At 41.5% G+C, this 71,939-nt stretch overlaps 2 protein-coding genes across 3 annotated transcripts; one reads left to right on the forward strand and one right to left on the reverse strand.

Moving 5' to 3' along the window:
• The first annotated feature begins 862 nt into the window (after positions 1-862).
• Positions 863-10,747, forward strand: LOC124097720 (uncharacterized). The gene is made up of 5 exons (XM_058581966.1): positions 863-1,147; positions 1,239-1,378; positions 1,943-2,072; positions 8,084-8,247; positions 10,376-10,747. The coding sequence occupies exons 1-5, from the start codon at positions 863-865 to the stop codon at positions 10,485-10,487; spliced, it is 831 nt and encodes a 276-aa protein (XP_058437949.1). The 3' UTR covers positions 10,488-10,747.
• Positions 10,748-14,794: 4,047 nt separating this feature from the next.
• On the reverse strand, positions 14,795-36,589 carry Cd34 (CD34 molecule). 2 transcript variants are annotated; one of them, XM_046452288.2, is made up of 8 exons: positions 36,196-36,589; positions 26,768-26,953; positions 25,925-26,172; positions 24,490-24,570; positions 16,619-16,769; positions 16,349-16,401; positions 15,864-16,028; positions 14,795-15,170 (listed from the first exon to the last, which is right to left on the reverse strand). In XM_046452288.2, the coding sequence occupies exons 1-8, from the start codon at positions 36,272-36,274 to the stop codon at positions 14,985-14,987; spliced, it is 1,149 nt and encodes a 382-aa protein (XP_046308244.1). In that variant the 5' UTR covers positions 36,275-36,589; the 3' UTR covers positions 14,795-14,984. The 2 variants fall into 2 exon arrangements, with proteins under 2 accessions (XP_046308244.1, XP_046308245.1); XM_046452289.2 differs by lacking the exon at positions 14,795-15,170 and adding an exon at positions 15,177-15,326.
• Positions 36,590-71,939: the final 35,350 nt, after the last annotated feature.

Here is a 71,939-nt window from a genome sequence, read left to right on the forward strand (position 1 = left end):
CCAGGATTGGCTGGGCCAGCCGTCCCTCGGCTCTGTCATTTGCTGTTTCTCTAAAAAACAAAACAAACCGAAAGGGAAAGGGAAAAACAAATTAAAGCACATTTGGCAAAGGCTAAATCCCAAATTTTGATATAGGGCTGCAAACAAAGCTGGAAGGAGGGGGATACTAAAGAAATTGCCCTTTTTTTCTGCAGCCCCCACCTCCCACCTTCCACCATATCCTGGCAACCTACCACCTATGAAGTAAACCTGGGGAACTGTCCTCAGTCCCCGACCCCCGGCAGCCCCTGTCTAGGTCGCTGCCTCAGTTGCCTGCGCTTCTTCCAAGGCTGGTATTCCCCCTCCCCCTCTGCAGTGAGCTCAGAGTCCGCGGCTCCCTCCGGGACTTGCACGCGGGGCCAGGCGGCGGCCTGGGGCAGTTCAGGGCAGTTTGGGGCCAGATCTTCATCAAACTCCTCCATCATCACCACCACACCCACTTTATTAACATGGGGTGGGGTGGGGGGGAGGTAAGGGGGGGGTGGAACTGAACAGAGACAGAGCCCAGTGGCATCTCCTCCGGTGGCACCTGCCCTCTCCCAAACTATGCCTCTGGCCTTCCCGCCGCCTCCGCCACACGCACCTCCGAGCCCCCTGAAGAAGGGGGAAAAAGAAACACGTATTAATATCACGAGCCCTGGCGCACCATCCCTCGCCCCCTCAACCACCTGTCTCTGCGCTCTCCCTCCCCCACAGCCTTCCTCAACTCCGGGCGCCCCCTCTGCAGCAAAGGGGCACCACGCCCACTGCGGAGCCCAGGAACCCAAGGTGGGAGGGGGCTGGGGCTCACGTGCGGGCCGGGGGCTGCTCACCCACCGCCCAGATGGCCCTGACCCCAGAGTGCGGGGGCCCGCCCGGGCTGCTCCAGGCCGCGATCCACTCCCACACCCTGGAGAGGGGAGCTGCGCTGGGAGACCGAGCTGCAGCGGGGGTGGGGCACGGGCGGGCCCCTGGGCATCGCTTCCTGGGAGCCCACCGTGTCCCAGGACGCTCCGGGACCGCGCTGCAGGCCCGGCCCGCGCTGCCCACTCCCACCCGGCCAAAGCCCGGCTCTTACCTCTGGGGCCGCCACCCTCCCGAGGCACTGCGCAACACCGCTCGCTGCCCGGCAAGCTAACCGCGGCGCGCGGGAGATGCGCAGCAGCTGCGGACGCCGGAGCGGCGGCACCCGCCGCCGCTTCCCGGGCGTGTGAGCTCAGCCCGCCCGCGCGGCCGCGCTTCCCACGCCCGGCGTCCTTCGTGGCGCCACCCAGCGGCCGCGTCCAGCACCGCACGCTCGAGTCCGGGAAAATTCTGCCGCAGCCTCGCCGAAGGATTTGGAAATTCCCAGAATTTGCCAGTAGGTTTGCAGCGGGGCGGGGGTGGGGGATGGGGGGGTGGAGGGGCTTGGGACAGGACGACTCCCACTCACTCTATCCCTGAGTCTTTGCATATCATACTGGTTCCCCCATTGCTCTGACATTTCGTCCTCAAAATACTCTCCCAGTGACCCCTCTTTTAAAATGGGGGTAAAATGACGAGAGCTGGTATTGTAGGTCCTCCGTAAGCCTGCATAGAGATCATAGAGATGAGATCAGAGGTGTGCACTGGGTCATTTGCAGAGCTTATTTAAAAAACAACACAGATGCACCAGCCTACCTGTAAATTCTAATTCAGGAGATTTTAGAGGACTGATTTTCAATCTTTTCTTGGATCTAGACCCTTTTGAGAATAGAAGAGCTGTGAATCCTCTGTTCTTTTGTATTCACATGCATAGGAAACACAATTTTGCATAGAATTTCAGGGAATTCTGAAACTTCTCAAAGCTCTATGACCCCCAGGTTAAAAATTTCCTCTCTGCAGGTATCCACAGATAAGAGACCTAGCTATTGATTCTCTGAATCTGCTTCCACCTTTCCTCCAGCTGTTTCCTCCTCCTGAAATATCTCCAGCAGACCCCAAGCCCACATTTCTGCCTGAAGAAATTCCACTTGTGCTTTCAGGCCAGTACAAAAGCCTCTTCGAGTGCCATCTGTGACCTCTGTTTTCTGGGAGTAAGTATGTTCTTTATGTCTTTTGTCTCTAGTAGATATACATGCACCTGTGGTTATCTGTGTGGTTAGTTGTAAACTCTTTTAAGGTCAATTTCCTCCTCTGCAACAAAGGTATCTTAAATGGTTTGCCCTTGACAAACTGTTCATAAATAATTAAAGAGAAATTGGGTTGAGGGGAACAGGAGGCCCAGGGAGAGGAATGCTTTTGTTTCAGGGGAACCTGTGCCCCTCCTCCTCCCCTGATGGATGCTCCACCAATAACCAACATGTAACTACTTCACTTACATCTCCGTGTCTGAAAAACAGAATTCTCAAATTGGCAAGGTCTTTTTATTTATTCCTTCTCCTCTGGGCAAGGCCACAATTTAGGGTTTCCTGGATGAAGGTGGGATACAAGTTCATGAGAATGCATCTGCCAAATAGCAGCTATTCTGCCGCTAGTATCCATTACTCCAAATAAGGGGTATCAAAACCCACTTGCCATGCCAGAAGTACAGTGGCACATGACAGAAGCAACCAGGATGTCATCCTTGATTGTCCCATCTTACTTCCCTCCCTCCTTGCACATACTAAATTTCAAAGATTGCCCACCTCTGAATTCTCAGCGCACTATCATTTCTCACCTGGATTTCGGCATTTGTCTCCATCCTACCTAGCCTGCCTGCCTCCAGTCTCAACATGCTCAGAGCCAGTCTCCACATCTGCTATGGACTGAATATTTTTGTGCCCTTAAAATGCATATTTGTGTCAGGCATAATGTCACATGCCTATAATCTCATCAGCTCAGGAGGCTGAGGCAGGAAGATCATAAGTTCAAAGCCAACCTCAGTGACTCAGCAAGTCTTTCAGCAACTTAGTGAGACCCAGTCTCAAAATTTTTAAATAAAATAAAATGTGTCTCAGTGGTTGAGCACCCCTGGGTTCAAACCCCAGTACTAAAAAAAAAATTTTTTTAAAAAGCATACTTGTAATCCTAAACCCAAAGTGAGGGTATTAGAAGGTGAGGTAATTAGGTCATGAAGGCAGAGCCCCCAGGAATGGGATTAGAGCCCTTGTAGAAGAGACACAAGCACTTGCTCTCTCTCTTTCTCTCTGCCTTCTGCCTTGTGAGGAAACAAGAAGACAGTTGGCCATTTACACACCAGGAGCAGACCCTCTCCAGAAACAAACCTGCCAGTCCCTCCATCTTGAATTCCCCAGCATCCAGAACTGTGAGAAGTATGTGTCTGTCGTTTAAGTCACCTAAGCAGCTCAGGAGGCTGAAACAGGAGGACCCCAAGATCAAAGCCAGCCTCAGCAATTTAGCAAGACCCTAAGCAACTTAATGAGACCCCATCTCAAAAGGGAAAATAAAAAGGGCTGGGGATAAGGCTCAGTGGTTAAGCACCTCTGGGTTCAATCCCCAGTAACAAATAATAATAACATTAGCCACATCTAAAATGATGTCTGCTTTCCCTGGCACCATAATACTTCTGCAATAGTGTCTTCAATGCTTAGTATCATACCTGGTGTCAGGTGGGAACACACAAATTTTTATTAAATTAATGAAAACTTTGAACATGATACACATTCCAGATAAAAGACTCTGGAGCAATACAGTGGTGTTGCAAGATGCGGTGGGACCAGGTCTACTGCTTTTTAAGAATAGCATCACTCACTTTTAACAAATGAATTTCCATCTTTCTGAGTCTTCCATTTCCTTAACTAAAAAATGGGGATAATAGTACTCAGGGTTGCTTTGAAGCTGGCTGAAGAGATACGTTGCAGTACTTTGCAACTTTAATGTCCTCCATATCTATATGTTAGTCAGTATTGTTGTATTACTTCACTTGATCCTCACGGTAACATTTTGAATAGGCAGCTGACATTTCCCATTTTGCTTATGAGGAAACTAAAGGTGGACAGTAGAAGGCAATTTGCCTAAGGTCATCTAGATAGTTACCAAGAACGGAAGAGGCTTGACACTGGGTTCCAGCATAGGCTCTCTCCACCACATCACCCTTTCTCTTCCCTCCCATCCTTAAAATAGGAAGCAGTGTTGGGACACATATATGTCAACATCCTGAGGATCATGTGCTCAAAAATGTCACTGCTCAGCCTTCTTCTAAAGAGTTTTTCAGTGTGTGAGGTGGGTTGGTGGTGGAAACAGGATAGAAAGGAATGGGCTAGGAAGAATGACCTTGGAGATGACTCTCTACTCCCCACTTCTGCCCCTAATCACACCCTAGTGGGGTGAGCTCAGTCGACAGCCCCTCTGTACCATGTAATTGGACTTCTGCAGGCTCCAAGGTTCCCAGAAGCTGGATATCTGTTTCCTCCCCATGTCCAATTCTGTCCATCAGCAAATATCTACTGAGTTCATATTAAGTGCTCTGTCAGCACCTGCAGAAGTGTGGCCAAATCAACCACCTGGGCCTTGATGTGCCCATTCTGCAAAATGGGGTTAATAGCCTATCATGTGTCTGTTGTGAGACTTGAAAAGGATGACTGATGGCTGTTGGCAGGTTGTTGCTAGTGGAGAAGCCTACTGCAACACCCAGGCCCGATGGCTGCTGTATTTCAAGCCATGGGAACGGGTTATTTGGTGACCAGGTGGTGTCAAAGAGGAGAAGAGGAGCTGGGGAAGTAAAGAAAACAGAATGAAGGCTGAAGTGCTTGCTCCCAGGAATGTGGAGACAGCTTTGGAGGTCAGAGGTCGTTGGAACTGTTCAAGAATGACTTTTGACTTTCTGGGCCCATGTCGAGCCAAGGTAATGAGAGGTTTTCCTGAGATCTTGGTGAACAGGGGGCGTGGACCACAGAGAGCCAAAAACATGACTGTGGGGGCTTAGTTGAAGCCCCTTTTCAGAAGCTCCAGAAATAACTCAAGGGCATCCTGAAAATGTCAGTGATATCATCAGACGAGGCATTTTTACAAATGTGAAGAACGGAAGTGGTGCCCGACACATAGTAGGAGCTTGATGTGTGTGTTCCCTAGGATGTACACATCCGGGCATCAGGTGTTGAGTCTCTTTGCTGCTGGATCTTCCCATAGTGCTGCCTTTGCGTGTTTGTTTCTCAATCTGTCCAGAGCCCCAGGGGACACCCGGTGGAACTGCCCTTCACAAGATCCCCGTGTGTGTGTGTGTGTGTGTGTGTGTGTGTGTGTTTATGGTGACTTTTCTCTTTAAAGATTAAATCGTTTTCCCCCTTTCTGTTCAACAAAGACAACAGCCCTTTGGTTTTTGATAAATGTTCCTTTTCTACTAACAGGTGGATTCGCCCCGGGCACTAAGAGCTGTGCTTTTAAACACACACACAAGCCCAGCTGTTTGAATCTGCTGCTTCAGGTCTGTCTTATTTCCCTTATCTCCTGCCCTGGGGGCTGGGTTTTCTCTGCCTTGGCAGGCTGATAACATGTGGAAGGGAGAGAACCATTCTAATTAATAGACTAATTAGTGATACAAGCCTTTAATAGCTGATTATAGGAAAGTCATTCCCCATCCCCCAAGTGATTGATTTATTTATTGCCGTTGTGCTGCATTATGGTAAAATAGTCAGCTTCTAATTATCTATTGACTGCTCCAGTCAGACCTTTCCCTTCACTTCCTCCTCGTCCTGCCCCTTGCTAATAGTGGGCACAGGCAGAACGGGAGAATTCAAAGGAGCCAGTGAGCAACGGTGGACAGATGTGTTAGGATCTATCAAACACCTATCCTGACAGCTCAGAAGTGAAAAGGGAATGGGAGGTGGGGAAAAGAAGAAAATCCTACCCACCCTTCTAGAATTACTCCCCCATGGTTCCTGCCCCTCTGTATGCCACAACTCACAGGCATTATCAATGGCATTAAAAAAAAAAAAAAAACAGCCTAGTGTGGGACTTAAAAGCCTGCCCTCAAATCCAGCTGCACAGGTTCAAAACTCATCTGTCTTACTGACTTGTGATCTGGGGCAAGTCTTTTCAAACTCACTGTGCTTTAGTTTTCTCATTTGTCAGGTGGAAATATAATTGTTCCTCCCCAGGATTGTGGTGAGGATAAACCATTTGGGGCACTTAGCACAGGACTCAGCACGTACTAAGCCCTCAGTAACATCAGCTATGCTAATTACTGCTGCCTGAAATTATTACACATACCTGTTACATATAAGGAATGTGATAAATGTTTGTGGAATATATGAGTGACTAGTTCATAATTCTCAAGTAGATTGTAAGCCCTTGAAGTTCAAAAAGGTGGAGAAAAGAGAAATTGAACAATAAATCATCATAATAAAAGCTACCTTTAGTTAAGTGCTTATCATGAGCTAGCCTCTGAACTAATTGCTCTATATACATTCTCTCGTTTAATCCTTATGGAAACTGATTTTTTTATCATCCTTCTTAAATCACAGTTGTTATTATTGTTTTTTTTAATAGCCTTAGCTCTCATACACAATGTTGTGGGAACTCTATGTCCTCCCAAGATTCCAAGGACTCCCGGGGAATGAATTGGCAGTTTCATGATCATTTTTCCTTATGGATTCCTGCTCCGGCTGCATGCAAGCTTTTTTACCTTCCTCCTGACAGTGCTGTCCCCTCATCCCCTCACTTTCACAAATGGCAGGCTAAGCCCTTCTTTTCTTCTTTCCCTAAAGGCTCCTTGGGACACAGGGCCATTTTACCTAGAAGACTTATTGAAAGGTGGGGCCATCACAGGATAGCAGACGGCACAGGAAATCACTAATGTGCTCAGCACCCTCCTTCTGGACTGTTCTACTCTGAGCCCTTCCTGCAACCACATTTCCCTTTCCCTAAGAATCTTCTCCCGGTCTTTGTCTCCGCTGAAAACCTCATATTTGTTACTTTGTTATGCAAAGAAATTTCGCTTTTTTGAATAAACGCTTCCATTCAAGGATATTCTCAATCTCGGGTCAGAGAAGGAACCAAGAGAATAGAAGCTCAGTAACTTTTTAAAACTAAAAATGTTTAACAAGAAGTATTTTCCTTGACCAATAAGCAAAGCACCATCTGTGATGAATCCTGCCCCACCCTAGAATGAAGACATATGGCAGTTGTTTTTTTCATAACAACATTTGTTTTACTTCCTGTTATACTTGTAGAAATGGTATGACGTATTTATTATAATACCCATTTTTTTTTCCAGCGGAGGAAACTGAGGATGAAAAAACTTTTTTTTTTTTTAAGTTACTTGCTCTAAGTTCCACAGCTAATGTCAGAGTTGAATTCCAAATGCAGACCTGATTCCAAAGCCAGAGAGATTGACCACGACACCATGTGGCCATTTAATGCAGCTCAAGCGGATCTTGAAGTGGTTCCATTCACAGGTGATTCTTACTCAGGAAATCTTTCTGTTGGGGGAGGTCTTGCAGGTCAGAGGAAGGTGAATTGATTGATTGAAGGCCAAAGACATTAAAACCAAGTAAGAGCTAGGAATAACTACCTATGTATAGCTTCACATCTGAGACCCAAGGGGAGTTGTCGCTATTAATCACTGCTGAATGATTGCTCTGATTGCTTCATTTGTTGGTGCTGCAGTTGCTGAATTTTACTGCGCTGTATTTGACCTTGGGGAGGGGTTCACTTTGGGGGAAGATAAGTAGAGTGGAGGAGGACAGAAACCAGATTATAGTAGACTGAAGAGCAAGTAATAACCAAAGTTATAATTTTCCCATTATCACACTTTATTATGGGGAGAAACCCTTCCAATAAGTATCATGATTTCTATTTTAGGGATGAGAAAGCCCAAGTCACTTTACTTATGTGTGGCAAAAATCCCTCTGATCTCTCCACCAGTGACATATTAAGGAATGTTTTCCAACTCTTTCTGGGAAGAGTTCTCATAAATTCTGTTTCTGCAACTTTAATCCATTTCCAGTGATGTTCTTGCCTCCCTTACAACCTTGGTTCCCCAACCAGCTTCCCAGCTGGGATACATTTTCATCTGGGTCTGCCTGACCCACCATTCCTGCCTCAGGTAAGTCTTGCACAAGAGAACTATGAATCCAAGCTAGCCATTCTTTCATTCATTCCACAGCTAGTTATTGAGCTCTCTGTGAGAGCCTCTGCTACCTGGCCAACCCTTTTAGATATCCTGAGCAACCAGCTTGAAGTGGAGGTTTTAAAGATGCAGCCAACACTCCAAAGCAAGAGAAAGCTTGTCTTATCTTCCCAAAGAGAGAGCCTCTGCTCCATTGCCAGGTAGGAAACCATAAAACACTCTTGGCTGCTATTCCCCCTCTCTGTTATGTCGAAACAGTGACTACTAGATCTCTTAAGGTTTGTTTTTTTTTTTTTTTTTTTAATTTCCCTCCATCTTCTTTCTTTGAAAATTTTCAAACCTACAGAAATGTTGCAAGAGGAAACAATGAGTCCCCCATTTACTGGATCATTTTCTCCTAGATCTAAAATTGCTAATATTTTACATCATATTTGCTTTCTTGGCCCTCCCCATCTCTCTTTATATACATATGTATTTTTTTTCATGATAATACTAAAATGCAATTTGCCTTTCCACTCTCATTCTCTCACAGGTATGTCACATGTGTATGTGGATATATAGGCTTCTATGTGGTATGCTGGACCATGGGAAACTAAGTACAGACATTATAAAATTTCATTCCTAAAGATTTTTGCACACAAAACTAAAATAAGGCCATTCTCCCATATAGCCATAAAAACCATTATTATGCCTAAGAACCAAATCCAGTTGACTGTATCATCAAGACATCTCCCATCCAGCCACTTTTCTTCAGCCACATGTTGTACTTAACTTCCAGAGTATAGTCGTCTCTTTGCTGGGCCCCTCTTCTGTCCATGATCCACATTCCAACCAAAGAGCTTTCCAAAGTATAAATCTGATTATGTCTCCTTCAGACTTTCCAGTGGCTCTATATTACCTTCACAGTGAAGAATACACCTCAGGTGGCACACAAAGCCAGCCAGTATTGTCTGGATTCATCTAGAGCAGCACTACCCAATAGAATTACACTGTGAGCTATTTATTTGTTTGTTTTTGTTTGTTTGTTTGTTTGTTTAGAATTTTTTTAAAGTTGTAGATGGACACAATACCTTTATTTTTTTGATTTATTTTTTTACATGGTACTGAGGATGGAACCTAGCGCCTCATGCATGCTAGGTGAGCACTCTACCACTGAACCACATCCCAGCTTCTTTATTGTCATTTCATATTTGCTAGTAGCCACGTTTTAAATAGTAAAAAGGTGAAACTAATCTTTTTTAAAAGATATTTTTAGTTGTATATGGACCATTTATTTATTTTTATGAGGTGCTAAGAATCAAAGTTGCATCATATGTGTGAGGCAAGCGCTTCATCACTGAGCTACAACTCTAGCCATGAAATTGATCTTAAAATACATTTTATTTAATCTAGTATATACCAGATGTTATCATAGCAACACAAACTTAATATTTAAAAAAGTACTCATGAGATACTTAACATTCTTTTTTTTCTCTTGAAATCCTTAAAATCTGGCATGTACTTAACAAAGCCCATCTCAATTCAGATGTTAAATTTTAAGGGTTAAAACAAAATATATTTTTTTTTACTAAAACTAAAGGTTATATTTTACACACACACAATGTATATGGTTCATTTTAAAAGCTGAATTAATTAAAATGAAATAAAATTGGAAGTTCTGTTCCTCATTCATACTAGCCACATTTCAAGTGCTCAGTAGCCGCATGAGGCTAGTTGGTACTGAAATTGTGCAGATTGAGAGTAGGAGTTTTTAAAGTATGATCCAATGTCCCCTGGGGATTCCTTAAACAAATCTAAAGGGTCATTGAAATCAAAACTATTTTCATATTAATGCTAAAATGTTATTTTCCTTCTTCACTTTCATTCTCTCACAAGTGCAGAGTGGAGTTCCAGAGTCTGCACCACATGTAGTATCACAACAGATCTAATACAGAGGCACATAAGAGAATTGGCAATCTTCTATTAAGCCAGATATTAGAAATTTATCAAAGTGTAAAACAGTGCCACTCTTTTTCTCAATTTTTTTTGTAAAATATAATTATTTTTCATTTTGTTACATGTTAGGTAATGGAATAATAATTATTTTCAAATAAATTAACAAATAATTTCATTTTTTTCTGGGTTTTTTTTTTTTCGTTTCTACTGAATAAAATTAAACTCTGGTCCAGCTTTATCCATCCTACACAATCAGTGACACACCGAATTTTCTGGAACTCACTTTCCCTTAACACATCCTCTTTCTCTGTTATACAGAGAAAAAGACTGTTCTTTGAAAGTAACTTTTACTTTCTTGACTCCATCTTGTATGTGCTCTTCTTTTGGCTCCAGATATCCTCAACTCATCACCACCATCAAAATCATACCCACCTTCACAGACCTACCCAGATCTCCCCAGCTGGAAGGAGCCCGCCCACTCTGGATGCACTGTACTTCATGTTGACTTCTGGGATATCATTTCTTATTTTATTCCTTGTATTTATTTTGTTTTTATTTGTTTGAATATACTTATAGTATTCTTTGCAATGTTTTAAAATCTGTGGGTACAAATAAATGCATATCTTCTTCATCTCAACCTCTGTTGGCTGAGCATCTCACATGGTTCCTTGTTACTCTTTGAGTTTCTGTTTATTTTTCTAAAAGAATAGTACCTACTTTGTTGAAGTTCTGTGAGTATTAAGTAAAATACTCTATTTTAACATTGATGCTGTGTCTCAATTTTTTTAAGTACTCAATGAAGGTTAGCTCCTATAAATTGTTGTATTATTTGAAGGAATAAATGCACTGATCAAGTGCTATTAGATCTAACTTCAAAACATCTTTTTATTTGAGGGGGGCTACTGGGGATTGAACTCAGGGGCACTGAGCCATATCCCCAGCCCTATTTTGTATTTTATTTAGAGACAGGGTCTCACTGAGTTGCTTAGCACCTCACTTTTGTTGAGGCTGGCTTTGAACTCGCAATCCTCCTGCCTCAGCCTCCCAAGCCACTAGGATTACAGGTGTGCTCCACTGCACCTGGCTCAAAACATCTTTGAATTCCACTTCATGATCATCTGCTCCTGGCCATGAGCATTTCCCCTGACACTGTCACTAGAGTCTACTTGGTCTCCTTCCTTCTCCTCTTTTGTCCTCTATCTCTATTCTTAACTCAGCAGCCAGCAGGATCTTTTTAAAACAGGAATCAGATCAAATTACTTTTCTGCTCAAAATGGTGATTTCCACTAAAAGGCCTAATATGATCTGGCCTCCTGTCATTCTCCCCTCTCACCAATGCAGCCTCAGTGGCCATCTTGCCTTCCCTCACACTTTTTTGCCCTTGACAAGTCTGCTTCATGGAACTTTGCACTTGCTATTTGCTCTGCATGGGAGGAGCTCTCCAGCTTGACCTATAACCAGATCCACTTCTTCTTTCAAACGAACCTATGCTCTCAACTGCCACCTCTTTAAAAGTAACTACCACATATAAAACACCAACCATTACTCCCAATCTACACTCATCCCCTTTAGTTTTTCTTTCCAGTTTCACTTACCTATGGTTAACCACAATCAGAAAATATTAAATGGAAAATTTAATATTCTATTCTGAGTAGCATGCTAAAAAAATCTCTCTCCATCCCACTCTGTCCTGGCCAGCCCATGAATATTCCCTTTGTCCAGAGTATTCACACTGTATGAGCTACCCGCCTGCTAGTCACGTGGTAGCTATCTCAGTTATCAGGTCAATTATTGCACGATCACACTATTCATATGTAGGGTTTAGTACTATCTGCGGTTTTAGACATCTTAGAACATATAAAGGGGAACTTCTGTATTTTATATTTTTATAGCTCTTCATATGCCCCGAAAACATACCTATATGTTTCCTGAGATAAGATTGTTGCTTATCTCCTTGCTAGAATTGTAAGCTCCGTGAACATCTGCTATATCTCCAGACTCTAGAACAGTGAATGACAAATAACAAGTGTTTAATAAAAGTTGGTGAATGACTTAACAGTGGCTGGAAATTCCTTGGACGGAAGAAACATCTGGTTGCACAAAACTGCTCACCCTTTCCCGGGTTTGTGTGAAAAGGAAGTGTGGACTTGATCTACTTAGAAGGAATGGAATGGGGATGACCTATTCATCAAGGCTGAGTGTACTCTCATTTATCCATTTAGATGAAAATCTGGCAGACATGAGTCTGTAATGAACAATGTAATATGGCAGAGAGCCCCAGGGCACAGCAGAAGGAGCTGAACCTCGCCATCTCCTGGGATTTTAATTGCTAGGCCCAGGACCTGCTGGAGGGCCAGGCCACACATACCGCATGTTGGTGAAATGCTCCAAATGGGAAACCCCAGACCTACCCTGACATTCCTTTACTGACTTCATGGCATCCAACTAGAGGAACCCAGAGGACTCCGCAGAAGAACAGGGTGATATGATGAAGGTAAAAGTTTCCCATTCGGGAGTTGTGAATTCTAGCTGACTGGGCAAGGTGTGTCCTTTCTCTGAGCCTTAGTTTGTGTTTAACTATATCATAAGGAAGTTGGGTTGAATGTATCTTTAAGGTCCTCTCCATCAGTGCCTTTCTGTGGTTATATGAGTTTTGTGTATGACATAAACTGGACTAGACTCTTCAGGGTGGGGCAGTGGCAGAGAGAAACTCAACATGGAGCCACTTGAATTGAGGCCGAGCAGTAGGAGCTCAGCAAGGCCAGCAGGTGGAGCCATTGCTGCACCAGGATGTGCAAGTCAAAGGTGGGAAAGTTTGATTTTTCTGAGGAAGCAAAGCTTCCCAGCTGTGGTGGAGAACCCTACCCTTCCCACCCCCCACCCCACCCCCGGGAACACAGTCCTTCCTTCCAAAGCCTACATGTTCATATACTCAGGGAAAATGGCTACAAGACGCAATTGCTTCTTTTCCTCTAACTGGGTCACACTCTCAAATGGTCACTCATGACAAAATGTGCTACTAGTTGGAAGCCAACTGGATTTTTCTTTCTGATTACCATCTTGCTTTCCTCCAGTCCCAGGAGGGTTCTAGCCCCCTCCCTTTACCTCTCCTGGGTTCTGTGGAAGAACCTCTGGTTAGAGAAGTTGGAGGAAAGCCAGAGACACATGGGGGAGGGGGAGGGCTGGGGGAAAGGTCTGGCTTTGTCAAGATAAGAATGGAAGAATCAACCTTTGTTAGGGCCCAGCCACCTCTGCCACTGTTGACACACTTGGAGGTGTTTCCTGAGGCTACTGGGAGTGTCCAGCAGCACCCTCCCCGCCCCATTTCCTGTGGTCTGGGGTGGGGGCATCTGGAAGTTGGAAAGAGGTGAGTGCTTACAGATAGCAGCTGAAATCCTGAGGGTGGAAACTGGCTCCCCTCCTGGAGTTGGCTGCCAGATTTCTAGAAAAGTCCCCACATCGTCCTTTGCTATTTCTGCTCTGAGCTGGGGCCTTAGATGGTCTGGTAACAGAGGCTGCCTAGGACATCACCCCTTTCCTTTGTTTTGCATATTTTGCATGCAGCACCAGTGTGTTCCTCTTTTCAGAAGGGTGTTCCTAAGTCCCAGGCACATCACCCTCCTTCCTGAAGGTCCCTGCTCCATTAGAGCCTGCATTTCTCTCTACTACTGGAAATATCCAGCCTCCCTGCCTCCCCCCATAGAGAATAGTTGGCAAACTGGACCACAGATCCTCAGCCTCCTAATTGGTACCTGTGTCCCCTGAGATGGTCAACCTCTTCCCAGGCTGGCCCTCCCCACCACATTGCTGCATGGTCCTGCTGGGTCTGATGGGACTACTCTGTCATTCAGAACATCTAGCTGGGATAGCCCCACAGAACAGATAGTTCGGTATTACTTTAATTACAGTATTTAAACACACAACTTTTTATTCAGAAAAAAAAAAATCCACCCAATCCTCATTTCTGGAAAGTTCTCTTTCCAACCGTTATTGAAACCAGGATCCCTGCTCACCCCTCTAGAAAAACAACAACAGAAAAGGACTTGTGTCTCCCCCAGATGAGGAAGCTTGTGATCTTTGGGAGAAGTCATGGGGCTCTGACTATCTGGAGATGCAGAGCAATGAAGGGATTCGGGTGGGGGAGGCAGAAACAGAAGTCGGCTGGGGCTGAGGTCACTGCTCAACCCAGGAGTCAGAGGAGGGGATCAGAAGCTGTGCAGATAAGAGGAGACCATGATCCAGCCTCAGCACAAAGAGAATTCTGCAGAATAGCACAGGTCAAGAGGTTCTGCTCAGAGATCTGGATCTGGTCTCATGGTCCTGCTCACTTTGATCCAAGGAGACTCTGTGTGACCCCTGAGAGACCAGGACTGAGCTGTTTCTTCTACAACATGGAGCCAGAAAAGTGTGCCAGCTTCTGTATGTGGACAGAGGGAGACACATGAAGCTTGCAGGAACTTGGGAGAGCAAGTATGGAGCTGGTGGCTAAACCCACAGTGTCTTAGAGGAAGGATAGGGACAAGGTTTAAGACAACGTGTTTTTTTCTGGTTATATCATTGCAAGGGAGCAGGTACAAGGGGTAGTTTGGAGAAAGAAATACAAGGAAGAAACAGTAAAAGCCTCCTGGGAGAAAGATATATCTTAGAGAAGCCCATCCTTTCCCCTAGGGGCTTCTGTAAGGGGGCAGAGAGCAGGAGAGAAGGAGGGGGTCCCTGTGTGGATGCTGCAAGGCCATCAACCACCCTGGCAGCTCCTCTGGACCTTGGCTTTTCCCCACCACACCTTTACCAAGAAAAGACCAGAGTCTAGGCTCAGAGAGCTGAATGTATAAAGGGCACCTGGAAAGTGGAGGGTCCCCCCGAACGGCCTCTGGGGTGCACACAGAGGGGAAGGGTAGGACATGAGAGATGTTGCCTCCAGCACGGAGGCAATATGTGGTCAAGAGGCAGAGAGGGGCCACTTTTTCCTGGACACTGCCCAGTCTTGCCCCACCCAGCCAAGTCACAGTTCAGTATCAGCCACCACGTGTTGTCTTGCTGAATGGCCGTTTCTGGAGGAGGCCTGGCCGGTCCCGTTCTCCTGAGCCCCTCGATTCACACTGGCCTTTCCCTGAGCCTCAGAGGAGGACCCAGGTCCTGAGCTATAGCCCTGGCCTCCACCGTTCTCCGTGTAATAAGGGTCTTCGCCCTAGACAGTGTATAAATAAAGTAGCATTATCTGGTCAGCAGGGGTGTGAGACACTGTGAGGAGGGAAACCAGAGGGAGGAGGGGAAGGGAGGGAGAGGAGACGCAGCTGCACGTGCAGGCTCCTTTCTTCCAGTAGAGCAGTCAGGGTTCCAGCTCCTGGAGGAAAAAGGACAGAGGAGAGGCACCACACCGCGCCACCAGAGCCCAGTAGCCAACTCCCCCAAGACAACTGGCCGTCCTAAGGGTGGAATAAACTCCCCAGAGTAGGTGACCTCCCAAGGCCAAGAGGCATGCCTCAGTCTTGTCCTCCCCTTGTCCAGAACACTTCAAAAGTAGAAGCAAGATGGCACCTACTGGGCCTTCAATATGCTTATAAATAACTATGGTTGACTTAGTGGTCGGTTCTGGATGTACTCAGCTGAACTAGCCCAGGAAACACAATGCCATGAATCATCTGCTCTGAGAGTGAATAAGCGGGCTGGCCCCAGTTACTTTACCCACCATCTTGCTTTATGTTGTTTTGATTTTTCAACGGATACAGTATATGCATGAATGTGTATCCCCATACAGGAGCACACAGGTGAAGTGTCTTCTCTGGTATTTCTCCTCCCCCTCCATGATACCCATGATACCCCACCTCCCCAGAAGACCACTATCTTCCTCATTTCCTTTGCCCTGGACCCCAGAACTGACCAGCCTTTCTCCTGTGGGGCTCCAACTGCGACGGTTCATCAGGAAATAGCCAGTAGTGCCCAAGATGGCCAGCAGGATTCCTGAGGTGACTAGTGCAATCAGGGTCTTTCTGGAATAACTCTGGTGGTTTCCAAGATCTTGTTTCATGAAACTTTGGATCCCCAGCTTGAGGAGAAGACACAGAAAAGGCAGCCTGTCACTTGTAGAAAAGGATTTCTAGGAGAGGAAGGCCAGCTTACTTTATATCCCCGAGTGCAACTCAACAATGAATAGACACAAGAGGATAGTGACCTTGGGGATTTCTGAGACAGGGCTTAAGACTGACATCTCTGAATTGAGCTGCACTGTAAAATTTTTGGTTCAATCAGAAGAAGTGAAGACTGTCAGAGAAGAATGGAGGGGCAGGAAGGGAAACTTCTGGAGAAGATAATTACTACTCCCTGACCCCATGTTCCCTCGGAGACCCATCATGTCAGAGAACTTACCTTTCTCAGCTTAGACTGGTGTTTCTCCATAAGCCGGAGTTTGCTGGGAAGTTCTAGAATTAGAAACAAGGATTTGCTAAATCTAGAAGCTAGACAAACTTATGCAGCTATATCCTCCCATGCTGTTCTAGAAGATGCTCTGATGGCCAGGTTGGTCCATCTCGGCACCTATGGTCTCTGGAGCTCAGATGTGGGATCTCGACCCAGGATCTTTTAACCTCAGGCCTGTCTAATCTCAGCCCTACTCCCTGAGAAAAGGTGCATCCTTACCTGTTCCATTGGCCAAGACCAGCAGTAGGCACTGAGGTTTAACTTCAGACTGGGCGAGAAGCAAGGAGCACATGCCAGTCCCAGAATCAACATCCTCTTTCCCACACAGTATTTGAATCAGGTCCTCTCCTCTATCCTTCTTAAAGTCCTCCTAGGAAAACAGAACAACAGAAAGTAGGAGACGAACTTCCCGGTACCTCTGAACTGCATTTATAGTCTCAGGTAACAATTCTGACAGAAATTATAAATTACCCCTTCTCTCAAGAAGAACCTGTCTTTCTTAAATTCCCATTGAAAAAAAATAGTTACTAACAAAACAGTAAAAAAAAAAAAAAAACTTAAATTTTCCTGTACCAAAACATATACTTATTAGTATCTAAGACATCAGAGAACAGACTCAGGAAATGTTATCTTTAAATAAGATTGCCCATTTGTGCATACGCAGAAGGATCACAAGTTCAAAGCTAGACTCAACAAATTGGTGAGGCCCCAAGTAATTTAGTGAGACTCTGTCTCAAAATAAAATATATAAAAGGGCTGGGGATGTGGCTCAGTGGTTAGTTGCCCCTGGGTTCAATCCCTGGTATCAAAAAGAAAGAGAGAGAGAATAACGAGAGAGAGAGAGAAAGGGAGGAAGGAAGGAAAAACAAATCACTAACAGAAATGATGAACAATAATTCAAAAATAACTAAGAGAAAATCCTTGTTTGCAGGTTACATTAGACTCAAATGATGGCAGAAAAGCCAATGAAGGTGAGTAGAGGACAAACTTACGAGGGACCCTCCCTCTCCCTGTGCAGAGGGGTTTCCTAAAGGGCACTGCTCAAATGGAAATGATGTTTTTATCTGGTGTTTCAACCCCTTTTCCATCAAAAGCATAAAAATCTTAATGAAGTCCAGGTATCCCTCTCCAAAGTTGCTGACTGGTTCCTAAGACTCGGGAACTCAGACTCAGAAGATGAACTTCAACAAATGAGTCCCAGGAAAGGTATGAATTGGAAGCATTGGTTTTGCCCTTCAAAACCCTGATCTCCCACTTCCCGGGACTTATTTCAGCAGCCTCCCATCAGAGTGACCTCCCCTGCATAACCGAAACTAAGACTTTCTCCTCTGTCCGGCAGATGGCAGAGGCGGAAATGCCTGATGGCTCTGACAACTTTCCTGTTGGGGAAAACTGCTGGGGCGTGTGACAGTCATCAGACCTGGGCCTCTGTGGAGGAGAACGCTTCCTGTTTGCGGGCAGGGCTGCTGCTCGTGGCAAGGCCAGAGGTCCTCCCAGTTGGAAAGGAGCCTGGGTATTTTCCTACTGCTAAGATCTAAGTCAGGAAAACCCAGGTTCCTTTGCTTCTGCACAAGGCAAGGTCAAGATTGGCCTTAGCCCCCCACTGGAATTTGAGGGAGGTAAGGGAAAATAACTGGGCATGGACAAGGCGAGAAGAGCAGGGCTGGTCAATCCGGGTCACAAGACAGGAGCCCAACGGTAGCCTGAATCACCCGCCAAGACTAGGTCACAGAGAAGTGCATCCTCAGGCCCCTGCTGCTTCTTCCCTCCATTAAAAGATCAGTTCTGCAGGTTTCCCAGTAAGTCTTTGGGTAGAGACTCTCCTTCTGGAAAAGTCTGGCTCTTTAATACATTTGCATTAGGCAGTGTGGACCCCCACATTGGATATGACCATCAGTCTCCTATCGGAAGAGTATTGGGTAGACCCGGTTCTCCTCCCTCACCCACTATGCCTTCTGGACAGAGGGTAGGAAGTTCCCCAGCAGGTTTCTGAAGTGTCTCTGGCTGAAAAATGTCTGCTTCCTGGGGGAGACAGAGGGGCAGGGCTCCCCTAGGATCTAAAGTAGCCAGAGAGAATGGCACCTTCCACCTTCCCCTACTTCTCAGTGCTCAGAAGCTGCACCTCTACAGCTGCTCTGGCATTTATCAAGCCCTGAAGATAAGAAACTGTGGTCGGGTGCAGTAGCACACCCCTGGTGTGCCTGTAATCCCAGCAGCTTGGGAGGCTGAGGCAGGAGGATCATGAGTTCAAAGCCAGCCTCAGCAAGTTAGCAAGGCCCTAAGCAACTCAGCGAGACTCTGTCGCTAAATAAAATATAAAAAAAGACTGGGGATGTGGCTCAGTGGTTAAGCACCCCTGGGTTCAATCCTCAATAACTGCCCCCCTTCCAAAAAAAAAAAAAAAGAAGTAACTGTTGAAAACTGCTTTCGTTGGGGTTTGAGGATGGGATGGTCTATGAATTCCACACAATCAAAACTCCTTCTTCCTGTAGCAGGGTCTTTGTTTGCACACAGCAATTAAAATAAATGATGCTTACTATGTCTAGGGCACAGTCCTAAGGGTTCTTCATGTACATTTAGGCCTCCTACAAGCCTAGAAGATGGGCATAACTATTCTCTTCATTTCGTGGATGAAGAAACGGAGGCACACAGAGACTATTTACATGGCAAGTATCATGACAAAGGTACAACCAAAGTGCTAAGAACATACAAAGGACGGCGAGGTCATGTCTGGCATGGAGTTATTATCAGGAACATCTCAAAATAGATCTTGAAGAAGGGGTAGAATGCCTGCAGGTGAGGCTGGTGGGGAAAGATACCAGGGAACTAACTGGGTACCACAGTGGACGTGCAGGGCATCAACCCTTTTTTTGCCGTTGACTAGAATCTTCACAAGTTATGCAGCTAGTCTGAGTGTCAAGTTCCTCAGCTATAAACTGGGTTGTTTGCGTGACTAAAGAGACATTGTATGAACAATGTCCAATACACTGCGAACCTAGTGGACACTAGATAAATGGCAGCTATTACTATATTAATAGCAAGACCTTATATACTATATCACACAGAGTCCATATTTTACCATATTCTGCCTATCATTTCTCTCTAACTAGACTGTAAGACTTTCTGAGTATGTGCATAGGGTGGGGGCGAGGGTGTACCATACATAATTTTGAACCTGGACTGCACTAATCATAAAACCAAGCAAACAACAGAACTCAAGGAATTGTTGTTCAACTTAACACCCCACTGGTTGGCTTCCACATGGGGTCCCCCCCTTGCTTAACTTCTTGGACTAAATTCAAGGGAATAAGAGCAGCCAGCCTCCCACTCTGGAATCCAAGGGCCTCAGTGAATTGTGTTTGGGCCTAGAGAGGAGCAGGTGGGTCCTGAACAAAGCACAATGCTTCTCCGGATGCTCGGAATAAACATCCTCCCCCAAGAGACACTGCGCGGGCAAACATCATGGGAGAGTGGGCAGGAGGAAGCCACAGCCTCACCATTTTATTCATGAGAATCAGATTTATGAGCCCCTAATTATATCTGCTCACACATGTGACTTTGGAGAAATAATAAAACCATCTAACTTTTCTAGAGCAGCATATTCAAACTTTGCAAAGTCTCCAAACATATGTAAGAAGAACCTCAGGCACTGAGATGGGAGTGAGGGGAGGGACAGGCATGTTTTCTAAAGACCTTGAAGTCATTTATTTCCCAATGCTGAAATTTTAGGATCAATCTCCCTCAACCAGCCCTTTCAAAAATAATGTTATTTTTACTTTGCAGTGTGCATCTGACAGTGCAGGTAAAAATTATATTTTGACATGAGGACTGGAGTAATTCAAGGACCTGTTAGAAGTCAAACAACAAAGGGACAGTAACCAAGGGTGAGAAACTAGATTGTCTCTAGAGCTCAGGTTCTTTCCAAGAGACACACTGTCTTCATAAGTTTTTCATCTCGAGCTTATGTTTTGTGCATGGAAACTGACCTTTAGTGTTTGGGCAGAGGGCAAAGAAGGCGGGGGCTGGAGATGTGATCTGGGGGCTGGAGGCAGCCCAGCCCAGATGAAGTCAATATGACAGAATAAGAGTAATGTGAGCTAGCTGAGTAGAAACAAGCCCTGCACATAAACAGATGTAGCACTAGAGAAAGGTAGCAGTGGGGCTGGGGATAGAGCTCAGTTGGTAGAATGCTTGCCTTGCATGCACAAGTCCCTGGGTTCAATCCCCAGCACCACAAAAGAAAAAAAAAAGTAGTAGTAAAAAACCAAATTTGTGGGCGAAGGATTTGAATTATTATTTCTCCAAAGAAGATACACAAATAGCCAATCTGTACATGAAAAGATGCTCACCTTCACTAATTATCAGGGAAACGAAAATTGAAATGATAATGAGCTATTACTTCACACCAAATAAGATAGTTATGATAAAAAAAAAAATCAGAAAATTTCAAGTGTTGAAATTGGGAACCCTGAGCACAATTAGTGGTGATGTAAAACGATACAGCCATTATGAAAAACGGTATGTGATTCCTCAAAAACAGAATTACCATGTGATCCAGCAATTCCATTCCAAAACTGAAATCAGGGTGTCAAAGAAATAATTTGCACACTCATGTTTATAGATGCATTATTCACAGTAGCTAAAAGGTGGAAAAAATCCAAATGTCTACAAGTGGATGAAAGGATCAATAAAATGGAATATATACACACAATGGAATATTATCCAACTTTATCAAAGAAGGCATTTGTGATGAATGCTATGTATGGGTGAACCTGGATAACGTTATGCTAAGTGAAATAAGCCAATTGCAAAATGACAAACACCACATGATTCTACTTTTTGTGAAGTAGGTAGAGGAGTAGCCAAGCTCACAGACACAGAGGGAATGGAGGTGTGCAGGGCCTGGAGGAGTGTGGAGTTCTTCTACAGGTTAAGGGTTCCAGTTTTGAAGGATGCAAAGAGTCCTGGAGGCTCGTACAAAAATGTGAATGTACCTTACTGAACTATACACTTAAAAAGGGTTCTGAGGGTACATTTTAGATTATGTGTATTTTACCACAGTTAAAAATATTTTGGTGGGGCTCGGGATGTGGCTCAAGTGGTAGCGCGCTCGCCCGGCATGCGTGAGGCACTGGGTTCGATCCTCAGCACCACATAAAAATAAAATAAAGATGTTGTGTCCACCAAAAACTGAAAAATAAATATTAAAAAATTTCTCTCTCTCTCTTTTAAAAAAACAATTTAAAAAAGTAAAATAAAAATATTGTGTCCACCTAAAACTAAAAAATAAACTTTTAAAAAATATTTTGGTGAATTCCATTCAACCAACAGGTATAGAATAAGTCAATAAAGTAATCTCACATTTTAGAAACAATGTGGGGAACCACAACCACCAAAGCTAAATTAAGCTGGCACTGCAGCAGAGAGAATGCAAAATCAGACCTGGGGAGACACCCTCCGCTAATGAACGTTCTGAGATGTAGAAAAAGGTGTTTGAGGACACTGCAGTGTCACCTTCCCTTTCCTTGGCTGCCTGGAGCTAAGGATGGGGAGCAAAGGGAGAGTAATAGAGATTTATGTGTCTACAGGGTGTAGGTACAGAAGACAGGCCTAAATAGTCTATTTAGTACCCACCAAGCAGTAGGGCAGAGTTAGGGTTTGGGTAGCTGAGAACCATGAATGCATAGTTCTGTTATGAGCATGAAGCCCAGGTGCAGGTGAGTACTGGTATTAGGTGGGTACCAACATTACATGATAGGGAAAACCAAACAAGGAAAATTGAACCTGTCATGCTCCTCATTAGGCTCTGGGTAGGGCTACAAATTCTGGAACAAGAACTGCAGGCTGAGGAAAATTGATCCTGGGGAGTAGGAGGCACTGCTATTTGGGGGCTGGGGAGGAGGCCCCTTCAGGAAGAAAGGTAATAGACAGGAGTAGAAACACCAGGGAAAACGGAACTACCCATGTACTGACTGCCACAGGGATGATTCATTGTGAGCAGTGCAGAATCCTTTAGCATGGAACACTGGGGGAGCTGCTCTCTTTCCAAACCCCTACTTCACAGGTCCTCCCCAAATCCCAAAGGAACATATAGAGTTGTGACATAAAGTATATCAGACAGCAAAGACCACAGTGAAAAAGAGACCAGGGCAGAGTAATGGGAGTTATTTCTAGAGTGGCCCTTGTCTTGTACAATGACCCTAGTTAAAATGACCCTAGTTCGCACTTTGAAAAGCAACAGACACTTTGAAAGCTCTGCAGTCAGCTCTAAATCCTGGCCACAAAGAATTAGCATTCCGGCACAGATTGATGTGATACACAGAAAAGTAAATGCTCAACCAAAATGATAGGGAAAAAAAATGATCATTTTCCTTTGTTATAGTTAACAAAAGAGTTGACAATTTTTTTCCCTTAATGAGTAGGGTTGGAAATCAGCAGCAGAAACACTCTGGGTGTGTTTTTCAAATTGCATTAAGTTATTCTATTCTGTGAACTTGTGTTTTCACGATTTCCGTTCTTAAAACGCCCTGGCTTAAAAATTCTTTTAGGTGAAATTTAAAAAGATGTGTAAGTCAGAGAGAGAGACCCAACTGATGGTTGCAAGTAAGATGCAGTCGTTGGAATGACCAAAATAAGTAACTTATACCCTCCATAAGCTGCAATCTGTTCATGCCACACATCACCTGTGTGTTTTCGTTAATTCCCAATTTGTAAGAAAATGCTTTTTATAAGTAAATAACACTCTTCCTTTCACCTCCATCCTTCGTCTTGAACCTTGTTATTCTCATGAAATAGGATTTTTCTGAAACCAGGCAGGAGGCTTGGTATCATCATTAAAAATTAACACGAGGCCATATATATTCTTAACCAATGCAGTAAGACATGAAACTGAAACAACAGCCTTAACTACTGAGAAGAAGAGAGAAACAATATATAGTGACAGAGAACACAATTGCTTTCCTCAAAAACTAAAAAGAACCAAATAAAAAGCTACTGGAGTTCATAAGCAAGTTCAAGAAAATGGTTAAACCCAAGGTAATTATTCAAAACTCCATCAACTTTCTAACATCCCAACAATAATCAACTGGAATATATAATAGGATATGGTGTTATAAACAAGCTTAAGAAATCCATCAAACCTACAGAGAAACGGACTAGCGGTATAGTTCAGTGGTAAAGTTGCCTAAATCACATGAGGCCCTGAGTTTAATCCCTAGCACTGGACCAAAAAACAAAACAAAAAGAAACAAAAAAAAAAAAAAAATCAACCAAACAAAAAACTTGCAAGGAAGAAAAAAATCTAAATTAAAAATAAATAAATAAATAAATAAATAAATTTAACAACAACATACCAGGCTTAAAAATGCCAAAGAATACTGGGGGGGTGGGGGGGGGGATGAAGGATTTTTAGAACAGTTCCAATTAAAATGGTGGTGGGATTTTTTTTTGGGATGCTGACAGATGTCTTCAAAGATTTTCTAAAAGAAGAGCTGGAAACTACTATATACTTTTTATAGTATAATGAGGAAAGACCTGATTAGCCGCATATTAAAAGTACAAATAAACAAACAAAAAACCTTAAAATTTTAAAACAGATAAAAGCATAAACAAACTAAAAAGATAAAAGTAAACAAAATAAAAAAAGAAAAAGAATGTGCCCACACATATAGAAACCTGTAAGCTACCATGTAAATTAAATATAAGCTTTATTGAATGAGGTGATCATTCAATAAATAACTTTAGGAAAAACAGTTTTATGGAAAATACAGCATTACAACAAAGTAAATTCTGCATACCACTAGAATTAGTTGATTAATTTATATCTGGATAACAAAAAGGAATTTCTTAACATAAAAGCATACTTCAATCTGACATAAAATAACAAAATTTTATTCCAATTGGTTTTGCCTTTTTTGCCCACCAGATGGGGCCTCTTACTCCCAAAAAATACAACACTCAACATTAGAAGCAGCCTTTCCCTGCTGAACTCCTCAGACCCCTACCAAAATCTGGCCCAATCCAAGATGCTTTAAGGATGTTCAAAGGGTGTGTGGGGGAGGGGAGGAGGTAGCAGGTCAGGGTTGACTTACGCAGCTAGACGTCTCATTTAGCTCCAGGCAGATGCCCTGAGTCAATCTCACTTCTCTAATTCCTGAACATTTGATTTCTCCCTGTATTAAAACAAAAACAAAATACATATGAGAATCTTTGTCTTTCATTTCTTTCTTACCTCCTTTCCAGTTGGATTTCTATGAGGTACTCTCTTAAAAGGTTTTAGGAAACAGGAAATTTAAAATTTGTCAATGATAAAAACCCCAAATCTGAAAGGCTCCAAAATCGAACTTTTTGAGTACCAACATGATGCAGTAAGCAAAGATGTCACATCACAAAGTTTGTCTTATGAACAAAGTTATTGAAAAATGTTGTATAAAATTGCATTCAGGCTATGGATATACGTATATGTGTATATATGTAATAGACACATTTTGTGTTTTGACTTGGGTCCAGTCTCCAACCCCCAGCATATCTCATTTTATGTGTAAATATTAAAAAAAAAAATCCCAAACCCAAAACACTTTTGGTCCCAAGCACTTCAGATAAGGGATATTCGGCCTGTGTTGATTCTGTATTCTTCCATTTCACACATTATCCCTGTTGGATAATCAAATGGTTCATTACTGGGTTACTGGCTTGGGCTTATAGGCAAGTCACTATTTACAATTTATAAACACTGGCTCCAATGATACAGAAATGGGAGAGGGAATCTTTTCCCAGTTGGGCTATTTTTCTTCTAGTCAACTGCACACTTGCAGGAAGCCCATATAGACAAACAGACAGTGGGATGGCCAGACAGATCCTGGAGACACACCCATTCTCCTCTTGGCCCTTAGGACTGCCCAGATTCTTATGCTGGCTCTTTAGAAACAGAAACTAGGTGGGCCTCTCATGCCTGTCCTAAGGCTGCATGCATTCAGATTTTCTGCCCTTCATGCTAAAAACTGTTGACAGCCACATGCCTCAAGGCTCGGAAGGGCAGGCTGAACTAACCATCCCAAGTGCACTCAGTTCCTACCACTGCCAATGGCGCCCTCACTGCCTCTCTATGCCTGGCACAACCACCAAACTCTCTCACTCAGACAAAATGCTATTTGCCCTAAATATTGTGAGAGAAGCAGCTCCCTTAAATGGGACATAGATTCCAAATATTCCCAAAGGGAAATGGTGCCCAAGTCAAAGCCACACCTATAGGTATAGAAGGAACCATAGAAGACTGGATGGATCTCTGAGAATCTCCTTTGCTTTCTACTAGAAAAAATGCAATACCCAAAGCAAAGCTCACCCTTGCCACCTGAGTGTGCTCTTTCCCCCATTTCTGACGCCTCCCAGCAATATTCAAAGTGCATATTTCTCTGCTGATTCCCATATGATCCAAATCTCATCATCAGCTGGTATGAAAAGAGGGAAAGAGAGCTTGCTTGCATATGAAGTGAGAGGGCAATCTGCCTTTGGGCCCAATTTACCCACCTTGATGATGCTTGGGGTAGGAGAAGATAGTGTATAGGGTTCCGTGGGTGATGTTATCACAGAGCTGGTGCTATTGGGTGAGTAATCTGAAACATTTACAGGTGGCTTCAAGGTCATCTCTGAAGTCGACACATTTTCTGGGGTGGTGAACACTGTGGTGGCTACAGAGGTCTGTGGCTGGACAGAAGAGTTTGTGGTTTCGGGGACTCGGGTGACCCTAGAAGTAGATGTCCAGCTGTCCGTAGCCTCTGGAATACACCAAAACTCAAATGTTCATGTGTGCACAGGCACATATATACAAATGAACACACACAACCTCAGCTCATGACATGGACAGGGATTTTTACATAGAAACAGGAGCTTGGGGAGGTACTGTTATTTCATCTCCTTATCTCGACCAAACTCATTCCAAGCCATTGTTGGAACCATAGTTATAACCTAGCATGTGTTTGAGGTGCCCTCCGGATTCTGAAAGTGAATTACATGCTGCCTTAGAGAAGCCGAAGTTGCCCAAGATGAACCTAGAGCCCTTCAAAGAGACCATGATCTATGCTCTATGCAGTCCTCATCTGATCTTTATTACCAGCTGAACTCAGCATGAGAGGAGCATTCAGGGAGCAACACTCCTCAGGAGCAGCTGTCAATTCATTGACCTGAGAAAGATGTCATCATTGGAAGAATTATCTAGAACCTATGTCAGAGTACCCTAAGCAAGATGCCCAAAGTACTAATGCAAGGGTTAGTTTGATTCTATCTGTGGCAGAGGACATGGTCTGCAAACATTCTATCTGCTTTATAAAAGTACCAGCAGCATTGCTTGAGGAACTTGGACAAATTCTTTACCTGAGATGACTGATGTGGTCTCACTGCTGTTCTGAACGTCAGGATGGAAACTGTTATTTCCGTGGATGCTTTGTGTTATGTTTTCCTGCTTGGGTACACTTGTTGAAACACTTTCAGGAGACATACTCGTGGAGGGTGATTCTGGGGTAACAATAGTCATGTTCTCCATATTTGTGAACCCAGAGGCTATAGGGAAACAAGGAGGAAAAGTCAGAACCTTTCTGGAGCATCATGACATCTCCTGACACAGTTTCTTAGCTTCAAGCAGAAACTTTTTGGAATATCCCCTTCTGCCCCTGGCAATGAAACAGCAGTAAATCCTCCTGGACAGTGGACTAATTTCCTATTACTAGATTTTTCCAGAGCAAACGGAGAAATAAAAATTTATATGCACCCAAGTGTCTAAGGTAGTACTAACTGTAGGAGGGAAAAGTTGCAAGCATCAAAATGAATTATAATAAGATAAATGGCATATACACTTAATATACTACAGTCACTACACAATCATATACATAATTTTCCCAAATAAAAATTTATAAATTCCAAGCAGCAATGTGAAAATATGAGGTAGTGTTCATCAGTGTTCAGTAAAATATTAAAATACAAAATTACACCTGAGATATATGAGATACACACACATACATATATGGCAGAGATAAAAAAAAAAATCTAAGGGAAGACAAGTTTCTATTTCCTCTTTGATGTATCCTTCTCTTTTTTGGTCATTCCCCATCTGACATATTAACTCTTGGAATAATCACACTATCACTATGTAATCTCCTTTAAAAAAAAATCTTCTTGGTCTTTCTCATTCCCAAAACCCCCTCATCTTTTCCCTTGTGACCTTCTAATACATTCTCCTTTCCTTTCATTTAGGAACTCAGTTGCAGCAAGAACTCCAAGATTTCTTTTTTAAGAGGCTCTAACCTAAAAATTCCTAATGGACCAGAGAACACAAAGCCTGGTTCCTTATTAAGTGTAATGGGCGGGGTGGGGGGGGTGCTACATTCTGGCTCCACCAAGAACTAACTATGTGACTTCACATGTGTATGTACCTCAGTTTACTTACCTCTTAAGTGAGGGTCTTTTCTGTCTACCTTACGTGAAAAAATCAATGATATAACAAGTGATAAATTACTTTAGTTGAATGTTCCTGAATCTAATCATTCTCTGAAGATCTTTGCAAGTGTCCTTGCCCCTCATTTCCATATATTCTGCATACCAAGTGGTACCATCTATAGATTAGGGAAGGAAAAGGCTTCCACCTGGACCTTGGACCTTCTGTGTCTCCTGTGAGGACTGACTGGCATGTACTCTCTCTTCTAGATTGCACTTTGAGGACCAGAAGTTCTTTGACTTCTTGTTCAAATGATTCTTTTCTCACATCTGAGATCTGCATGGACTTTTCCCCAGCCCATCTTTTTAAGGGTGAACTGCAGCACTAGGAGGTGTAAGGCCAAGGCCCACTGGTAATCAAGTGCTGGCCACTTGCAGGGTATAGGTGGGGTGATCCATGCATCCGTGCAAGAATCCCCCAGAGCGTGGGCCCAAGTCATAGGGAAGAAGAGAAGAGAATTAGGCTGGGGTGAGGGTCCATCTCTTCCTGATAAGGCAAATTGTGTACTGAATTTCAAGAGCGTGGGAATCCCAAATTCAAACCTGGCCTTCCAAGTAGCCATGAAGGTTATGTTTGTCAAGTTAACAAAGATAAAAGATATTTTATTTACCAGTTAGTTGACCTGCTTTAAAACTGTGAAGTTATAAATGTAGACATACAGAACGTGGGCCTCTGTTGTACTCTGGCCTTGGGCTCTGTAAATGTTAGAGGTCGACTTAGTATCAATAGTTCACACTTGCAGTACCATCCTCAAGAAAATGCCTCTGAGGATCCCAAGACACCCTAAAGCTTGTCTCCAAATTTTCCTGCTTAAGATCTAGGTCTGTTTTTCAGAGGTTTACAGGTAAACAGCACTGTAGAATGAAACCTCTTGATCCCTCGGCATCAAGAAAGAAGTCAGACTTTTAGCTTCAAGTCAATTAACCTGAGGCCAAGGAGGCTTCCCCTAAAGGTGGTGACCAGGGTCTCACTCTACCACATCTGCCTTCCTCCCCAGCAGGCTGCAAGTAGATTAATATCAACAGCAAATGTATAGTCACTTTTTTTTCTCTTAGGTGATAGGAAAGCAGGCAGAAGATGAAATATTACTATCTCAATTTTAGAGATAAAGAACATAAATTACCAAGGTGTTGACCAAGAGGCAAGATCATAGATGATGTAGGGCAAGTAGTGACAGACACTGGTGTTCAGCTGACTCCTGCAACATGTTGTAAGGTGGTCAGGCTGGGTTTAAACTACTAAGGGCCCAAATGCATTCTTCACACTTCTGGAGAAACAAGGATGGGTGAGTTCTTATCTGGCTTAGATGGGAGGTGGGTTGATCAAAATAAAATAGATGTGAAAGTCAATTCACGCTACTTCCTTTTTTAGATAGGACCCCCTCACTAATCTGACTCTAGGACATGAATTCATTATAGGGAGCAGGTGTTGGTGACATTAGGACACTGAAGTAAAAGATCATGCTCAAGGCACCATTCCAAGGCACCCCTGGAATCTCCCCTTGACACCCTCTTTTTGCCCACACCCTCCCTTCTCTGTTCAAACACGTCAATTCCTGGGAATCTCATCTGGTCCAGCCTGGTCCAGCCCTTTTCCCTCTCCAAAGGAAGCAAGGCTTGGTAGAAATGATGTCATGCTTTTGAACCCCCTCCCCCAAGGGGCCTCCTTCACCCAGAAAAACACTTTTGAACTTTTCCAGATGTGAACAGAGACCTGCTGCTAGTTCTGAAGACAGAGGTGTCTGTTCCAGAATAGTGAAGCAACTCTGGACCTAGGCCAGCTACTGACCCGCGGGGGACGGGCTCCCAGCTGCAGCAGCCTCCTCCTCCCACTGTTTGGTTAAGCATGGAGGAAGGTACTATAATCTGTTTGCAAATGAGAAGGGGACCCTAACGTCACATTCATGGCTGTGAGCCGAGGGTGAGCAGAGAACCTTCTGAAACACTAGAGACGTAGACAAAGGAAGGGCAGAAAGGCAAGGCTAAGGGACGGGCTCTGTATAAACTGGCACAAAGCAAGGAGACCTTATGGCCAGGGAGCCAATCCTGACCTGGCTACTATCACTTAGGTCACTCAGTTGAGTCCCTGGGCTTCAGTCTCCAGGGCTCCCTTTAAAAGTTCACCAAAGAGACCGGGTCTTGAAGGAATGACAGACAAAGAGTCAAGATTGACTGCAGGCTTCTTTTTATTCTCTTCCCCTTCACATCCATGGCCTGAAACCATCAAACACTGGCCTTTCTTTTTCTGAGCTTCTGACCTGCGGCTCTGTAGGGGACTAACAGCAGCCTACAGTCAGTGGGAATCTGTCAGACGCTGAGAGACAATTGATGAAACCTCCACTGTGGTCCATTCTAGACAAGAGGAACAGCCCTTGACCTCATCCCTGCAGAGAACTGTAGTTCAACTTAAAACTGAATAAAAGGCCACCTTCTGTTGTTTACTTCTCAGCCCATCCTTATTAACCGCACCACTGTAAGGGCTATCTGACCTTAGTTGTCCTATAGGATCTTGATGCACAAACTTGGAGCCAGGGAAGAAACAAGGTGTCAGGAAGTTAACAAATGAGAAGGATAAGAAGTCAAATAGATGTCACAGAATTCATGTAGCAAAATTCACACAATTGAACTTATAGGTATTTATATAGAAGCAATTTTTCTTGTTGGACATGCAATTTTAAAATACTTGGTTATTTGCTATCTTAGCCAAAGCTGACAATTAGAAAGAAACTATTAGAAGCAAATAAGAAGCAGCAGCAGCCGAAAACTAAGAAACTAAAATAAATGAAAAGCATACATGGGTACCAAACCTGCACTAGTCGGGTATCATTTATGAGGAGTAAATAGATACACACCTTCATAAGCATTAACAATGTCACTGAGTTGCAACAGAGCTACGTTATTTTCATGATCCATCTGAGTCATGAAGGTTGAAAGTCCTTTTATCTGGGGGTGTACTCTGAAGAAGCAGAGGAACTCGCAATGCATTTGAAAATACTTCCACCTACAATTAGTATGTTGAAGATTCTTTTGGTCATGAAAGGAGGTTTACAAATTCTCAGAGCTCCAGGAAGCTGCTATAAGTAAATTCCCATACTTGAAGAGACTGAGGTTTTCTATACTTGGTCTTACTTTTCATAGGTCTCTCATAATTTTTTTTTTAACCATGCTGTTTCTTGGGCAGCTGACAGCCAGCCCCAATCTGCCCACTTGCTAGCTTCCAGCCCAAGTGAAGCATTTTGAAGGAGTTCCTGGGTATCTTGGTGGAAAGCACATGTCCTCAGACAGGACAGGTTGGAGCCCACAGCCTCATAAATAGTCTTATTTTAACTCTCCAAACCTTTCCTATAAAATGGGGATTAAAAACAAACCCTACCTCCTGGTCATTTTGAGGAACAAAGGAGGTCACCAAGTGTACAGCATTTGCCTGTCTGGTAGTTGTTTAAAAGCCAGCAGCTGTCGTTATGATAAGCCCCTTCCTTCTGCTCCCCAGAGAGCAGAAGGCTTATCTCTATCACTCATCTGGCACAAAATCACATATGCTGTTTCCTCAAGATAGGTCTAACTGTCACCTCAGTTAGACTACAAATATCTTGAGTGGTGGGGCCATTCTTATACTTGTGTGTTTTACCCATGGCACTGAGGATAATCCTGGGATGTCAGGAGAAGCAGTAGGGTCGAATAGCTGTGTTGGATATGTTCATACCTACAGCTTCTACTACGGCAGTCTCATTCTGATGCTTGGTTTTAAGAGGAAATATATTAAATTAGGGAGTGTCCACATAAAGACAACCAGGATTAGATTTCTAGAAATCAAGTCACACTGTTGAAGACCTAGCATTATTTCATTTAGATCAGGGCTTGGCAAACTATCGCTGGCGGAACAAATCTGGCCCAGGGACTGATTTTGTATGGCCAGTGAGTCAAGCATGGCTTTTACATTTCTAAGTGTCATAAAATAATACAAAGTAAAGATGTGCATGAGAAACCCTGTAGAGCTCCCCAAACCTTAAATATTTACTATCCAGGTCTATACAGGAAAAGTTTGCTGACCCTTAATCTGAAAAAGAAGAATCTGAGAAGGGAGAATAAATGACTTATTTCAAGATTCATTTCACTTAAACAGTATATGCACATTTTCCCCCCTGAAGCACCAATGATGTGAAAAGGGTCTTGCTCAGTTCTATAGAGAGCACAATATAAGCCAGTTTGATTCCTTCCCTCCATTAGGCATTAGTGTCAATGTAATTTAAATAAATCCCTCAAGGATTCCACAATCTAGGGGGGCTGACTAAAATGGTCTTTAGGGATTTTCATGAAGAACCAGATTAAACCTATGACAATCAAAAAAAAAATTACTATAGTGATTAGAAGTTACAGTAAAGCTAATTTCACTGCAATACAAGGAGAAAACTTAATGTAGGTTGTTTTTTTGTTTTGTTTTGTTTTGTTTTTTTTAAACGAGATGAGCTACTTTGTGGGATAAGTAAGCCCCTCATGTTTCCTGGAAGCATTCAGGAAACATCCTTGTTAGGGGTCCCTGCCAACCCTCTGATCTACCATGAGTTGGAAACATACTAAACTAGAACAAAGGGCTGGGCTGATGTCTTCCTAAGGGAAAGCTGAGATGCAGGCATAAACCAGGTAAGAGTCTGCGGCCTGATCATCCCCAGTGTACTGAGATTTTTCTTTTATAGTCATATAGCTTGTCTTGACCCCATCCATTTACTTTGGAACCTCAACAGCCTCAGGATCCTTGGGTTGCCTACATTTCTTCCACTCATGTCTTTCTGTTTTCCTAGCTCCTGTGACCCTTGGATTGCAGCTCCATATCTTATTGTACTCACTATTACACTACTTCAACATACGCTAGCCAAGCACCCATTCCTTTAGTCTTTGCAGAGAACCACTCACACAAGACCAGTAGGCAAAAAAAATGATTTTTACTGAAGGTTTGAGAGAGTGGAGCAAGATTACAGGGCATCCTAGGAAAGATGACGGTATAACCTTGAAACATCATATCTTACCATGCTAATGACGTCATACTACAAGGAATCTTCTTAGCCAGGTCTTTTCCACCCTCCACCCATCACTGTTCCTCTCTTGCTGCAGGTAGGTCCCCTCTCCCTGGGCTCTGGAGCCCTCTAGCCTTTGTCTCTTGAGACTACCCAAACCCAAAGCCCAGTTTATCATACTTAGCAAGCCTGTCTCCTGTCTGCCCTTGCACATCCAGGGTTTGTCTAGGTTGTTGGCTTTCTCACCCAAAGATCCAATTAACACATTTTCTTTAACAATGGAGCACCGATATCTAGAGATGCCACTTCCCTAAGGGGTATCTGTTTTTATTTCATTTTATTTTTTTTCCAAATCAGGAAGGAACAGACCTCCTAATTAAGCCAAAAGGCTTTTCCCCTTGCACCTGAAGGGAAGTGATTCATTCCCTGATGGGGCCCACAGTGCGGGTCCAGTGAAGTACACCTTGTCATGTCTCTCTATTTGATCTCCGCCTTCCCAAAATGCATGCATCTTTTGCCTTATAGCACAAAAATCAGGGCCCTTTAGACAAAATATTGTAGAGAATGTGTTTTCATTTGTTAGCTAGAGGGAAGAAAATGTTCTCATTAGAGAAGCTGAAGCCCAAAAAAATATGGAAATTCTGCCCTGGCAACCATGAGAAGTTTCTATTGGAGGGTGGAGTTTTGTTCTTTTCCCATACCTTCATGCTTCCTGTTCTCCACACCACAGGACTTTTAGTTAGATCAACTGAAGTCCATGAGAGAGAGAGGCCCAAGTGCCCTGAGGGTGGAGCTGGGTAATCATCCAACCCTGAATGTAAGCCCAGGCCTTTGAGCCCAGGGTCTAAAGGAAATAAGGCAATGAGACCGTAAGAGAGGAATTTGTTCCTCCTTATTATTTGTTTTTGTAGGACTCTGTGCCTGGGTTTATCTGCTGCAGTTTGGCACTTCTTGCCCTGAGCATTTGGAGACAAAGACTCAGGAAAGGAAGGAGATGAGGAGGCCCAGGAGGTGGAGCCAAAGGGATAAGAAAAGGGCCCAAGGCCCTAGCAAGTGCTATCAGCCAAACAGGAATGCCGTGAAGTCCAGGATTTGCAAAGGTTGTGCAGACTGGGCTGGCCCTACAAGGGGGAGCACTGGGGACCACTGACTTAGTCAGAGGTCCCCAAGGCTACTCCTTCTCATCGCCATGTGGCAGAGAGTCAAAGGGTGGAGTCCGCTCCCCTCTGGAAAATATCTGATAAAATTCTTTTCCCTTTTCTTTTTCCCCTCTTACATGTAGCCCCAGACAGGATATGGGTGTGAGGTCCACAGGCACGAAGGACCCAAAGAAAGAAAAGGAATGTGACCTATTCCGGCAGGACTGGGGGTGTTGTCAGGGTGAGGGGAGTTATAGACTTTGAAGGAAAAAGAGACCCTAAGCCTGAAAAAAAAAAAGAAAGAAAAGAAAAAGGATCCCTAATTAATTACTGAAAGGCTTCCCACCGGGCTGGTAGCTAAGCTGTGCTGCCCAGGGGTCCCTAACCCACCCTCTGCAAAGAGAGCCCATTTGTGGTTAGCTGCTATGCCTGTGTCCATGCCAATCTCACAGGCATAGAGCTCCTGAGACCAAGTTCTTCATTGGGATAGTAATGAGACATCACAGAACTCCACACTAAATTTCTCAGTAATAATTACTCTTTTTTTTTTTTTTTTTTTGCAATGGCCCATTGGTAGCATTTCAACTTATAGTCACTCATTTCATTTATCCTACAATATACCCAGGACAGAAAATAACTCCTAATATTAAAAAAAAAAAAAAATCTAAACAGAAACCCTAGAGAGGTCTTGGGGAAAGCATTAAGTCCAAGTAGTAGACTATTCTTCAGTCCAAAGCTGAGATGCTGAACTTCCCAGCACATCTGTCAGAGGTTTTGCAGCAGTTGCACTACATCCCCCCCGAGCCCTCCTCTGCAGGCCAAGGCAAGAATGATACTAGCCAGCTGAGGAAATAAAAAAGGGTGGGCCTCCCTTAGCCCAGGCCCAGGTCAGCATGAGCTATGCGGCCAAAAGAAAGTGCAGCATCTGATGGGAATCTGAGCCATTGGTCAACTCACCCCTGCTATGAGGGAACAGTGTAGCACCCATTCTAGGGTTTCAAAACCTCACCAACAGCTTTATCCCTGTCTAAAGAGCGTGTCCAAGGTTTCCAAACACTCAACCCAGAACCTAACTCGGCCTCCTCCAAGCCAAGCCAGCTCTCTCCAACTGGGTGGACCCAAACAGGGATAGTAGAGGAGACTGGGAGCAAAGAGGCCCAGCAAGCAGATCTACTTTGCAGGGCCACCCAAGGTGGGTGGTCTTTAGCATGTAGTGAGTTGGGAACTGGGAGCCCTAGAGAGTTGTTTAATAAAGGGAGAGCGACTTACAAAGTTTCAAACCTCTAAGTGAGATGACATGGAAAGGTTATTTCCCCAATGAAAACAATTAATTATGTTTAGTGAGTACCTACTATTTTTTTCCAAAGTGAGAGCAAGAGCTTCAGAGTGTGTGGGGGTGAGCAAGGAGTGTCCTGACCTGTCTGCTAGCTTTAGAACTTGGAGGCGAGCAATAAATACTTTGAGTTTGTGCAGGGGTGAGGAATTGTGAAGAGAGGGAGGCAGGGAGCCCTCGATAGGATCCCGGCTGTATCTGGAGGGGTAATTCTAATTTTGCTTTCCAATCTTTAATGCAAGATCACCCCCCTCCCCCATCCTCAAGGGCTGTTCATTCCAAACGCCTCTGCTCACCCAACTCGGCTTTCCTCTAGGACTCCCAGGACCCTGCACCTCACCCCCTGTTGGCTTCCCTTGAATTCCTTAATGCCCATTGTGGATCCCCGGTCTTAGTAGACTGTGGGCGCCGGGGCCCTTCCCACCAACCCGCTCCGGGACGCTGCTTTCTGAATCAACCAACAGCCGCACAACTTTCCGGCTTCCCTCCTCCCCCTTCTCCTGGCTCCCGCTCCAACTTTGCGCTCCGCACCTTTGGCAACGCCGAGACGTTGGCATCTCCAAAGCGCTTTATTTTAGTCCATTTCAGCGAGCCGTGTTGTCCGGCTCACACCTCGGGTAAATTTACATTCCCGTGGTGTCTTTCCCCTCCCACCGCCACCGAGTCCCAGGTGAAACGCTGGTCCCTCCTGAGCAACGGTGGGCGACAGTGCGCGGGTGGGGCAGGGGTCCCTTCCCTTCGCGCAGCTCTGTTTGTGGCTCAGCCCAGCAGCCGCTCGACCCTCCCCGCTAGGAAGGCGCCCCGGCGCGGCGCGCGATCGGTACTCACGCAGCAAACTCAGCAAGCAGAGCGCGGTCCAGCCCCGCGGCATCCCGGGCCCCGCGCGCGCGCTCCTGCGGCCCAGCATCCTTCCCGCGTCGCTCCCGAAGAGATGCACAGAGTGGAAGACACTGCTGGGCCCGGCCGGGACGCGCTCCTCCCGCCCCCTCCGCCCGGAGGGGGTGGGGGATTCTTGCTTTTTTTCCCCTCCTCCCTCTTTAGTCTTGGCAAGGCCGGCCCCTCGCCTTGGCTGCCACTAAAGTGAGCTTCCCTGGTTAGTCCCAAAGGCCGAGGACGTGAGTCCAAAAAGGTGGAGGGTTGCGTGGCCCCAGACGTCTTGTTCAGCTTTCTGAAGAGGCCTGATCCTGATTCTAGACTTCAAGCTGCACTTGCACTTAACTGTTAACCCTCTGTGTCAGCCTTGCTGGTGGCCAGGATAGAGGCAAGTATCTTCTGACCCCTGCCCCCCTCCTTTCCTTTGTGTTTTTCTTCATTTTAAAGTGTCAAGCCCAGAACAATCTGTGGAAGGAATCTGCTGTTACAGCCTGCGTTTACAAGTGTGATCATTTTGCCAATCAGGTAAAATGCACCACATGTTCAATCCGACACATTTAATGATAGACACAGTAGATACTGTGTTGCATGTTAATGAAGAATTTAAAAAGGGCAGGACACGTAAATTACTATAATTACACATTTTGGCAGTTCAATGTATCCTTGTAGACTTTTTCTCTCACCCCCTCCCCCAGATCTATAGTATTTGTGCTATTTTGAGGGATATTTTTTCCCCTATGACCATCCATATTTTGCCACTTAGTTTGATGGTAACAGTTACCATCATCATGAAGACAAAAGACCCCCATCCCCAACACCTGGAATGCCTTCTGCCCAGTCACTGTTCTTTAGTCCTGAGTCTAAGTCTCTAGGGGCTTCACTTGGTTATACCTTCAGAAGAACTTCCAGTGATTCTACCCTCCACCACCTTATTCATTCCCAAGCTTTCTGTTCCCAACAAGTTGTTCTGGGTGTTGGTGAATTGAACTGCAGAAACTTGCATCTGGGCAGTCAGCCTTGCTATGAATTGGGGTAGGAGAGACAGGAGGAGAGAGGAGATGGCTGGGCAGATGACCCTGGCAGGGATTGAGATAAGGCATAGTCTGGGGGAACACGTTCTGAGATCCTGAGTCACAGGACTGCAAATACTCAGTCCAGTCTCTTCCATGATGGCTGAGTCTCTTGCCTAACGGGGACAAAAGGAAGGTTAGAGCAGGACCTTGGAATCCCTTCTGATATACTTCTCTACAGATACCATAGGATTATTGGGGTTACACAGCAGAAGGGCGTCTTTCTAAAAAGACCCCAAATCTTATTCTGATCTTAGTATCTTTAAGTAGTGAAATGAATAGTGAATGAAGGGACTGGGGTTGTGGCTCAGTGGTAGCGTGCTTGCCTAGCATGCATGAGGCACTGGGTTCAATTCTCAGCACCCCATACAAATAAATAAAATAAAGGTCCATCAACAACTTAGAAACATTTTAAAAAATAGTGAATGAAGCTTTTCATCTCATGATAAAAGCTTAATATGCTTCATATACAGATTTGATTGAACACTGTATAAGGGTACAGTATGATTTTGTTTCAGGGCAAATGGTGATTCAAATCTGACCACATTGTTATCAAGGGCCTGCAGCTGGGGACAAAAAGGGCTGCAAAATGCATTTTAAAATACATTTAAAATCAGGTATTGGTCCTTGGGACTCCTAACTAACAAGGAAAATACCACATCTTCCCCTCCCTTCAAATGCCTTAGCTTCAGGAGATGGGTCTGCTTCAGGTACCCAATATGAAGTTGTGAATGAAATGTGGGATGGTATTTCCTGCTAGAAAAGGAAACACATGTGGTCGACTTGGCTCTAACTTTACTCCCAGAAATTTCTTCAGGTTAATTCCAAGTGCCATTTGTCTTCCATAGCTGGACCATGAGAAATGAGAAACTTACCTCTCTACCTCTAGAATCTTAACTAGCTTGGGAGGAGAGAGAGAGAGAAGGAGGGAGGGGAGAGAGGAAGAGAGAGAAAAAAGAGGGGAGAGAGAGAGAGAGAGAGAGAGAGAGAGAAGAAGAAGAAGAAGAAGAAGAAGAAGAAGAAGAAGAAGAAGAAGAAGAAGAGGAGGAGGAGGAGAAGAGAAGAGAAGAGAAGAGAAGAGAAGAGAAAGAATTATTTTGTGAAGCAGAGTTTCTTGAAGCATTATCTACCCAGAATCAGAATCAAGGGTAAGGGCCAAGAATCTGTACTTTTAATAAGTACTTTCTATGATTTTTTTTGCACACTGGTTCAAGAAGCCCTAGTGTGGAAAGAAGACACTCCAGGTACAATGGAATGAGGACAAATGGATGTCAGGCATCAAGGGAAAATAAAAGTGGGAGGCTGGCAATTCCATTGTTTTGAGACTGGCGCAGTATCTTTTCTGGCCAGCAGAGCTATAGATGCACCAGAACTATGAAGCTAGGTGATGACTGGTCACTCCATATGCTTTCCAGGTCACTGGGACTCATCATTCCAACTTACACACCCTTGCCCCAGCCACCCACAAGCACAGGTTCTGGCCACATAGGGGCCACTCTATGGCTTCAGCCTTGTGTTTCCTCACAGGCCAGACAGTTGAGGTAAGTCTCTTCAAAGCTTTAGTCTTTATGGCTTGGCTCTCAGAATCTCTGCTTCCCTAAGCTGTTGCTAGAAGAGGATTCCAATTATACCACCCAGAGTGGAGACAGCAACAAAAATATCCTGAGTGAGAGGCTCTATCAGGTCCTTTATAGATCTTTGTAGGTAATGACTACTCTTACTCTTGAACATATCCTATCCCCAAACACATACACGCTTCTTGCTAAATTAAAAATAGGCCCTCATCCCTTGTTAAATGTAACGACTTTGACGTAAAAAATAAGGTAAATATCAGTTTATTTTCTGTTGCTATAATAAAATACCTGAGACTGGATCATTTGTAAAGAACAATTGGCTCCTGGAGACTGGTTGTTCCAAGAGCACCTGATTCTACTGGCATCTGGTGAGGATATTCTAGTTGCATCATAACACAGTGAGAGCATCACATGGCAAGACAGAGCAAGTGAGCCAGAGAAAGTTCCTGTTTATAACAAAACCATTCCCTCAACAACCTACGAACCCATAAATGGATTAATTCATCCATAAGGACAGAGCTCTTATGAGCCTCCCAAAGGTCCTGCCTCCAAATACCGTGTACATATGAATTTGGATACTAGGTTTCCAACACATGAAAAATGAAGGATGCATTCAAACTACAGAGGTAAATGGCTTTGACAATCCTGAGTTTAAAAATATATTCTTCATTTTGTTCTTGGAATCTAAACTATTACACTTACATGGAACTATTAAAGAGTTTGGAGTTTAAAGTTTAAAAGTCGAGGAAGTTTACCTTTTGTAGGTAAGCATTTAATAAAAACAATTGTTAATTCTGATTTTTCTAGTTTCATATTTTGGAACAAGACTTTTCTCACATGTTGCATGCTTTCTCTGTGGGTCTTTGAAAGTGCTCAGGGTTTGGTCCCTGTATGGCAGGGAGGGGTGCCTGGTAGTGGAGGTGTTCTGATGCTGGAGAGAAGCAATGAGAACCTGTGTCCTTGAGAAAGTCCCTTTCTTTCTCTTTCTGCCTTCCATTCTCCTGCATCTTTTGGCAGAACCAAACTGGAAACCAGCTGACAAAGGAGGTTAAGAAATGTACATGCTGATTCTCAGCCCCTGTGTCCTGTGGGAAATTACTTTGATACAGTGGCTGCCTCTATGATGGGCAGATTATTCCAGAGGTCACTGACCAGGAAGACTCAAACCAAATTATGATGATCAAATCACAAAAGTTTTTGAATCTATTTAAAATATAGAGCCCGATCCAAGGGGCAGGAGTTGGGGTAGGTTGACACGCTTGGGGTAGTATACAAACAGGGTGAATGGAATATACTATCTGAGTCTTGTGTTTTATTCCAGGGTAATTATGAGAACCAGAATTGAGATTAAGTAAGAGAGCAAATGGTAGATGCTCGGGGACTCATACCTATTTGCTTCATTGTGAGGTGCAAGAGCAGACAGGTCTGACCTCTGGTCTTTGTATACTCCATCAATGTTCTGGACAGCCATCTTTTGTGTCAGCATTTCTGCAACAGAGCATATAGGCCCCAGAATGGTGTCACTAATAGGTAGACAATTTAGTAATGGCTTTCAGCTCACAGGTGGCATGATCTATACCTTGTGAGTTATTACTTTTTTTTCTATCCCTCTCTATCTGCAAGTAACACTCCAGTTTGTTTCGTTTATTCTATTTTTACATGCCTTGGAGGTTACTAATATTTTAGTACATCTTCTGAATTCTGCGTACCTCTCACAAGTTACTTGTTTGCTTATCCCCTGTAGTTAATACATCTGAGGAGCTCTACCCATCTCACTTGCTGTCCTTGTCCTTTGTAGTGGAATTGAATACCTCACCTAATAGAACAGCTCTACATTGTACCCCAACATTATACAGAGGAATATAGAAGTGTGAGACTGGGTCTTAGAAACACAGGGTAGGTAACTGGGAAAAAATCCAGTTTCACTTATTTTTCATACAGATAACGGTTTTCCTATTCCCAAGTGGTCTCTTCCCTCACAGATGATCTGACCTGACATTTTGGTCATGTGTTGGCATTTGACATAATTGTGGGTCTAGTTCCGGGCTCTCTGTCTGTTGGTTAGCATACATCTCAATGCCTTTGCTATCTCCTTTACTGTGACTTTCATTAAGTCCTGATATCTGTAGGACAATTATTTCCCTCCTTAATTTTCCTTAGAAGTACCCTATTCTTGGCTAGTCTTGGCTCTTGATCTCCCCACATACATAGCAATACTTTGATCACTGTTTATCAGATTCCTTTCCAAAACAGGCTTTTTTGGATTTTGACCAAAATTGCCCCACTGATTAATTTGGAGAAAACTGAATGTTTTATTCAGCAGTCATGTTGTATATCACCATTGTTTGAATCTTTGTGGCAGTTTAAGATTTTCCCTGTAGTGGGTTTTAGTTTATCTTTTGTTAGATTTATTCCTAGGTAATTGATGCCCTCTAAGGCTACTGTAAATAGTTTCTCCTTTTTAATTATTTTTGTTCCTGATGTATGAAAATGCAATTCATTGTTTTATATTAATCTTGTATTAAACTTGTTTGTTAAATTCTCCTATTATTTCTAATTATTTCTAGATTCTTTTCGGTTTTCTATGTAAATGATCATATCAGTGCAAATAGTGATAATGTTATGTTTTCTTTCCAATCTTCTGCCTCTGATTTGATTTGCTCAAGTTAATGTACTGGCAAGAACATCTAGGGATGAAATATGTGGTGATTCTACACATCCTTGCCTCAGTCCAGATTTTGAAGGGTAAATTTCCAGTGTGTTTAATATTTCTACATTTGCTTATTCTTTAATACATGCTTTTTATGTGCTAAGGAAATTCCTTTTTATTACTAATTGCTAAATATTTTTCTCTAATAATGAACTTATGCTGACTTTAAAAAATGCTTTATATATAGCTATTAAAATGACAAAAGTTTCTCTCTTTTAAAGGTAGTACTGTGAATTACATTTATAGGTTTTCTAACATTAATTTAATGTTAACATTTCTAACATTAAATCAGTTTGCATATTTTGGATTAAACCCATCTTCATCATGGTCTATTATTTTTTTATACAACATAGAATTTAATTTGCTAATGCAATCATCTTCTTATAATTTTTTTTCTCTTACACTTAGAAATGGGCACAAGCATGTAATTTTTAAAAATCTTTTTGTTACTGTCTGGTTCTGGTATTGGAGCAATGAACTTTTTATAAAATAAGTTTGAGCATATTTCCCCACTTTTTTCTATTCTTAGGAAAAGGTTTTGTTTTGTTTTTGTACCAGGGATTGAACCCACAGTGGTTAAACACCACCACATCCCAAGGCCATTTTTTATAATTTTTAAATTTTAAGAAAGGGTTTTGCTAAGTTGCTTAGGGCCTTGTCAAGTTGCTGGGGCTGGCTTTGAACTTGCAATTTCCCTTCTTCAGCTTCTCAAGCTGCTGGGATTACAGGCATGCCCACTGTGCCCAGCAGAAAAAGTCTTTATAAGGTGGATGGCTTCCTTTTAAAGATTTGTTAGAATCTTTTGGGCCTGATAGTTAGTGTGGAACTATTTTCTGTAATTTCATAAGAGTTATCAGATTATTATTTTTTTGTTCTTGGGTAAATTTTGTTATTTTCCTAGGAAACTATGTATTTATCAAATTCTTTAAATTGTGGCTGATAAAATTTCTATTTTCTTGTAACTATGTGTTTAACCCTGAGTATGTTCCCATTTTCATCCATATTATTACTTGTTTGTGAATCACTGTGTCTTAACTTTTACAAACATTTAAGTTGCAAGATTTTAAAAATTATTTATTTTAATTATATATGTATATGCTGATATATAACTATATATTTATATCATATATAACTATATATAGGATATATATAACTACATGTACTATATATAAAACATACATAGCATATATAACTATGTATATAGTTATATATAATTATATACAGTTATATATAACTATATATATAACTATATATATACATACACACACATACATATATATATAATACATACATATATATATATATATATACATATATATAATACACATATAAAACTTTTAGTGAGTTGGAAATTATTCCTATGTTGTGAAAACATCCCTCTCTTGCACTTGAGTGGGTGGGACTGTTCCTTAGAAGGGTGTGAACTTGGGCTAATCAACTAGTGTAGGCGCCCTAGATAATCAATTGGCATCTTTCATAGGCCCTGGAGACATCATTAAAAACAGAAACATGATGTTCAGAAAAGAGGCCATGAGTGCAATGCCTCATGTCCCCCTTCTCCTCCAAGCATAGTCCCAGGGCTGCCACACCAGTTTTGCCTACTAAGGGATAAGCTTGTGAGTGCTTAACTTTCACATAAGCCAGTTTTTCTGCGATTGCTTCAACTAGTCAGAGCTGAGGATCTGAAGCATAAGTGGAATGGAAGCATGTGCCAGTGCAATGCTATTTTGTTGCAGGAGAAGTAAAGAGTAAGTATAGGTGGTGATATATGTTATATATTTATTATCTATAATAATTGTTCTGGGTCTGGGTGGTTGAATTATGGGTCATTTTCACTTTCTTCCTCCCTCTTATATGCCATGCATACATTTGTTTATTTATTTATTTATTTTGCAATAAGCATGTGTTACTTTTACAAACAAAAATAATAAAGTTATTTTCATTTTGAAAAAGAAAAAGGTGTGGCAGTTAATAATTATTGTAGTTCTTTTCTTTGGATTTGTCAGATCCTGGGTAGTCTGTAGGAGCAACTTGGCTAAAGGGTGACAATGCCAGTGAGGAGGGTGACTTGTATAAAGAGCTCTATACTCACGTCTCCCTTCTTCTCCAAGTATAGTCCCAGGACTGCCATATCAGTTTTGCCTTTTTCCCTGAGAAAGGGTCTGAAATCCGAATGTGAACATCTGTGCTTCTGGTATTGACTCTGTTGGTTCCCCTGCATCTTTTCCAGGTTTTCAGCAAATCTTCCTGATGGTGCAGGCCTAACCCAGCATTGTTTATGAGTGCTACCAGAGACCATTATGTTTCCACTAAAACAAAATTATCAAAGGGGGTTCAGGCTACCTTGGGGGTGAGGTATAACTGATTCAAAAAAATTCCAAGCTGAATAATTTATTCAGGAAAAAAGAAATGGAGCTCCTTGGCAAAATATCCTTCTTCATGTGGACATCCATTCTTCTGGTACTGTCCACAGTAGGTGTAGGGAGGAGATTTCCCTGCCCAGAGCATCCTGGAATCCTTCTTGCACCCAATGCTGTATCCAGTTCATAGCCCAACAGGCTATAAACACCAGGCACCTAGTGGCCTTTGTCTCTGTAAACCAAATGGAGAACTTTAATGACATACATTTTATGGACGCCAAAAGAAAAGAGGATGGCTATTTTTAACTTGGGGCAGGAAAATGTGGCTGGAAAGGAAACATCTGTCTCAAACTATTCTCTGGAGCTTTATAGGGAGGTCTTCTCTAATATGTAACCATCCAAAATGAAATAAGGTGTTTGGTCCAGTCCTGGCTCTGCAAGCCAAAGGCAAAGCATTCCTCACTTCTCATCTGTGTTGGGGCTACCGGCTGGAACAGACCACTCAGAGGCACAACATGGGGAAAGGCTAAAGACAGACAGATTCCTAGGAAGTTTTGGACCCCTTCTAGTTTATCATCTTCGTCCAAAAATGGCTCCGCCCTCAAATTTTGTAGACTCCTTAATTGGGGGTTGCCATAGGACTCAAACTGGGAGTGAGACCTCTGAGTGCCAAAGTGCTTTCCGTGGCAGTCTGGCAGCTCATCTCTGAACAGAGAAGTTTTTCTTTCTTTCAGGGGCAGCAGGAAAGTTCTCTTTTCCCCCAAGACATGCCAGTTTCCTGGGTGTCTTGATGGGGGGTTGGGGCGGGGAATGGTGGGCAAAGTTCAGAAACATCTTTTTGCCTCTGCAGAAGCATTATCAATCATTTCTGGACACACAGAGCAAGGCTGGGTTCACCCATCAAAGGCTCAGGACAGTTTAAGTGGTGTGGGATGCAGATTTACAGCGAAGGCTGCGAAGGCTCTAGCCAGATCCAGGAGAGGCCTAAGTCAAAAGAGGAGGTGGAGATGAGGAGAAGCAAGACAGGGCATGTTGCTGGCGAGGAATTGCCAGTCTTTGTCTTGGAAAACTGACCAGAATATTCACAGTGTAGTTCTGTGATTTTTTTTTTCTTTTTCTCATTTTCTTTTCTTATTTGATTCTCCCCCACCTCACCCCACCCCACCTTTTCCTGTTTTCAGCCAAAGACTGGGCCAGGAGAAGAACACTTTTTTTTTTTTCCAGATTGAGTAGGGAGATGCCAGGAGAAATGACCAGGAAAGAACAAGAATAAAAGAGCCCGATGGATGCACTCACTCCCTCTCTGGGTATACTCCAAGCAGAGCTGTGTCACAGCAGCAGGGCTGGAGGGTGTGAAACAGGGTTGCCAAATTGCATAAGTCTCTAAAAAGATCCATATGTCGGGGCTGCACCAAGCTGCTGAGCTCAGGGAGGGGGCCGATAACATCATCTGCTGGATAGGGGTGTGCTCTCTTCCTCTGGGGACTATTAGATGTCAGCTTAACTAGATGTTGTCAGACTCATGATGACCCAGGTTGGGAATTTGGGGTGCAAGTGTTTGGGGTGGGGAGATAGGAGGAGGGACAAGGAGCAGATCAAATCGGAAAGACGAAGCTATAGTCTATGAAACATTGAAAAGGGAAGGAATTTGGAAACTCCAGGATATGAAGTTTTCTTTGAAAAATTTTCCCATGCCAGGACAGTTTTGGGGAAGTCATTGTGCAGATGACTGCCAGGCTATTTGCCTACTTCGTGGGAAGTCTGGACTCCTCATTCCCACAATTAGCTCTCCAGAGCCCAGTGAAGACTCACCCTCTTCCCCCTCACATCTTTAAGCTCCAGAATGTAGCTTCCTCTGGTGTGGAGGGTAGCAGATGGTGCACAGCTGTGGGACACATCTGGTCTTGCAGGGATCAGAAGATGACACGGGGACCAGTTGAAACCTTAATGGTTACCCTGGAGGCCTGTCTCCAAAAATTTGGGGTGGTGTCCCTGACACTCTACCCAGATCCCATCTTGGGCAGATTTCGTGTTTTTCCTTAGTCCCCTATGCCTCTTCTCCTTTCCAGCTTCAACTGGATTAGAAGGAGATGATTTTGTGAAAGTATCCAGACAGCTGCTTCCCAGATGTGTGTTTTCCCCAGAGATGGCCATATCCAAACTGGGGGGCTTCTGCAGAATTTGTTGGGGGACAATAGGGACAGGGCCTGGGAGGTTTCTCTGAGGATATATATGGACCTAGGAGAATAAAGCACAGTGACTATCTGAAGATATGGTAAAAACTGGAGAAGGATTGGGAAGGTCCTGGAATGTTCTCAATTCTCTGTTCTAAAACTCTACATCCAAATGTATGACTGCTACATTGCCAGATGGCCTCAGTGTGTGTGTGTGTGTGTGTGTGTGTGTGTGTACTTGGCAAGTAGAACAGAACCTTCTCTAGGGAGATCTTGAACCCAGCACTCTTCTATATCTCCATTGCTACTGTATTTCTCACCTGGAATACCACTGACTTCTAATGTGGTCTCCCTAGGACCATTCTTGAGTTTCTCCTACTCATTCTTCACGAAACAAGCAGATAAATGTATTTAAAATTAAAACCAGGCCATTTCATTCCCCTGCTGAAAACCCTTCAATAACTTCTGTTTCCTCTACAATAAAATCCAAAGTCTGCACCACGACCCCTAAGACCTAAAGGGGCTCAACTCCAACTTGCCTCTAATATCATCTCATAGTCTCTTCATCACGCTGGCTGCTTCCAGTTCCTAAAACTTGCCAAGTTCTTTTCCAGCCCTAATTCTTTATCCAAGCTTTCCCTTGGCCTAACTTCTCTTCCCTGCCCACTTTCTGCAAATTGGCTCCTCATGATCTTCTTGCCTTCCCTGACCACCAGTGGAGAACACACTCCCACCATCCCTTGCCATTTTCCCCAGAACTCCCTTTCAAAAACTCCTTCCTGGACCTTATCAATACATACATTTTTTTATACCTTTATTTCATTTATTTATTTTTTATGTGGTGCTGAGGATCGAACCCAGGGCCTCACATGCGCTAGGCGAGTGCTCTACCGCTGAGCCACAACCCTTCTCTATTGATTATAAACATCAACATGGAGGTAGAAACCAGGTATATTTTGCGCTCTGGAGCAGTGTAGGTAAAAACAGGCAATCTCAATAGTCGTTGAAACAATGAATAAACTTCATTTTCTTTCTTTCTGTCTTTTCTTTTTTGGGGGGTGGGGGTGGGGATTGAACCCAAGGCCTTGTACATGCGAGGCAAGCACTCTACCAACTGAGCTGCATCCCTAGCCCCCATTTACTTTTGAGTATTCTCTACTCTATGGTTTGCCATACATATATTTTATTCACACATTAGTAAAATTTGCTATTATTGCTAAGAACTGAGAACTGGCATAGTCTATTGTGTCCTTTTCATAAAAGCCAGGTCTTTTTTATGCCTCAAGAGAAGAAAAATGTACAGAAAGAAGAAAGTCCTTTCCATGGAAGCCTGAATGCTCATTCACCTTACTGAGGACCTATGAAAATGTCACACACAGCTCTTGTTCTCTAATTGGCATTTGGAGACCCAAGCCCAACCTTTACAGCTGTACAACCTGTTCCCCCGTCTGGCCTTGTGGAGCCCTGAATGAGGCTCTGAACAACCGTGGGCACCTGGGTAAATCATTTCCCCTCTGCAGTGCTCAGTGCTGGCCTGTGTTTGATGACACAGGGCTCTCTGAAGGAACCAAGATGGTTGCTAAGACCCCTTCTGCCTCTCACTATACCCACAACCTGATGTAGAAGAGGAAGACAGAGCCATGCTTCTACTGAGGGGACTGAGAGGGACATGTCCAAGCCACAAGCGGCTGCTGGCAGGGGGAGTAGGGTGGTCATTTCCTTATATGAGAAACACAGCCCAGGGGGAGAGGGGAAGCAGCCAGAGTGGGTGGCCAATTCCTGTCTCTGACCCTTGGGGCAGCGCCTGCAGCTCCTGCCAGGCTCCCACACCTTGGCTAAGAATAGCTCAGCTCTTTCCTGCTGGCCTTCAGTCCTCCGGAGCCCAGAGGAAAGCGAACCGGACTGTCTAACCTCAGTCTGGGCCGTCCCTTCCGGCGATTCTCTCCTCCGCTCTGGGGATCAAAGGGCCGCCAGGGATTTCAGTTCTGGTTTCTGACGCTACCACCTAATAATAGTGGTGTACAGGGAAGGGTGGTATCCAGGCCATCTTCGGAAGGGTGGGAAGCTGGAGGCCTTGAACCTGAACTCTCAATGCCAAGGGTTGAGAGGATGTGTGTTTGGGACTGAGAAAGGTGCCAGGGAAACTTCACGGTAAGCTAAGGTTAGAGCAGGGAACGTCACACTATGAGCCTGAAGGGAAAGAAGCTCCTAGTTCTGAGTCAGACCAAGACAAGGCCTGGGCATCTGCATAGATACCCAACTGCACAGCCAGCTTGGGAGCAGCCAACCTGGAGACCTCCTGGAGAAACAACCCAGTGTAGACAGTTTGGTGCAGTGTAGACAGTTTGGTGGTCCAGAAAGCAGATCCCTGCATGAGGTAGTGGCCCCATTCTGGCTCCTGAGATGACTTCAGGACAATCCATAGACTATATAATTTAGCATCCAAACAGGGCCACTTTTGGTAGTGAAAGGAAGCTTTGTTAATAGCTGTGCCAGAACAGCAAGCACAAATGGGGTCTATTCCAGGAGAAACTAAGACTTCTGGTTGCTTTAACCATGACCCATGCTGGGCGGCCGTGTTCCGGTTTCCATAGATAACTCAATAAGAACATATGAAATGCAATAGATGAAAAAAAAATAGAAATTGAGGCACCACAGAAATCTGGGGAGTATGAACAAGCTTCCCTGTTTTTCATGGGTCCTGTCCCTTCTACATAAATTGACTGGAACGAAGTTAATTATAGACTCAGAGGAGTGGCAAAGCTGAGAAAGAAAGGAGACCTGTCACAGGAAGTTCCGTTGCTGAGCCTGGGTGGGGGGCCGCCTGGATGGAGAGATAAGCTGAGCTCACAGCAGCAGTGCTGGTCCCTGCTTCTCTGCAGTTGAAATCCTGGGCCTGTAGCAAGCCCCATAGAGAACCCCTGCACCCATTCAATGGCAAAATAATTTCACCACCCCAGTTAACCATGAACAGTTTCTGCAACTCACTTGAACAAACAGGTCAGGTGTACATGCATTAAGAAGCATGGAAGGAGCTGGTACTACGCTATGTGTCAGAATCCATGTCAATTTCTGGGGCTGTAAAAACAAACAAGACCATATTCCCGCCTCTTCAGGAACTCACAGTCTAGGAGACGGAGTGGTAAGTAATTTGTGAAGCAATGAAACAATGATGCTTTGGTGGAGAAACTTGTTCCAGAGCCTCTTTTTCAGAGCTGAAGACTCTCCTAAGCTTCCTGTTAGTACATGACATTTTTCCAGATAGCAACACATTTGCTAATGTGGTGAAATTTACTGAGCAGCACTATGGAACGTTTGTGAGGATCATAGGCTTTGGAGTTACTCAGGCCTGCATTTGAATTCAAGCTCTTGTAACTCACAAATTGCATACTCCTCAGCAAGTTTCTTAATGCTTCAGGATCTCTTAATCTATAAAAGGTAGATCGCCCATAGCATCTATTTCATCTAAACATCTACTTCATCTAAATTCATTCATATGAATGAATCACCCAGGCATTTTGTTGAAATACACATTTTGATTCAGTAGATCTGGTCTAGGGCTCAGGTTCTATATTTTTAAAAAGTTCCCAGTCAATGCTGATGCTGCTCCTCTGAGGACCACACTTTGGGCGGCAAGGACATCTAATGTTGAAAGATCAAATAAGTGCTGAGCACAGAGCTGACAAATGATAACTTAAGTGCTCAATAAATGTAGCCTCTTACGATCCAGATGTAATATGAACATGTTCATGTATCTTCATTTAAATGTCTCCCCGTGTATTACTTATTAACATAATTTAAAAGAAAATTTCTTAAGTCAGGGAAATACTCTCTGTCAGAGCTTTTGGGTACCACATGGGGCCAGTCCTTTCTACTGTCCATGACATTGGGATAATACCAGAAGAGGAGAATGAAAGATTTAGAAAGGGCTTCTAATGTCCTACAGTTCAATGGCAAATTTACCACCCTTGAAACCCCTGGACAGAAGAGTGGGGGACTCCTGCTGAACTGTCCCAGCTCTCCGGAGGGCATCACTCCCAGACTCAGGAAGTACCAACAGTAAAGTACCAATAGGAAGAACATGACGAATATCTTTAGATATTTCTGTAAGCTTTGATGATTCAAAAACATGGCCCCTAATTAGTTGACACCCCTAAGAGGCAGACTCTAGGTCCCTTTGTCTTCAACCTGAGACAGCTTGTGACTGCTTCAACCACTCAAGTGTGACACTGTAATAGTGCTGCTGTGTAATTTCTGAGACTAGATCTGAAAAGGCCCTATAATTCTTCCTGTTTTCCCTTGGAATGCTTGATCTCCTGATGTGCTCCTTCTTTGGGAACCCAGCTGCCATATGCCTTATGGAGAGGTCCCATTTAGATGCCCTGGTTGACAGCTCAGCTGTCAGTCATCTCAGCTCAGGATGCAAGCATTTAGACGAAAGGGCCTCCACATGATTTCACCTCCCAGTTGCTCAATTCATCCCAGCTACTCAGTTTACCCAGGTGTACCCAATAGGGGGAAGCCAATACAAGCCCTTCATGCTATGGCCTGACCCCCCCAAATCATGAGAAGAATGAAATGTTTCTTATTTTATGCCAATAAGTTTCTGGAGTGATGTGTCATTCAGGAATAAATAATTCTTTCATAAGCAATTCTTTTTTGGCATGAGAAAATATAGAGCTGAGGTTTCAAAATTAAAGTTTGTTTCTATTAAAATTTTACAAATATTACATATTATTTATTAGAGAATTAATTATCTATTGTTTTTAAAGTAAACATCAGATCTTGAAATTCTGTGATTAATTATGACATCATTAGAAGAGAAGGAGTAATGGTGGGGAAAAAAATCAGGCTTTGGAATTGAACAAACCTGATTTTGATTTTCAGCTTTAAAATTTACTAGTTTTGTGATCTCAGGCAAATAAGTTTATTTTTCTATATTTCAGTTTTCTAATGAAGTGAATGGTATGATAATACCTACTGCAGAGAGACTGTGGAGGATTTTAAATAAAATGATTATAGGACATAAGCAATAGTTGTTTTTACTATTATTTCCAAAATGATCTTTTGAGGAAAATGTACACAAGTAATTATAAGACCATGCACGAATGGAACTGAAGCAACTTAGACTGGGCAGACAGAAAGATCTTTGAAAGACCTACACACTAAATTTTAAAATGAGTAAGAATAACTAGATAGTCTCACATTTTAGAATCTCAAAAATTTCCAAGAATTTTGGGGGCACATCTGTAGAAAACAAAGACTTTTAAAACAGCAATATCACCTGGTGTGGTGGCGTACGCCTGTAATCCCAGTGGCTAGGGAGGCTAAGGCAGGAAGATAGAGAATTCAAAGCCAGCCTTAGCAACTTAGCAAGGCTCTAAGTAACTCAGAGAGACCCTGTCTCTAAATAAAATATAAAAAAGGGCTGGGGTTGTAGCCCAGTGGTTCAGCCCCCCTGGGTTCAATCCCCAGTACTGAATAATAAATAAATAATAAATAAACAAACAAACAGCAATATTTGTATTTAAATTTGAAGGCAAATAATAGTCAAAACAATCTTGAAAAGAAACAAAGTTGGATACCTTAAGCTTTTATATATCAAAATCTGTTGTAGAGATACAGTAATTAAGGTGGTGGGTTTTGAAGCCAGGACAGATAAACTGACACATGGAGTAAGATAGGCTTTGGAAACACACCACATGTATTATAACTAATTCATTACAAACATGACAACTCAGAGGCTATGAAGAATTCAGAAGAGGAATAGAAAGGTATGAGAAGAACATGAAGAGTTGTCACAAAAACCAAGAGATGGAATTGCTTCAAGAAGGGAGTGATCAACAATGTCAGGCATAGCAGATGTCCATGAAGCTGAAAAAATTTCTTCAAATTGGACTTTCAGTGGGGTTGTGGATACTTTAGGATGTACTCTTTGGGTAAGGTAGACAGGAGCCAGATTACTGTGGTTTGCAAAATAAGTGGAAGGGATAGGAAATGTAGGTTACACGAGATTTGAGTATGTTTATAAGCTGAGGAGAAGATGAAAGTGAAGAGAAAAAGAAAATTCACGTCACTTGAGATCTGTAAAATTACTAGTCCAGAGGAAATTCATTATATTCCAGGGGAGAAATAAAGATTGAGTCAAGAAAATAACAGGTGGTGCAAGGCTGTAATCCCAGTGGTTGGGGAGGCTGAAGCAGGAGGATCACAAGTTCAAAGCCAGCCTCAGCAAAAGCAAGGCATTAAGCAACTCAGTGAGACCCTGTCTTTAAATAAAATACAAAAATAGGGCTAGGGATGTGGCTCAGTGGTTGAGTGCTCCTGAGTTCAATTCTTGTTACCCCGCCAACGCCCCGCCGCCCAAAAAAGAATGACAGATGGCTTAACTGTAATTGATGAGTCTTTAAATGTCTCCAGAAACAATTATAATAACATTTTAGTTAAAATGGCCTCAATTCTTGGACATTCTCGTTTATATATCAAAGGTCTTTTAGCTGCTTAAAAATGTAATATCTCAGGCATAAAAAAGGCTATAAAAGAGCAATGTAAGGAACTTATGAACCCTGTGCTCACTTTAAAAACACAAGGTTGCCAACACAAGGAAAGACTCCTGGGTTCCCCATTTCTGATTTTTATTCTTCCCTTTCCCTCTCCCTCCAAATGTAATCACTTCCCTGAATTTGGTGCTTATTATTATTGAGCATTTCTTTATACTTATTATACATTTGTACATATCTTTTTAAAAAATATTTTTTTGTTGTTTTAGATGGATACAATACCTCTATTTTTATTTATTTATTATTATGTGGTGCTGAGGATTGAATCCAGTGCCTCACACATGCCAGGCAAGTGCCAAACCACTGAGCCACAACCCCAGGCCCATTTGTACATATCTTTAAGTGACAGACATTGTTTTACATATTTGCATTGTCACTGCATAAATGGCATTGCAAGTTACATTGTGTGATTTGGTTTTATTCCTCAATATTTTTGTGAAATTTATGTGTGTTGACATATGCAACTATAGTTGATTAATTTTTAGTGATGTATGGTATTCTATTATGTGGATAGACATATTGTAATTTATCCTCTATTGATATTTTCAGTATTTTCCAATTATAAACACTGACACATGTACACTTCTGAGCTTGTTTCCTTGTATACATGTGTAATAAACTATTTATGGTGAATACATACTGAGGGATATAATTGCCAGGTTGCTGAGAGATGAAAATGCTCAACTTTGGTAGAGCTAAATTGACAAATTTGTTCCTCAGTGTGACAGTTTCTATTTATTGATTATGGAAAAGTTTCAGCTCCTATCTCTTAAATATTTCCTCTTCTCTATATACTCTGTTCTTTCTTTCTGGATCTCTGAGTACATGCTTATCAAAATTACTCAATGTAATCTCTCAGTTTTCTTAACTTAATATCTATTTCTCTTCCATATTTTCTATCTCTTTGAATATCTGAACTGCATTTTAGAAAGTTCTTCATTTCCATTTTACCATCTACCGATTCTTCTTAAAGTTGCATTTTATTTTTAACATATATATATATGTATATATATACTTTTTAAAATTTATATATGACAACAGAATGCATTACAATTCTTATTACACATATAGAGCACAGTTTTTCATATCTCTGGTTGTATACAAAGTATATTCACACCAATTCGCATCTTCATACATGTACTTTGGATAATAATGATCATCACATTCCACCATCATTTCTAACCTCATGTCCCCTCCCTTCCCCTCCAATCCTTCTGCCCTATCTAGAGTTCCTCTATTCCTCCCATGCTCCCTCTCCCTATCCCAGTATGAATCAGCCTCCTTATATCAAAGAAAACAGTTGGCATTTGGTTTTTGGGGATTGGCTAACTTCACTTAGCATTATCTTCTCTAACTCCATCCATTTACCTGCAAATGTCATGATTTTATTCCCTTTTATTGCTGAATAATATTCCATTGTGTATATATGCCACATTTTTTTTATCCATTCATCTATTGAAGGACATCTAGCTTGCTTCCACAGTTTAGCTATTGTGTTTAGCTATTGTGCTGCTATAGACATTGATGTGGCTGTGTCCCTGTAGTATGCTGTTTTTAAGTCCTTTGGGTATAGACTGGAAATCCATATGTAACAAAATGAGATTAAACCCTTATCTCTCACCATGCACAAAACTCAACTAAAAATGGACTAAGGACTTAGGAATAAAACCAGAGACCCTGCGTCTAATAGAAGAAAAAGTAGGCCCTAATCTCCATCATGTGGGATTAAACCCCAACCTCCTTAATAAGACTCCTGGGTACAAGAATTAAAATCAAGAATCAATAAATGGGATGGACTCAAACTAATAGGTTTCTTCTCAGCAAAAGAAACAATCTGTGAGGTGAATAGAGAACCTACAGCTTGGGAGCAAATCTTTACCCCACACACATCATATAGAGCACTAATCACTAGGGTATATAAAGAACTCAAAAAAACTAAGCACCAAAATAAATAAATAAATAAATAAATAGCCCAATCAATAAATGGGCCAAGGACCCGAAGAGACACTTCTCAGAAGATGATGTACAATCAATCTACAAATACATGAAAAAAATGTTCATCATCACTAGTAATTAGAGAAATGCAAATCAAAACCACTCTAAGATTTCTTCTCACTCCAGTCAGAAAGGCAGTTATTATGCATACAAAAAACAATAAGTGTTGGAAAGGATGTGGGGAAAAAGGTACACTCATGCACTGCTGGTGGGACTGCAAATTAGTGCAGTCAATATGGAAAGCAGTACTGAGATCTCTTAGAAAATTGGGAATGGAACCACCATTTATTTGACCCAGCTATACCTCTCCTTGGTCTATACCAAACGGACTTAACCTATATATTTAATTTTATTTCTTTATTTTTGTTATAAAAATACATCCCATGTATAGAATCATTGAATTTTTACAATTTTTAAATTTTCAGAATTTTGTTTTTATGATATGTTATAATCATCTTCCATCCTGTCACTTGTCCTTTTTTAAAAGATTTTTTTTGTTATATAGACATTTTAAATTGCAATGTAGTTAAATTTATCAATCTTTTCCTTTATGATTGTGCCTTTTCATCTTACATAAAAAACTTCTGCTGGGTGCCTGGCGCATGACTGTAATCCCAGAGACTCCAGAGGCTGAGGCAGGAGAATTGGAAGTTCAGGGAACTTAGTGAGGCCCTGAGCAACTTAGTGAGACCCTGTATCAAGATTTTAAAAAAGTGTGTGCATGTGTTGGGGGCGTGGGGGTTCCCGGGGAAGTGGCTCAATGGTTAAGCACCTCTGGGTTCAATTCCCCATACCATACGCCCCCTACAGAAAGTTCTTCCCTATGTAATAGTCTTAAAGAAATCTTACTATGATTTTACCAAAGATCTAAGTTTTGCTTTTTCACATTTTCCAATTGGAATTAATATTGTTATTGTACAGATGGGATTCTGTATTATTATTTTACACAATGCTAACTGAGCCTTCTCTAATTAGTTGTCTGTTCCAAATCAATCTTTATCATTTCAATCCTAAATTTTCCATTTGTATGAATGTATTTCTGGGTGTTCTAGTCTATCCCCTTCAATTAAGTTTCTATCATGTGCTAGCATCTATTTTAATTACTGTAATTTTCATGTAAATTTTGGTATATAGATGTAGGGCAATCTTTTTCTGCTTTTTCCTTAAAAAAAACCTTGACTATTATTGAATTTTAATACTTCCAAATAAAGTTTGGAATCTGTACTCAGAAAAAGCACCCTTAATATTTTTATTATAATAATGGTAAATATAAAGATCTAATTGAGGATACTTGAGAGTTTTATAATATTGTGTATCTTTCCACGAACATCAAAAACTAATTCTTTTTTATGCCTCAATAAATTTTAATAACTTTCCACACAAAATCATACTTTTGGATTCATTCCTGAGTAACTAATTCTTATTGTTACCAATGATATTTAAATAATTTGTTGTATTGTGTAGTAATAAATCAATATTTGTACATTGTTTTTACATTTAGCAACATTGAGCTTAGATTACTTTTGATATAGTCATATCAATTGTGAATATAAGTTTTATCTCCTTTCATATTTCTTCTTTTTCTTTCCTTGCTGCACTGGCCAGAACAGGAAGTCTTTTTGCTCTGGTTCCTGATTTTTAAAGGAAATACTCCTGACATTTGTCCAGGAAAAATAATTTTCTCTAAGTTTAGACCAATGGTTCACAAACTTCAGTGTATGTCAGAATTACCCAGAGCAATCATAGATTGCTGGGCTCCATCCCAAGCATTTCTGATTCGGGAGATCTGGGGTGGGATTTGAGAATTTTTATTTCACAAATAAAAATCATCCCTGGTGATGCTGATCTTGTTGGTCCTTTTTAAGAATCACTGGTTTAGATATAATTTTTGTCAGATATTACTATTTTCAATCCTCTGGTGTGTTCTTTCCCTCCTTCTCGGTAATAGAACCCAATCTTTAATTGAGAATAGTGTAGTCCAGGGAAAAGACTTTAGTCCCCAGACCTCCTTAGAGTTAGCTGTAGCCATATGACTAAGTTTGTGCAAAAAAATTGAAGCCACGTCTTGTATATGATGTCTGGGAAGATTCCTTGAAAGGGAAGTGTTTAGGTGATGTATTGCTTTGAAAGAAAACACAAACTTAGTGACTCAAAGCAAACATTTTTACCTTGCTCACAATTTCAAAGGTCAGGAATTCAGGAAGGATTTGACCAGGTGGTTCATCTGATCCACAGTGTCACTGGGGTATCTTAGGCTGAACATCCACTTCCAAGATGGCATTTTCATTGATATGGCATCTGTGCTCTTGGCTTCTCATTGTCTCCCTTCTCCCAGGGTCTTTTTGTATAGTGGGGGCTTCTCAGAACATGGCAGTCTCAGCACACTTACATTGAGACTGGCTGTAAAAAGGTAGGAAGTGTGGCTGCCTAGAAATGGCATCGTGACATTCCTGCCATATTCTGTTGGTCAAAGCAGTAATAGGATCTTCCCATATTCAAGGGGATGAAGAAATAACCATTCTTGTGGGAGAAGGAAAAGGTCACATTGCAATGGAGCATCTGGGATGGGAGATATTTCTGTGGCTACCTTTAACACATGCAAACCGTCCCAGGAAGGACCAAAACGTAGATGCAATGGCTGAATTATAATGTTCACATTGGACTGTGAAGTTGAAGCTTAGCACTGAGGACAAAGCAGAGAGAAGCCTGAGTTACTGATGATACCATAGAGCCACCATATCACCGCTGCTGTTTATCTTTGAATGTTCTCTGTATGAGGGAGAAATGATGGTCCCTTTTGATAATTGAGGGGTTTCTGTTATGTGCAAGTGATCTTAATCCTAATAAGTAAGTCATTAAGTTAAGGAAATTCATGTCTCTCTTTAACATGAAGCACTGTTAACCTTTATTAAATTATTTCCCTTATATAGTGCAGTGATCATATTGTTTTTCTTTAGTTTGTTAGTATATCTAAAAGGAAGTTCATGGATTTCTCTCTCTCTCTCCCTCTCTCTGTGTATGTGTTTGTGTGTGTGTGTGTGTGTGTGTGTGTGTGTGTGTGAGAGAGAGAGAGAGAGAAAGAGATGGAGAGAGAGGGAGGGAGAGGAAGAGGGGAGAGAGTTTTAATACATTGCTGTTTTTGAATATTTTAGGTTGTCTTGAATTTTGCACTTTCTATTTACTAATGGGTTGATATGATTTTTCTCTTACTGTATGGTACATACTTTTGCTTTAAAATCATATTAGCCTGGTAATAGAAGTCAGCGAGTGTTTTCTCTTCATCTATTATCTGGAAGTGTTGGCATGATATTAGATTTATTTGTTCCTTGATTGTTTTATGGAATTCACTTCTAAAATTTCTGAGTCTTAGGTGAGAGCATATATTTGTGTGAAATTTTAACTGCTCAATTTATTTAATAGTTTGAGTATGTGCAAATTTTCTATTTTTACTTGAGTGGGTTTGGATAATACTTGTCCTTTGATTTTAAAAAGGTGCACAATTATTTATACCAGTCTAATATTTTAACTTATTGTCTTTACTGTTATGAATGATTTTTAAATTCTAATGTTCATTTCTTTTTTTTTTTAAATTAATTCTTCTTGGCTTCTTTCTACTAGTATTTGCCTGAAAAATCTTTCTTCATCCTATTTTTACATTTCTGTACCCTTAGATGTATCCTGTGTCCTTACATCTAAAATGTGTCCTTTGTAGAAAATGTAAAGTTAAATTTTCCAAAATCCATTTTAATATCTTGGCCTTATATTTGTTAATTTTTAGTCTAATTACATTTATTATATTCATTTGTCTATTTAGATTTTTTCATTATCTTATTGTATGTTTTTGCTTTGTCTCACTTTTCTGTTATTTTTTTCATTTTATTAGATTGGTCATTTTTCTCAGTTCAATTTTTTTTCTCTTATACAATCTTGAAAGTTTAACGTTCTATTTAACTATTTCAAAGGTTAAGCTTAAAATTATAGCAGGTATGTTAATTTTAATGAAGGTGAAAGTATCTCCATTCCTCTCAAATATTCAAGGCTTTCCTCTTTTGTCTTACATGGGATGTTATTATATTTCATTAATCTAATTCTATGTCATTAACTTATCCATTCATTCAGTGAATGTTCATTAAGTATTTTCTATGTGCCAATCCTGTGCCAGTACCACAAGATACATCTATAAACAAAATGAATTCTTAATCTACACTTTTAAACAAGAGCTCTAGGGAGGATTTTTTTTTTTTTTTTTTTTTTTTTTGGTGTCTACCCTACTCCAGCCCCAAAGCCCAGGCAGAAACAGAAAAATTCCTTTGAAATTTATCTTTATATATAAACTGGTAGAAACAAACCAAATTGCATGTGTGTCGTGCACATACACACACATATATCTCCATGGTTTAAGAAATCCTATTTTTTTATAGAAGTTTTATCAAAAACAAAAGGAACAAAAACTCTCAGCCACATTTCTCTTTAGTTAATTCTCTTGGTATTTACCTGCATATTTCTAAATAACATGTTTACATTGCTTCTTTCTGACTTTTCATTATAGTTGTTTACACATAAATTCTCTGGGTTGGCAGATATAATTTAGCTGTTTTTTAATTCACCTCTCTCCTTATACCGTTCAGTCTTATCCTACAAGATTAATGCCAGGAAAGACAATAGTGGTTTGTTTTCCATAGATACAACATAATATTAACCTGTATAACCTCGATTCTGCATTTATTATTTTATAGCTATACAAACTCTATTTATAAGTGAAGCAAGTAACTTTTGAATATTTTTCCTTTCCTTAACATTTTTTTTTTAAATTTCCGTGGAAATAACTGTGGTCTTGAGTTATCTTTTGCTTTGATTCTGGTGAACTCATCATTGATTCAGCCCTGAACTCTCCATATTGTTGATTCCTCCTCTCAAGATATTCAGCAATTTCATCTTCTGAAAGAAATCTCTTAAAGAGATTTCAAATAGGCTCATTCTGTACCATGGCTTCTTGTCTCTGATGGCTGTCTCTTTACCCCATCCCCAGGATTCTCTCTGCTTCTCTCCTGTGTTGGATTTCTTGTTTTCTCACCTCGTCTTCTCTTTAGTGGTTTACTCCCTCATTTGTGACAAGCACATCCTCCACTAGCTTTTTAAGAAGCAGTGTATCAGAGGCAATGTTTGAAATTGTCTTTAGCCTACTCTCACAGTTTAAAAGAATAGCATTCTTGATTATAAATTAATTCCTTTTAGGATTTTGAAGGCATTGATCCAGTGACTTTCACCTCCTAGTTTTGCTTTTAGGAAGAAGTCCAAAGCTATTCCAATTCCTGATCTATGAATGTGGCATGTTCTCTTTATGGAAAACTGTAGGAACTTTTCTTCACTCCTTAGTGTGTTGAGAAGTCATGATGTGCCTTGGCGTGGGTAATATGCTCATCTAGCTGGATTCTTTGGATAAGTGTTTTATCTCTGGAGACATATATGCCCATTTGGGGGAAAATATTGTGAATTATTTTATTGTCTGAGTTTTGGACTTTTTGAACTAGACTTCTGGTTTTCTTATCTTTTAAATAATGTTTTCTGTACTGTGTTTTTACTCTTTTCTGAGTGAGTTTGAACTATTTTTTTTTAATGTTTTTAATATTTACTAGATTTTTTTTTTTTTACTTCCAGAGTGCTTCTTAATTTATTTTCTGAACTTTACTAGGGAGGTTTCTTCCCTCCCTCCCTCCCTTTCTTTCTGGTATTTGATTTTTGCTTTATGGGCATAATATCTTTTCTTATCTCCCTGAGAATATTGACAATTGTTCTTCTCTCTCTTTTTTTTTAAATTTGATTCTCTGAATAGTCTTCATTTCCTCCAATTTGCTTTCTTAGTTCCCTCTGTGTTCATTTGTTTGTTTGGACTCTTATCTTTTAGGACAGAGTCTTTCTTTACTATCTGCTGGTCCTAAGTGTCTGCTCATATAGCTACTGGGGTTCTAGCAACCCAATTGGAAAATCTGAGTCAGGTTTGGAGTGTGGTTGAGATGTGTCTTTGGGGAACCCCTGGCATAAATAGCTTTAGATCTTTCCCCTTGTACTTTCCAGAGGCCCTATGGAGTTTTTTACTCTCCTGTCTGGGTGTTTAGTTCTAGCTGCAGGTTTACCGTGGGAACGAGTGAGAGAAGTGGGCTGGGGAGGTCAATGTTCCATTTGTGTTCCTATTTCTAGAAGGTTGCATCTGTCTGAGACAGGGGCTGAGCTATGACACTCCAAAAACTCTGTTTCACCTCTTTCAGCAACTAGATCTTGCTGCAGGTGGAAAGAAGCAGTCATCCAAGAATGGCAAGATGAGACAAGTGGGAGTAGGTGGGTGGAAATATGGGTATCAACTGACCTTCAGCTAATCGTTTAACTTCTCGCTTCAACTTTACCCTCACTTCCCAGAAGTTCCTCCTGCCAGTTCTGAACTATCTGGAGTTGTGGTTTTTTTGTTTGTTTGTTTTATTTATTTTTTTGGTGTGTGGTTGTGTGTGTGTTTTGGTAAGGGGCATTGAACCCAGGAGTACTTAACTACTGAATCACATCCCCAGCCATTTTTTAAAAATATTTTATTTAGAGACAGAGTCTCACTGAGTTGCTAAGTGCCTCACTAATCTGCTGAGGCTGGCTTTGAATTTGTGATCCTCCTGTTTTTAGCCTCTCAGATTGCTGGGATTTCAGGCATGTGCCACTGCACCTGGCTACTATTTGGAGATTGCTGTAGTTAAAAATCAATTCTGTTGGTTTTCAGCTTTTCCTACAGCAGGATTAGAATTGAGATTCACTCAGCCATCTAAGGATCTTCTAAATCAGTTACTACTCTTCCATGTTTCAAGCTTCCAGTATTTGACTATTATTGATTCTCTCCTGCACTCTTTGTTCTGGTGGATTTTTGCATTAGAAATTCTCCTTCACCAAGCCAGTGGTCCTTGTGGTTCTATCCATAGTGCTTTCCAGAAGCCTGGGTTCCAGCTCCACAGGGAGGGGCCCTTGATTCTTCTGCTCTTTGTGATCCTTTAAATCAAAACCTCTATCTGGCCAAATGGGAAAAAATAATCCTTCTGGGCAGCTGGTCATTGAACACAGATTTATGAATCTGATTTCTTGTTTCTTTAGGGATTTCTCTTACTTTCTTTTGAGCTCAGCTTTGTACTTAAAAGGACATTGGTTATGTTTTATTTTGTTTTACAGCTGGACATTTCAGAGGAGGGACTCCACCCTAGGAAACTCTTCTTTAGATCAGTCTCTCTGAACTGGTGTTGGTTATTCAAATAGATAACGTCATATCTATCCACTCATTTCACAAATATTATTTAACCCTGTATCCTGTGCTTGAAGCTATACAGGGATCTGTCCCAATTTTTCATGTGCCCAAGAAGACAAAATAATTGGTGGAGCAAAGCAGCTTTGAGAAGTATCCTTAACTGAGCTGGAGGGTCTGTCAACCTGGAAGGCTGTAAAGAACTACAAAGTAGCACACACCTACAATTGGGGACAAGCTGACCTGTCACCCTGACACTCAGAGGAGGCTTATAACATGGCGGCACCCTGTTCACTGGAAGGAGATAATTCAATTTAACACCAAAAAAAATATTGAGTGGATGTTTTTGGAACCCAAAGATGTTATGATCAAATAGTGTTTAACCAGCGAATTCTGAGAGCTGCATGTTAAGAAGAGCCATTCAGTCTGTGGACCAACCATGGCTTCTCCAATCGATGTGGGTTTTTTTGCTGTTTCTTTTGGTGGTGGTGGGGAGGGGGGCAAGGAGAATTTACAAAGGCTTCAAATATTTCAAATGTTCATGTGTTTCTAAAGCATTTTGATCTAGGATTCCAACTTTACTTCTATATCAGACTGTTTTGAAATTCTCTTGCAGAGCATTACCTAGAGTCATTTGCTTGCCAAATATTTCTTTTCTTTTCTTTCTTTTTTGCTTGCCAGATATTTCTAAGTAACAATAAAAATATCAAGTTCTTTATGGTTGACAAAGGACTTCCTAGGTATGAAAACACTTATTTGTTCCCAACACTGTCTAATTCAGCTTTCACACTGTGGCCTCAGGCATCCCGCATTGTTCACATCCAGTTTATTCTTGAAAAATGTTCTGGATTTTGAAATTTCAGATATCTTGAGTCTATATTTTATTATCTCAAATGAGAAAAAATTTAAAGCATTTCCTAAAAACAACAACAACAACAACAAATTTCTCCAGGTCTCATGGAAATTTTTGAAAGGTATAAAGAATTTGAAACACCACTTGTATTAATGAGCTCATTGGTATGTAAAGGCCAATGCAGTGTGTACTCAGATTTTTTTTTTATGGGGGCATAGGTACTGGGGATTGAACTCAGAGGCTCTCTACCACTGAGCCACATCCCCAACCTATTTTGTATTTTATTTAAAGACAAGGTCTCACTGTGTTGCTTAGCGCCTCACTTTTTCTGAGGCTGCCTTGAATTTGCGATCCTCCTGTCTCAGCCTTCGGAGCCGCTGGGATTATAGGCGTGTGCCACTGCCCCTGGCTGTGTATTCAGGTTGTTCAGTGGATGATAGAAGTTAGGCTGTCCTTCCTACATAATCATATTTTTTTTTTGTTCCATCCCACCCCCGCCCCACAAAATGATTCTTCACTTTCAAATTTCTTTTCAGTCACTGTGCTTTTCTGGGCCTCTTTGATTTGCATACTTTTTTTCACCATCTTTTCCACTTTCTTAGAAGGCATTTTTGCTCAACAGCATGGAGGAGATGATAGCAGTAACACACAAGTTTAAACACTATGGTAAACAACACAAGCATGTAAGAAGCCATGGAATAGAGGAAGCAGCTGAGATATAATGGCAAGGCGCCCTCCATTCTTTTGCCCAGACTTGTGCTCATTTTATGAGTTTTCACTGGCCCCAGCATGCAGATACTTTGCAGCAGGTTTTCAGTTAGGGTCATGCGTGCAGGAGGAAACGGATGCAGGCCATTACAGGGCATAGCTGGTGAGTGAGAATTCAGGTAGGGAGGGGTATCTGAATTGGGTCCTGTATATTCCCTGTCTTAGAAAAAAAAACAGTGAAAATTATTTTTTTTATTAACAAAACAAATAGAAACAAAATAGGAAAAGACAGAAAAGACAAATAATAATATTTATTTAATTTCTTGTGGTTTTCATGCTGACTGCTGATTAGACAACAAATCCCTTTGTGGAAATGACTTCATTTTACGATTCAGTCCAACAAATGATGCTGGCCGCCCAAGTGGTGCCAGGCACGGTGCCAGGCACTGGAGGCACAGAGCTGGCTGTGACGCAGGCCCCAGCGCGGAGGCTGAGTGTGTGAGCTTGCTGCAGAAAGAGTATGTTTCCTCCCAGTTTCCATGTCTGCATGCCACAGTCTGCTACTGGGTAAATGGGTGAGTTCTCCATAGCATTCCATCTCCCCAAAACACACACCACCTTTCCCTAGCTACAACCAGCAAGACAAAGTAGCAATCTGGTCAGTGATGCTGACCATCCCCCTGAGAAGGATTATTAAAATAAAGGCATAAATTATTCATCATCATGAGTCACTTATCATTGCATATAAATCATATATTTTTAAGAGCGAAGAAAAAAAAACATGGGCACCTTCAATATCTTTCCCTTATTAAACTTCAATGTCTAGCCCTAATCACTTCTTCACCTAAGCCCACTTGTCTTATTTTGTAAAAATAACCTTTGACTTTCTCATGTCAAATTTTCAGTATCAGAAAGTCCTAGCTGGTTCATTGGGATTAGACAAAAGGGAATGAAGGGAAAGGAGGGGGATGGGAATAGGAAAGAAAGTAGAATGAATCGAACATCACTTTCCTATGTTCATATATGAATACGTGACCAGTGTAACTCCCCATCATGTACAGCCACGAGAATGGGAAGTTATACTCCTTGAATGTGTCGAAATGCACTCTACGGGGCTGGGGCTGGGGCTCAGTGGTAAAGCACTTGCCTAGCATGTGGGAGGCACTGGGTTCAATCCTCAGTACCACCTAAAAATATATTTTAAAAAATAAAGATATTGTGCCCATCTGCATCTAAAAAATAAATTTTAGAAAAATTCACTCTATTCTCACGTATTCTTAAAAAAGAACAACAACAACAACAAAAACAAAAAAAGTCCTAGCTTTTCAACCAATCCTAGAAAGTCGGAATTTCTTCCTCTCTCTGCTTCAGAGCTTCTCATAGCCCTGGGGTCAAAAGCCTGTAGCTATTTACTTACAGTTGCTAAAGAAAGGGCATTTTGTTTCACTCTCGGGTTATCTGAATAGACTCTGACGTATTTTAACTGGCTAACTAGACTTCCAGAGGAAATCTGGCTTTAAGCTTCTAGAAGTGACCTTCCTCTTTCTTTTTCCTTCATAGTTGGAAGAGGAAAGAGCAGAAAGACAATGACATCAACAAACACTTAATACCCAGCCAGGGTGTACTAGTGGGGGATCCGTTACATACCCTGGCCAATTTCCACCCCGCTCTTGGAAGCCCCTAGCTTTTATTTATTGAGAAGTAAGTTGCACAAACTCCTCTTCACAGGAATGGTTTGATAGAAAGACACCGTTAAACCACACATGTAATTTAAAATTTTCTAGTAGTCACATTAAAAAAGCAAAAAGAAACAGGCAAATAATTTCAATAGACTTTATATAACCCAATGCATAGAAAATATCTTTCAATGTAAAAATGTTGAGACATTTTAGATTCTTTTCTTCTTACTAAATGTACAGTATATACTTACAGTATATCAAATTTGGATCTTGAAATTTTAATGGGAAATAGTCAAGTTGAAGTATATGATTTTATAAAATTTATAGCCAGAAAAGTCATGAACATGAAGTGTTCCAAACATACTTACAGGTTTTCTGTTAACTGAATAAATCATTCTTCTTTAATATTTACATCCATACTGACAACACTGGTCCATCTTTTTTTAATAGTAATCACTTTTGAGTATTTATTTATTTATTTTTGCAGTACTGGGGATTGAACTCAGGACCTCCCCCATGTTCTACCACTGAGCACTCTACCACTGAGATACAGCCCTTTTAAAGCAAAACAACAATAACAACAAAATGAAGCCAGGTGGTGTATGATGGCTAGGGAGGCTGAGGCAGGAGGACCACAAGTTCAAAGCCAGCTTCAGCAAAATCAAGGCACTAAGCAACACAGTGAGACCTGTCTCTAAATAAAATACAAAACAGGGCTGGGGATGTGGCTTAGTGGTTGAGTGCCCCTGAGTTCAACCCCTGGTTACCCCTCTGCCAAAAATATTTTGAAGCAGGATCTCACTAAATTGCCCGCGCAGGCCTTGAATTTGCAATCCTCCTGCCTCAGTCTCCAGAATAGCTGAGATAATAGGTGTGTGCCACTGCACCCAGCTCATTTTGACTTTCAAGCAAAATCTATCAGTTTCAAAATTCTATCTACACAAGTTAAGGAAATTCATTCACTTTTACATGAGTTCAGAATCAACATTGAACTCAAAGTAGTACTGAGGGAATGGAAAGCAGTTCTTTATCAGTATTAACAATTTCTTTTCATTTTCTTATAGTTTTTACAGCCATTTTATAATTGATATAATGTTATCAATAATAATTTAAACCTTCTGCATATGGACATGAAAAAGAAAACTGCAAAACTCATATTGATGAAATTATGAAAGGTTCCCATTTTAACTTAAAACCTCACATCTGTCAAAATAGATGACATAGAAGCTTTTTCTTTCCTTGGAATTTCAAATTTGGTTAATTTAGATACAGTGTGATGTTGTGAAAACTACACCAACACGGTTTTATATTCTTTGCAAATATTTGCCAAATATTGCAAATATTGCCAACTTTCCTATAATTTTCAAGGAAATCTTGAATTGGAGTTAATAGTACAGTAAAACTTTGTAAAACTGTTCCACAACTCAAGCAGAGAACATTGGCAAAGATATCATGGAACCATGAAGTTCATTGTCTTCTATTTCTTTCAACAGTTCCATAAACTTATAATGATTCATTGCATTTGCATGTATACACTGAATGATTTTAACAACAGTATCCAGGACACATTTCATGGAGCCTGCTTCAAAAAACTGAGCATAAATATTTGTAACATGTATCATGCAGTGAAACAAAGAAATAAAGGAAACATCAGTCTGTTTTGAAAAATTCCAATAAATCTGCAGTTTTGAACTAACATAACTGGAGAACTGTTGTTGTTGTGTTAGGAACTAATTTTTTTTTAATATCTAGCCAAAATTCTTCTTTGACAGATGTTAACTATTGAAAAATATTTATTCCATGAGTTCGATATTTTAGGCCATGAATGAATAATATTTCTCAATAAATTAAAAAGTCTAAGGGGACAAAACGTACCCAAAGTACTAATTGGACAGTGTATTTTATATCTCCTGACTCATCTAAAGCTAAACAAACAAACAAACAAACAAAAAACAACAAAAACCCTCAAAAAATGAACTTGCACTTGCAGTTTTTCAGAATTTGACTCAACTCCTCTTTTTTATTGTTATGGATTTGTATTCTTCAAACACTTGTTTGCTGATTGCATTGAAGTTTTTATTTTTTTGTGAAGTATATTTGTTAAGTCTTTTCCTTATAATTTCCTCACAAAATTCTTGTAACTGAAAAAATTTCTTTTACCATTTTTCCAACTAAAAATGTCTGTATATGTATATGCATATGTGAGAATCAAAGCAATTTAATATCTGGCCAAAGAGAAGAACTTGGATCCTGTTAAAAGTCTTCAGATTTTAGGGGGAAAAAACAAACTGACTTAAATTTTTCATCTTTGATATTCAGTTTTTATTTCAGGTAAATACTTTCATCAAGTCTCATTTGAATGTTGGGAGTAAATTGATAAAATTTACTATGTATCTGTTGAAAAAGTCTCATTAAATAATATAGTACGCTTTATTCTCTTTAAACAAATGACAACAATCAGCTTTCTGCTTTTGCTCCACTTGAGTAAATCATAATTGCCATCCACTGTGGAATTTGCAACATACCTTCTTTCAATCTCTCTCAGTTTTTAACTCTTTGTATCATGGGATTGGCATTTGTACCTCTCCACAATTCTCCATCAGTAATACATCTACATTTTGGATTTAAATTTTTGTCTATGTTTATTTCAAACTAGAAAAATAGTTGAATCACGGACAATGACATTTTTATTCCATTACCAATTATGATTTTTAAAGCCATAACTGTAACTTGTGCTGTTTTCCTAAATTATCCAAAAAGCACATTATAAAGTTGTATCACCACGTAGCAAAACAATAATTCAAACTCAGTCAATACGTGAACATAGATGAGATTAGTGATGGGTTTACGTTCTGTACAGTCACATATGCACCAGAGAATATTAGTGCTTTATGTGAGAGATGAAGTGCAATGTAGTCCTGCCAAAATGATCAAGTTGGAAAATACTGGAAAAATATGTACACTGCTTCAGTTTTTAATGTAAAGTAATTACAATGAAGTAAAAATAAGAAATCTGGTGTCACAATGGCACTAGCCATATTTCAAGTAATTGCAACCCAAACGTGGTTGGATTAGCATATTGGAATGTGCAATCTCCCATATGTAGTCTCTAGACCTGGTAGCCAGTCTCCCAGCTCAACCTAAAAGCCCTTCTCACAAAGCTTTTGATTCCATTTCCTTAAATGAATAATTTAGAACTCCCATGAACAGATATTTTTAAAATATGATTAAGCTACCATCAATCGTGACTCATTCCAAATAACGATGCAATGAAATAAAACACAAATTAAGAATAAAACAATCTTGACTTTCAGAAAATCTGGCTTTCATGCTTTCCATGTTTTCATTTATTGCATAGTATATTAAAGGAGAGTTCCATGTAAATCATTAAGCACAATGTCTGGAACATAATAAGTCACATGCTTGTTTGTTTTCTCCCTGTGTCATCTGATTGCTGATGATTTTGAGCCAAGAGAGGGTGGTGCTGTTGTCCATTTGCTGCTGGTGCTGGGGACAAGGGGAGGGTCAAGGGTGGTTGACAGTTGAGAGCTGAGGCTGGACTTCCAAGGTAGCAGATGTCCATTGCCTTCCCCAATCATGACTTCATTCCTTGACTGCCAGGGTGTGGAGATGGCTCACCATCTGGGGTCATCATCTCAAGCTGGTGTCTTCTAGGCCTTCTTCTCTGGAAACACATGTACAGGGAGTGCTGGCCACTATGGAGGACCTACTCATTCAGCATTTGTATAGAGAGCAGAGGAAATTCTCATTCAGCATTTGTTTAGGAAGCAAGAAAAATTTCCTTTCCTCCAACCCAATGCTTGTGCCTCCTGGTCAGGGGAGGGGTTATATGGCTTTACTCCCAGCCTATGGGTTATCAAGCCTTGAGCTCCTCTTCCATGATCACAGCTGCTCTACGTTGGCCAGGTGCCTGTTAAAGATTGCCATATATCGGTTTCTATCGAAAACAAAATTAAGATTTTTCCAATATTTCTCATTTGGGGGACACACCCCATCCTGCCCTAAAACAGGTAAGCCTACTAGTCAACTTCCGAATATTGGTCTTTGAATAAGTCAGGAATACTGTTATTATTAATAAAAGGGGAGTTGGAAGAATGAAAGCTAGTGTTTATTGAGAGCTTACCATATTCTAAGTATTTCATAACTTCTCAAAACATTGTGACTGTTTTTGTTTGCAATTTTGAGATGATGAAACTGAAGCAATGCAAAGTAACTTACCAAGGCCAAGAACACACTGCTGGTAAGAGTGGTGCTAGGATTCAGATTTAGGTGGTGTGACTCTAGTATTTATGTCTTTGTTCTTATACAGTGGTGATTATCTAATTAAAACGTCTCTAGGTTTGTTTTTTGTTTTTTGTCTCAGGCAGGGATTGAACTCCAGGATGCTTAACCAGTGAGTCACATTCCCAGTGTTTTTTTGTTTTGTTTTGTTTTTTGAAACAGGGTCTCCTTAAGTTGCTTAGGGCCTCGCTAAGTTGCTAAGGCTGGTCTCAATCTTGAGATCCCCCTGCTTCAGCCTCCTGATTTGCTGGGATTACAGGCAGGCGTCACTGTGCCCTGCTCCTAGTTTTTTCTTAACTTCTATTTAAGTCTTTCTGAACAGAAATATATTAACTATTTGATGCAGCAATTTACTCACACTTGCTAATGTGACTGACCCAGTATTTTTGTTGATAGTGTTGAATTAAGTAAACTAATTTTTGTTTTCCTTTAAGGTTTGGAAGTTGTCCTGCCTGCTACTCCAAAAGGACCCCAGAGTAAGACACAGTGCAAGGCAAGATAATTCACAATGAAGTCCTGAAGATTCCATTGGAAGGATGGAGGGTGAACAGGCAAAATTCAGGCACTGACACTGAATGAGTTGGACACGTGATAATAACCCGACTTTATATAAGCTTTCTGGCAGGCAAAGCAAAAGCTGAAGATGTTGGATTGCATAGTTGTCATTTACTGACAATCAGAAAGATAAAAATTCATCTGCAGACAACTCAAGTAGGAATTGATTGCATGAGCCTTTAAAAAGGGAACTGAAAGACAACATGGAAAATATCTCACTCTGGCTTTATGAGGCACAGAAGAGTCATTTAGATACTTGGTTGTCATATTGCTCTTAAGTAAGAGCAGATGCCCTTTTATACAAACCTGATACTTGTTAAATCCTTTCCACGAGGTTTAAGAAACATAATTCTGTGCTTCCTTCAAGGCCTGAGATTACAAGATTGGAACCTGGAGAAACTCTTATGGGTAATTTATATGCTCCAACTCTCTCAAATCCCAGATGTCTAAACAATCACCCGGAATGTGTAAAATACCTATAAATAATGAGCACATCCTCTAAACAATATAGATTTTTCTGAACTGTTTGTTCAAATGAAAGCTATATGCTTTAGATACAAGGTTGGTAAAAAATAAATGTTTCATTGGAATTTGCGGCCCTGGGCATGTCATGCTGCCCAGACAGGCTGACCACTGCAGAAGCCTGAGCCACAGGGAGTGGGAGAATGAAGAACAATGGACTGTGAAATCATGTACTAGGTATTGTTTGGAATAAGTCTAGGAGGGAGCTATTGTTATCTACATGCTCCAGATGAGAAAACTGAAGATAGCAAAAACCAAAGGTTCCTTCTGAACAGCACTGACTGCAAAGCCCCCTCTCCCTGAACACAGTGCTGTTATCTGAAGACACTTAACTCTAATGCATACTTTTGGGCAAATCTTTAGCCTGACAAGTCATTTGCTCAGTGTTAGCACCTGTCTACACCTTCCCAATGCAAACTTCATTATTGTACTTATTTTTTTGAAGAAAGCATCTATTGGATGCCACAAACAAAAATAGTGTTAAAAAAAGCAATGATTCCATTTAACCAGTTGGATAGGACTGTATAAACTGCCCTTTTAAATTTTGATAAATGCCTACTTAGTTCTATGATTTAATCATGGTATAATTAATAATAGTTGGTGTTCCTTCTGACCACAGCTGAACAACAAATTCAACTGCTGTTAAGGCCTCTCCTATTTGGAGACAATAAAACAATGCCACTGGTTCAAAGGAGAAAGCCCGGCCTTCCTGCTTCCTATGGCAGAGGCGCATGAACCCAATTGTCCTGGGACCATAAAGATTAGAAAAGAAGCAGTGCTAGGTCATTGCCCAAGTTGACGCCATTTAAAATTGGAACTTTATTTACCGTGAGAACCAAACTGTTCTAATGGGCCTGTTTTCCTAGAACTGCTGAAGAATCAGGCCTACAGTCAGTGGTACGTATTAATGATGTTGAGTTGCTGAAGTGTCCTTGACGTTTTCACGCTGGGAAGGAAAACATGCTCTTTAGCAGAGCTTTGTTCTGACATAAAGCACTTTTTACTAGTAAGGGCAGGAATAGGACAGTGGTGCAGATAGGAAGTCAAATTATTGGACAGAGGGACTGTAGTGGTATCAGGGCTATGGGCAGAGTTAAAGATGACAGGAATTTTAAGTTTCGGTAGTCCAGATGGTTAAGCAGAAGTAGGAAAATTAAGAACCAGATAGTTTGAGGTTTAGAGGGAGAGGAACATGTGTAAGTCTACTTGAAGGTGGCTAACAAATTAACAGTCACCTCCCTTGTTTGGGACCTGTGCTGTCACTTACTATTCCCCATTAATATTGACAAGCATCAAGAGTTCCTTAATGTGTGATAAAGGTCTGCAAAGGGGTAAGACCTAGTGGGGCTGACACTTTCATTTCACAA

Source organism: Marmota monax, unplaced genomic scaffold (genome assembly GCF_021218885.2).
Source record: "Marmota monax isolate L192 unplaced genomic scaffold, Marmota_monax_Labrador192_F-V1.1 WCK01_AAM20220418_F8-fsc00105, whole genome shotgun sequence".
NCBI lineage: Eukaryota > Metazoa > Chordata > Mammalia > Rodentia > Sciuridae > Marmota > Marmota monax.

Excerpts from the sequence above, each read along its gene's own strand:
- LOC124097720 (XM_058581966.1), top strand. The coding sequence starts at position 863 with ATGGCCCTGACCCCAGAGTGCGGGGGCCCGCCCGGGCTGCTCCAGGCC. Across the intron at positions 1,379-1,942 it reads GAAATTCCCAGAATTTGCCA|CTGTTTCCTCCTCCTGAAAT; the intron begins GTAGGTTTGCAG and ends CCTTTCCTCCAG. Across the intron at positions 2,073-8,083 it reads GTGACCTCTGTTTTCTGGGA|CTAGTTATTGAGCTCTCTGT; the intron begins GTAAGTATGTTC and ends TTCATTCCACAG.
- Cd34 (XM_046452288.2), bottom strand. The coding sequence starts at position 36,274 with ATGCTGGGCCGCAGGAGCGCGCGCGCGGGGCCCGGGATGCCGCGGGGC. Across the intron at positions 26,173-26,767 it reads GACCACATCAGTCATCTCAG|AGGCTACGGACAGCTGGACA; the intron begins GTAAAGAATTTG and ends GGTGTATTCCAG. Across the intron at positions 15,171-15,863 it reads GCCCCACAGGAGAAAGGCTG|GGCGAAGACCCTTATTACAC; the intron begins GTCAGTTCTGGG and ends TACACTGTCTAG.